At 44.6% G+C, this 72,089-nt stretch overlaps 1 protein-coding gene and 1 long non-coding RNA gene across 3 annotated transcripts; one reads left to right on the forward strand and one right to left on the reverse strand.

Moving 5' to 3' along the window:
- Positions 1-4,653: 4,653 nt before the first annotated feature.
- LOC143929863 (uncharacterized) lies at positions 4,654-21,810 on the forward strand. Its single transcript, XR_013262610.1, has 3 exons — positions 4,654-5,014; positions 7,352-7,384; positions 21,588-21,810. It is a non-coding gene; the product is annotated as an uncharacterized LOC143929863 (long non-coding RNA).
- A 7,337-nt stretch (positions 21,811-29,147) lies between these two features.
- Positions 29,148-35,389, reverse strand: LOC143930175 (intelectin-1-like). Of its 2 annotated transcripts, none has more exons than XM_077454205.1 (8): positions 35,279-35,389; positions 34,997-35,066; positions 33,689-33,844; positions 32,463-32,710; positions 31,967-32,125; positions 30,288-30,408; positions 30,086-30,189; positions 29,148-29,379 (listed from the first exon to the last, which is right to left on the reverse strand). In XM_077454205.1, the coding sequence occupies exons 2-8, from the start codon at positions 35,058-35,060 to the stop codon at positions 29,227-29,229; spliced, it is 1,005 nt and encodes a 334-aa protein (XP_077310331.1). In that variant the 5' UTR covers positions 35,061-35,066; positions 35,279-35,389; the 3' UTR covers positions 29,148-29,226. The 2 variants fall into 2 exon arrangements, with proteins under 2 accessions (XP_077310331.1, XP_077310332.1); XM_077454206.1 differs by having other exon boundaries at positions 35,266-35,288.
- Between the last annotated feature and the right edge of the window lie 36,700 nt (positions 35,390-72,089).

Consider the following 72,089-nt stretch of genomic DNA (forward strand, 5'->3'; position numbering starts at 1 on the left):
CAGACCGAACGCTTCATCAGCCAGAAACACAAACGGTAGACCCTCCACATTCTCGGCATCTGGTGGCAAGTCCAGGCCACCAGTGATAAGACGGTGGCAGAACTCGGTCTGCCTAAAGACTCCTCCGTCAGACATCCGGCCGTTCTTCCCCACATCCACATAAAGAAAGTCACATTGTGCCGACACCACTGCCATTAGCACCACACTATGGAACCCCTTATAATTCCAATAGTAGGACCCTGAATGGGGTGGGGGCACAATCCTCACATTTTTCCCGTCGATCGCCCCTCCGCAGTTGGGAAAGTCCCAACGGGCAGCGAATTGGGAAGCCACAGTCTGCCATTCCTGTGGCGTGGAAGGACACTGGGGAGTCAAACACAGGAAAAAAAAAATTAGTCATTAAATAAAAACAATTCATAACAAATAAAACTCAAAAACATTTTGGAACAACAGTTAAACAGAAATATTGCAAATTTGTTTTATGCAAAAAAAAAAAAAAAAAATAGGCGGACCAATTCACAGATTAATCAGCCCTCTGATGGACCAGGGGACATAAATTAGGTGGGTAAGTGGGGTGGGGGGACTAATTAATGAGTATCCAACACCTGCAAGCAATTTGATTGGGGTGGGGGGACTAATTAATGAGTATCCAACACCTGCAAGCAATTTGAGTGGGGGGACTAATTAATGAGTTGACAATCCATATCTATCTATCTATATCTATATCTATATCTATATCTATATCTATCTATCTATCTATATTTATATCTATCTATCTATCTATATCTATATCTATATCTATATCTATATCTATATCTATCTCTATCTCTATCTCTATCTCTATCTCTATCTCTATCTCTATCTCTATCTATCTATCTATCTATATCTATCTCTATCTCTATCTCTATCTCTATATCTATCTATCTATATCTATCTATATCTATATCTATATCTATCTCTATCTCTATCTCTATATCTATATCTATCTATCTATCTATATCTATATCTATATCTATATCTATATATATCTATATCTATCTATCTCTATCTACACACACACACACACACACACACACACGGTGTATACAAAGAGTATACAAAGGGTGGGGGGGGAGTAAAATAGTACAATGGAGCTGACAATATGAATTATAGAGAAAAACAGTCTCGGCTGTGGGTGTATATGGGGCCCAGGATTGAATGCTGAGGACGTTAATGAAAGCAAATATGCACGTGGGACACAAAAAGGTAAAAAGCTAAAAAAAAATGACACAAAAAAAAAAAAAATGCATGCATTCATATAAAGGGGACATTCACATCATATTCCTGTCATGGATATTAAAAGTCATGATGAAATGAATACAAACATACAATGCATATAATGCATATAATGCAATATTAAAAGAACAAACTTACCTTCATATATTCCTTCTGCAGGACCCGAATAATGGCAGAACAGGTCTCTGGAATAATGATCCCCAGAGCCTGGGGGGAGATGCCTGTCGAGAACTTGAGGTCCTGAAGGCTTCTCCCTGTCGCCAAGTAGCGCAACGTGGCGACGAGCCTCTGCTCCGGAGTGATGGCTTGCCCCATGCAGGTATCCTGCCTGCTGATATAAGGGGTCAGCAAAGCCAGCAGACGGTGAAAAACGGGGTCCGTCATCCTGAGATAATTCCTGAAATCATCAGGATTATTCTCACGGATCTCACGGAGTAAAGGCATATGCGAGAATTGGTCACGCTGGCGCAACCAATTCTTTGTCCATGAACTCCTCCTCACCCCGTTCACAGACGGGGCCTCGGGTCAAAGTATTAACCCCAACACCAAGCCCCAATATAGCACGAACTCGTTCCCGAGTACGTCCACTCTCCATGGCTTTGAAACGGTCGGCTGGACAAACAAGCTCAACTGAACGCACTGAAGAACAGCCAGACCTATGAAGAACGACCTGAAACCCAGAAACGAGCGGACCAGAAGCGCCTAATAACAGGTACAACTGATCCACGCGTACCGAAAGACAGATACAAACCTCACAGGTAGACTGCGCCGCAGTGAACGAACAAATTAAGCTGAAGTCTGAAAAGCGCGAATCGTCTCTAACCAAACTTCTACTAACGCAAAGTCAGCAGAAGGAGCCCAAAGGGTGCTTTGCTGTGTCTTGGACTTCCTATTTCTAGTCCCGTCGTACGTGACGTACGTCATCGCGCACGCTTTCAGCGGACTGTTCGTTCATCGTGTGTGGTCAAGTCCGTTCATGCAAATTTTGAGCGGACTGTTTGTCGGATTGTTTGACGAACTAGGTTGGGCGAACAGTCCGCCTGTGTGTACGCGGCCTTAAAATCGCATAAGTGCTAAATTATAATTGTGCCAGTAATTTAACATATATTAGTGAAAATATATAGCCCAATAGCTAAATGTGAAAAAATGCAACTGCTATTATTTCTATAAGAGAGCATAAACAATTCCAGGTGAAAAAAATATATATATGTGAAAAATTATATATAAAAGACAACCGATCATATAACAAAGCCTGCAAAAATACCCTTGAATAATAAAGTTAATGACACTCGTGAATAAAGAAAAAATATATGAATGTAATAAAAATCGAAAAATAATAATAAAAAATAAAAAATATAATATTAATAAAACAAAAACTAAAAACGAAAAAAAAAATATGAAAAAAATATGAAAAAAATATATATTATCCAATAGTCCAAAATATATGTTCAATAGTGCAAATCCAAAGAAATGTTCATAAAGTGACTTTAGTGCTTCCTGTGCAATCTTCAACGTGACTTCCGTGCTCCCCCACAAGGAACCCCACTCACCAAAAGAAAGTACCCCTGCAGGGGTTGTTCGCCTTCAGACTAAATCTCCCGATGTCCGGCTCTTTACCCCGTAATTTGGTGATTGATCGTATCCAGAAGAAAATTCCATATATCCTCATAAGAAAAAAATTTGAGTCTCCATAGTGTAATCCGTATAAAAAATCAATTTATTTTCACAAAAATGATAAAAAACATATAAAAAACAGCAGTAAAAAACAAAAAAAAAAAAAAAAAAAAAAAATTATATATATGACCACAACTCTCATATAATGAGAAAAAACTGTGGAAACGCAGTCCACCAAGAGATCTAATGTGTTAATTCATCCGAATATTCCGGTATTGCTCCAGAAAAAACAGCATGTAATTAAACAAAATTAAGTAAAAAACGCTAATTTGCTCTCTGTCCCAGGGAAAACAGAAAAACCTGCTACGAGTGAAACACACACTTCAGGGCAATGTCCCGGGATTTACCCTTACCCTCCGAGTTACGCTGATTATGTCACTTCCGGGTCGCCGACGGTGGTTGGAACGCAGGTGGAGCGCAAGCTGCGTATCCACCGTACGGCATCCGCGGGTGTATTAAAAACTTGCGCTATGAGGACTCTATCCCAAGGGGAAGTATAGCATTAGAGCTACCACCTTCATAAGGGTAAATCCCTTCGGGAGATTTAGTCTGAAGGCGAACAACCCCTGCAGGGGTACTTTCTTTTGGTGAGTGGGGTTCCTTGTGGGGGAGCACGGAAGTCACGTTGAAGATTGCACAGGAAGCACTAAAGTCACTTTATGAACATTTCTTTGGATTTGCACTATTGAACATATATTTTGGACTATTGGATAATATATATTTTTTCATATTTTTTTTTTTTTTTTCGTCTTTAGTTTTTGTTTTATTAATATTATATATATATATATATTTTTTTTTTATTATTATTTTTCGATTTTTATTACATTCATATATTTTTTCTTTATTCATGAGTGTCATTAACTTTATTATTCAAGGGTATTTTTGCACTTACATTACTAGGGGCTTTGTTATATGATCGGTTGTCTTTTATATATAATTTTTCACATATATATATTTTTTTCACCTGGAATTGTTTATGCTCTCTTATAGAAATAGCAGCAGTTGCATTTTTTCACATTTAGCTATTGGGCTATATATTTTCACTAATATATGTTAAATTACTGGCACAATTATAATTTAGCACTTATGCGATTTTAAGGTAAAATCGCATCGAGTTATATACAAGTTTTGTTACATTTTTTTGGTACTTTCATGATAATTCTCCCTTTTTTCACTGGATGTTTTCTTCACATTCTGGAATCAAGGTTGTCATTTTTTCACTATTATATTCTAGTGGGGAGACTGTTGGTAAACTTTAGCACTGATGCGTTTTTGCGATTAATCGCAGTTAGCATTATTATTTCTTGATGTTCAGCTTCTCTCACAGGATTTGTGTTGGTTTGGAGACATACTATATAATCTGTGTGACTTAATAGCTTCTGGGTGGAGCTGTTCCTGTATCTCTTCCTGGGTTCAATAGTAATAGGAGCCGGAAAGTTTTAGGGCTTTCTGGTAAAAGTCTTATTTATTTTTTATTTTATTTAGGTGGAATGAGAGCCTGTTTTGGTTCATGGTAAATAGGTAGCGCCAGTTTCCCCGGTCGTTATATTGTTTCCATTCTTGAAAGAAACCCTAAAAAGGGGACTCTCTTTTTGTGGGGGGGCAGCAACCTAGAATTATATATATACAGGTATATAAGACACACATAGGATTTATATTAAAGTGGTTTTCCAGCCAAAATGTGACTTTTTAAATAAAAATAACCTATCATACACTTATCATACACAAGCTTAAAGCATTCTAGTAAAGTTAGTCTGTAATCAAAGGTCCGTTTTGTTAGGTTATTACAGCATTTTGTAACTTTATAAACTTGCAGCAGACTGTGGCCATCTTAGGTGTGGGCATCTGAAGCCAGACAGCATTTCTTCCTGGATCTCAGCCTTGCAAATCTCGCACATGCTCAGTGCTGCACAAGCAGTGAAATATGTTTCAGGTCAGGTTTCCATAGCAACGGCAGTGCCAGAGGAAGTTGCCGCCCCTTAGCTATGCAAACCCTTCCTCGCCTCCTCCCTCCAGGAACCAGGAAATATACTGCATTTATAACAACAGACACCAGCAGCAAAAGGTAAGTAAATATACTAATTGTAAACTAAATCATTTGCTTCTGTGCAGACATATCTACATAACAAGAGATATATAGCTTGTTATATATGTATCTTGATATGTGTGTATATGTATATATTTATATAGATATACATGTATCTTGTTATGTGTGTGTATGTATATATCTATATAGATATATCTATATCTCTTGTTATATATGCATCGAGAGAGAGAGTGTGTGTATATCTTGTTATATATGTTTCTCGTTATGTGTGTGTGTCTATATATGTGTGTGTGTGTATATCTACACCCAGCGTCTTTTTTCTGTACAGCTTTTCATTAAAAAAATAAAAACAAATAATCTCAGCAACAAAATTCATTTATGCATCTTATTCTAGATGTACTGAAGATATACAAACTGAGCATATTAATTAATGGGGGGTGGGGGGTGGTGTGTTATGGTGTTAGATGGGATGGTGGGAGTTTTACCAAAAACTGTAAATTTACAACTATTTGCACAAACAACTTTCTCTATGTTATATAGATATATAATCACGTTAAAATTCATTAAAGCGGGAGTCCGCCGGGAGTGCGCCTTTTTTTTTTTTTTAAAAGCCAGCAGCTACAAATACTGCAGCTGCTGACTTTTAAAATAGTGACACTTACCTGTCCAGCGTGCCCGCGATGTCGGCACCCGAAGCCGATATCTAGATCGTCTCTCGGGTGCTGCCGCCGCCATCTTGGGTATGGGAATCAGGAAATGGAGCCTTTCGGCTTCATTTCCCGGTTCCCTACTGCGCATGCGCGAGTCGCGCTGCGCAATAAGGACGGTCCCCGCTGCCTCTGGGATCTGTGCGTTTCCCAGCAGGCAGCGGGGCACTTGCGGAAAGGGGCGTAGAGAGCTATCCCGGAAGTGGGTGCAGATACCTGTACTGTACAGGTATCTGCACCCCCCTCCCCCCTGAAAGGTGCCAATTGTGGCGCCGGAGGGGGGGAGGGTTCCGATGAGCGGAAGGTCCACTTTAGGGTGGACCTCCGCTTTAAATATTCATAGAGTATTATCTATGTGCATTGGTTCCCTTTGCTTGATTTTTTTATTTTTTTTGGGGGGGATGGGGTGGTCCACCTTGCAAACTCACTCCACCCACACAACATCGTTTGATCGCCACTTTGCTCACCCATTGACTGACTGCCAGTCCTGCACTTACCCCATCCATGTCACGGCTACAGTGGCTTACCCCTGCATCTCCCCCGAGTCCTGGTGTTTGCTTCTCATCATGGCCAATCAGGTCTTAGTTAGGACTCCCACCCAGTTGTGTCTCAGGACCCTTTGCCCATGATTGACCAGGAGGAAATCAGTGTCACAATCAGGATTTTAAATTTGCTAATGTCACACAAGTGGCTGGGCTTTGAGCACGGTGCTCTCTGCGCCATTGTCACTCTTTCTTGAAGCCTATTAGAGCCCATGGCTCTAATCAAATGCTTACAAAAATAAACAACCCCCTCATTGTAATCCATGCATCCATCAACCTGCATGTAGATATAGGGGCATGGATAGGGGGTGCGGTGCGTGTCACCAGTATGGACCATTTGTTATGTGTGTGTTAAAATCCCTACTTCATATTTGAGTTTTTAATGGTACAGATTTCTGAAAGACAACAGTTACGCAAATAACCACTATTTACAACCAAGGTATGCAGAATACCATCTCTTTATGCTCAACACATTGAACCTTCAAACAGATGGGCTACAGCAGCAGAAGGGCACACTGGGTGCCACTCCAGTCATCTAAGTACATGATGATATTGAGGCTACAATTGTAACAGGATCACCAAATTTTGTCAATAGAAGATTGAAAAAATGTTGACTGGTCTAATGAGTCTCATTTTATGTTGTAACAAGCAGATGGCAGGGTCTTAAATTTGCATAAAAAAAAAATGAAAGCATGAATCAATCCATCCTGCCTTGTATCACTGGTTCAGGCTGGTGGTGGTGTAACGGTGTGGGCAATATTTTTCTTGCCACACTTTGGGCCACTTAACGACCAATTGAACATGGTTTAATCACCACGGCCTACCTGAGTATTGTTGCTGACCATGTCCATCCCTTTATGGCTACAGTGTTCTCATCTTTTGATGGCTCCTCCCAGTTCTACACTCAAAACGATGCTATGAAAGCTGTACATAATAAAGTGTCCAGTATGTATTTATATATCTATACAAACACGTTTTTGTTTTATTATATATGCGTTGCTATACATATATACATTTTTTTAATAACTATACAAATTATAATTTTATTTAGTTCTCATTTAACCTAATTTTTATGTGATCTAATAATATTTTTTTTTTATTCTTAGATATAACAGGTCTTACTGATCAAAAAAATAATGGTAAGTAACTTTTTAAATTTAAATAAAAAAATTACAATGTTTATAATGTAAAAGTTACATGTCTGTACTTCGTATTTTAGTCATGCATGAGCTTGTTTGGCTGGGCTTTCATTTTCAGCTGGTCTGAAGTCCGCTCTCTGCTGATAACACACAGATCAGTCCAGGCACCGTGTCATCCCGACTCAAAGACTGGATGCGCCCGGTGCTTGGACTGCGAGCCCTCTCAGCCTCTAAGCAAACCACTCCCCGCCACAGCTTAGTGCTCCATCGAGCATGGAGGAACAGAGCGGAGAGCCGCCGACTGACAGGCAGCAGCTCTCCTGCTTGGCTTTGTTATCACAGATCCCCCTTGGTGATGTTTGATCATTCTATTCTCAGTGCAGAGACGCTGGTGGACAGATGCAGCATCGGTCACATACTCCATCCACCTCGGTAAATATAATGTTTAAAAAAAATAAAACACCACAATTCTCTTTTAATTTTTTTTATTCACTGTGTGCGAAAAAAAAAAAATATATCTCCACTCTCAAGAGATTTTGGTTTGCTTTCTTGTGTGATATAGAAATAATAAATGTATATATTCTTATAGTAACATGAGTGTGAGATACAGACCTTAGATATAATCTGACCTATAACCATAAAAAAAAAAAAAAAAAAAAATAAAAAAAAAACGACCACACATAAATGTATGAGAATATAGAATTTTATTTGTATGTTAAATTTATTAAATATGCAATTAAATGTACAGAATAAAAAACAATATTTGTAAAAAGCCTTTTTATAATTACAGAAGAGGGGCAGGCGGCAAGAGAGAGAGCGGGGCAGACGGCAAGAGAGAGAGAGAGAGGGGCAGGCGAGAGAGAGAGAGGGGGGGGAGGCGAGAGAGAGAGAGAGAGAGAGGGGCAGGCGAGAGAGAGAGAGAGGGGGGGCAGGCGAGAGAGAGGGGGGGCAGGCGAGAGAGAGAGAGAGGCAGGCGAGAGAGAGAGAGGGGGGCAGGCGAGAGAGAGAGAGGGGCAGGCGAGAGAGAGAGAGGCAGGCGAGAGAGAGAGAGAGGCAGGCGAGAGAGAGAGAGAGAGAGGGGGGCAGGCGAGAGAGAGAGAGAGAGAGGGGGGCAGGCGAGAGAGAGAGAGAGAGAGGGGGGCAGGAGAGAGAGAGAGAGAGAGAGAGAGAGAGGGGCAGGAGAGAGAGAGAGAGAGAGAGAGGGGCAGGAGAGAGAGAGAGAGAGAGAGAGGGGCAGGAGAGAGAGAGAGAGAGAGAGGCAGGCGAGAGAGAGAGAGAGAGAGGGGCAGGCGGAGAGAGAGAGAGAGAGAGAGAGGGGCAGGAGAGAGAGAGAGAGAGAGAGAGAGGGACAGGCGAGAGAGAGAGAGAGAGAGAGAGAGAGGAGCAGGCGAGAGAGAGAGAGAGAGAGAGAGAGGGGCAGGCGAGAGAGAGAGAGAGAGAGAGAGGGGCAGGCGAGAGAGAGAGAGAGAGAGGGGCAGGCGAGAGAGAGAGAGAGAGGGGCAGGCGAGAGAGAGAGAGAGAGAGAGAGGGGGGCAGGCGAGAGAGAGAGAGAAAGAGAGAGAGAGAGAGAGAGGGCAGGCGAGAGAGAGAGAGAGAGAGGGGGGCAGGCGAGAGAGAGAGAGAGAGAGAGAGGGGCAGACGAGAGAGAGAGAGAGAGAGAGGGGCAGGCGAGAGAGAGAGAGAGAGAGAGAGGGGCAGGCGAGAGAGAGAGAGAGAGGGGCAGGCGAGAGAGAGAGAGAGAGAGGCAGGCGAGAGAGAGAGAGAGAGAGAGAGAGAGCAGGCGAGAGAGAGAGAGAGAGAGGGGGGCAGGCGAGAGAGAGAGAGAGAGAGAGAGGCAGGCGAGAGAGAGAGAGAGAGAGAGGGGCAGGCGAGAGAGAGAGAGAGAGAGAGAGAGGCAGGCGAGAGAGAGAGAGAGAGGGGCAGGCGAGAGAGAGAGAGAGAGGGGGGCAGGCGAGAGAGAGAGAGAGAGAGAGGGGCAGGCGAGAGAGAGAGAGAGAGGGGGCAGGCGAGAGAGAGAGAGAGAGAGAGGGGCAGGCGAGAGAGAGAGAGAGGGGCAGGCGAGAGAGAGAGAGAGGGGGGCAGGCGAGAGAGAGAGAGAGAGGGGGGCAGGCGAGAGAGAGAGAGGGGCAGGCGAGAGAGAGAGAGAGAGGGAGAGGGGCAGGCGAGAGAGAGAGAGGGAGAGGGGCAGGCGAGAGAGAGAGAGGGAGAGGGGCAGGCGAGAGAGAGAGAGAGAGGGGCAGGCGAGAGAGAGAGAGGGAGAGGGGCAGGCGAGAGAGAGAGAGAGAGGGAGAGGGGCAGGCGAGAGAGAGAGAGAGAGAGGGAGAGGGGCAGGCGAGAGAGAGAGAGAGAGGGAGAGGGGCAGGCGAGAGAGAGAGAGAGGGGCAGGCGAGAGAGAGAGAGAGGGGCAGGCGAGAGAGAGAGGGGGGCAGGCGAGAGAGAGAGAGAGGGGCAGGCGAGAGAGAGAGAGAGAGGGGCAGGCGAGAGAGAGAGAGAGGGAGAGGGGCAGGCGAGAGAGAGAGAGAGAGAGAGGGGCAGGCGAGAGAGAGAGAGAGAGAGAGAGAGAGAGAGAGAGGGGGGCAGGCGAGAGAGAGAGAGAGAGAGAGGGGGGCAGGCGAGAGAGAGAGAGGCAGGCGGGCGAGAGAGAGAGAGAGGCAGGCGAGAGAGAGAGAGGCAGGCGAGAGAGAGAGAGGCGGGCGAGAGAGAGAGAGGCAGGCGAGAGAGAGAGGCGGGCGAGAGAGAGAGAGGCGGGCGAGAGAGAGAGAGAGGCGGGCGAGAGAGAGAGAGAGAGGCGGGCGAGAGAGAGAGAGAGAGGCGGGCGAGAGAGAGAGAGACACAAAGGCGAGAGACACAGGCGAGAGAGAGAGAGAGACAAAGGCGAGAGAGAGAGAGAGACAAAGGCGAGAGAGAGAGAGAGAGAGAGAGACAAAGGCGAGAGAGAGAGAGAGATACAAAGGCGAGAGAGAGACAGAGACAAAGGCGAGAGAGAGAGAGACAAAGGCGAGAGAGAGACAAAGGCGAGAGAGAGAGAGAGACAAAGGCGAGAGAGAGAGAGACAAAGGCGAGAGAGAGAGAGAGAGAGAGAGACAAAGGCGAGAGAGAGAGAGAGAGACAAAGGCGAGAGAGAGAGAGAGAGAGAGAGAGACAAAGGCGAGAGAGAGAGAGAGAGAGACACAAAGGCGAGAGAGAGAGAGAGAGACACACACACACACAGAGGGGGAGACACACACACACACAGAGGGGGAGACACACAAACACACAGAGGGGGAGACACACACACACACAGAGGGGGAGACACACACACACACACACAGAGGGGGAGACACACACACACACACAGAGGGGGAGACACACACACACACACACACAGAGGGGGAGACACACACACACACACACACACACACAGAGGGGGAGACACACACACACAGAGGGGGAGACACACACACACACACACACACAGAGGGGGAGACACACACACAGAGGGGGAGACACACACACAGAGGGGGAGACACACACACACACAGAGGGGGAGACACACACACAGAGGGGGAGACACACACACAGAGGGGGAGACACACACACACACACAGAGGGGGAGACACACACACATACACACAGAGGGGGAGACACACACACACACACACACACAGAGGGGGAGACACACACACACACACAGAGGGGGAGACACACACACACACACACACACACAGAGGGGGAGACACACACACACACACACAGAGGGGGAGACACACACACACACACACACAGAGGGGGAGACACACACACACACACACACAGAGGGGGAGACACACACACACACACACAGAGGGGGAGACACACACACACACACACACAGAGGGGGAGACACACACACACACACACACAGAGGGGGAGACACACACACACACACACAGAGGGGGAGACACACACACACACACACAGAGGGGGAGACACACACACACACAGAGGGGGAGACACACACACACACAGAGGGGGAGACACACACACAGAGGGGGAGACACACACACACACAGAGGGGGAGACACACACACACACAGAGGGGGAGACACACACACACACAGAGGGGGAGACACACACACACACACACAGAGGGGGAGACACACACACACACACAGAGGGGGAGACACACACACACACACAGAGGGGGAGACACACACACACACACACACAGAGGGGGAGACACACACACACACACACACACACACACAGAGGGGGAGACACACACACACACACAGAGGGGGAGACACACACACACACACACAGAGGGGGAGACACACACACACACACACAGAGGGGGAGACACACACACACACACAGAGGGGGAGACACACACACAGAGGGGGAGACACACACACAGAGGGGGAGACACACACACAGAGGGGGAGACACACACAGAGGGGGAGACACTTTAAAAATATTATTGAGCTTAGAGTAGGGAACCTTTTCGTACTATATGTCTTAATTTTTTGGTTTCAAAAGTCACAAAATCAATTCGATCTTCAACCTAGAGATTTAAAACAATAAAACAAAAAATAAATTAGACATTTAAAGAAAAGAAAAAAAAAAAATCTACACATTTGTTAATAACTTGCATTATTTTGTTCATTGCTTACCTGTAAATGGCGTAGACCAAGTAAATATGAATTTCTACAGTCCTACAGCTTCTGCAAGAAAATAAATAAATACATTTAATGACTATATTTCATCATTCTATGATAAGGGGTAGTGGGCAAGTTGAAAGGAAGGGGGCAGGTGAGGGTGACGTGGGAATAGAGGGGTATAGAGATATAAAATCAACCTGCACAGCACACGTCCCCCCACACCTCCCATGTCCCCCAGTACAGCCCACGTCCCCCAAACCCAATGCCCCCACACCGCACAGCTCACTTTGCATGTCCCACGCACATCTCACATGGCCCCCCACAGCATCGCAGATGTCCCATGTACCCCATCACAGCAAAGGAAATGTCCCACAACACAGCACATGTCCCCCCCCATCACAACACACACGTCCCTCCACCACACATGTCCCAACAAACACACACACGTGCCCCCCCACCGCACATGTCTCCCATCACACAGCGCACACACACACACACACACACCTCCCATCACAGCGCACACACACGTCTCCCATCACATGTCCCAACAAACACACACACACACAAACACACGTCTCCCATCACATGTCCCAACAAACACATCTCCCATCACATGTCACAACAAACACACACACACACACACACACACACACGCCCCCCCCACCACACATGTGCACACACACACACACGCACGCACACACACACCTCCCATCACATGTCCCAACACACACACACACACACACACACACACACACACACAGCCTCCCCACCCCCCACAGCACATGCCCCCCCCCCCCCCCCAGCAGATCTCAAAAGCAATCCTCTCTCCACATAACAGATCTCCATTAAAAAAAGCAAACCCTTCTCCACATAACAGAGCTCCATGAACAAAAGCAAACATCTCACCTCTCATCACATGTCCCCTCCTCACCACATGGCACAGCACAGACAAAAAAAAAAAAAAACACCTCACCAGCAAAGCAAATCAAACGTTCCCTCCCCCTCCCCTTCCCAGCACATAGCACACAGCACAGATGTACTTACCGATGAGCAGTAGCTGCTTTCTTTATCCTCCAGGCGTTTGTTCTCTGCGAGGAGGAGGAGGATGATGATGATGATTCTGCTGCTGCTGCTGCTGCTATATGAACACTGGCAACAAAGGCCACGTTGCCCTTATTTAAAATGGCGCCGGCCCGGCGCCGCCTTGTATTGCGTCATTTCCGGTTCGGAAATCACGCGATACTACAGCCCAGCGGCCCCTAGTGCCTTCTGGGATTGATAAAAACATCTCCCAGGAGGCATAGAGGACAGGGGAAGAAGTGTTCAGGCCGCGGCCGGAAACAGGAAGCAAGATAACTTTTAAAGATATAACTGTGAGTTTAAAAAAAAAATAATAATTATATGCCAAATGTGTTTAAGGGGCCAGAGAAGAAGGGGATGCAGGGGACTTGAAAAAGAGGGTGGAGCTCCACTTTAAGCCGGTTTATGTTTTTGTTTACCTACTCCTGGTGTTGAATAGCGCGGTTTTTCTATCCTTATAATTACTTTTCAATATTTGATGACGGATCTCCCCACAAATCACTATCACTCAATTCTGCGAGTGATTCCAATTTATTATCCCAGTTTTCTAGCTGGTCTAAAACCATTTTTGATGTAAAGGGCAGTTTTGGTTGCTATGGACAATCTCCAGTTTCCAGGCATAAAGAACAGTTTTTATAATATAAAACTGCATGCAGGACACTGGGCAGAACACTAGGGACAAAGGGGATGTGAAATTATTACATACAGCAATGTAATCTGTAAGATTACATTATACTGTATGTATACTGTGTGTTTTACTTTTTGAATTTGGCACCGATCTCCGTCCCCGTGCGTTGCAACGCTCGCAGGGAACGGAAATCGGCTCCGTGATGAATCGAGCGGAGGATGAGCCGCTCGTACAGCGTGGGGACATCGCTGGATCCAGGGGAGAAGGTAAGTAAACCTCCTCCTGCATACAGTGATGCGGTCGTGAGTCTGGCTTGGGGTTACCACTTCTGGTGTAAAACTTCCACCCCGAGCCAGACTCGGGAATACCGCCAGGGGGGTTAAGCCTATCACCACTCTTTCTTAATCAAAAAAATTAGTTTGGGCTCCAAATAAGATGAAACTTGTCCAATCCAACAATGCTACATGTAATATGACACTATCAGAGCTTCAAATAAGAAAGACAGCAGATGGGATGCTGTCAATCACCCCTTCTGTTCCGCCTTTCCTTCATTCAGACAGTCAGTTTGGACACCCTCACCTTAAAATTTCAGCTGGCGTGCAGAGGAGGCTGTAAATTTAATATTAAAAAGTGCAGCAGCCTACACTATAGAGATATGGATTTTTTTTCGTAAAATGTGTGCCTGCAAATCTATTTGAAAATGTGCTTGCAATTGTCACTTTCCCTGTGCAGGTATTAAATGTATAGGAAGGCTGTGATTGGTTGCTGTTGTACCCGGAGTCTCAGCTCCGGCACCGGCACACCCCTTATGGATCAGAGCAATTCTAACACTTCTGTGTTACTCTGTATTAGCCGACAATTCATTCATTGAGGTCTGGTATGGATATTAAGGGGAACCCCGCATCAAATTTTAAAAAAATTTGACGTGGGGGTCCCCCTAAAAATCCATACCAGACCCTTTATCCGAGCACGCAACCTGGCAGGCCGCAGGAAAAGAGGCAGGGACGAGAGAGCGCCCCTCCCCCCTGAACCGTACCAGGCCACATGCCCTCAACATTGGGAGGATGCTTTGGGGGTCTGTGACCCTGCGTTACATCAGAGGGGGGCGGGGTCACTCATACGTCACTGGGGAACCCCATAGCTTCCCTCATCAGCGTCAGAGGGGGCGGGGTCAGGTGACGGGCGGCTCTGCCCTCCTAATATAAGAAACGTCAGCGATGGGATCCCCGCAGTGTCTCCGCAGTGGAGACAGAAGACGGATGTATGGACAGCGCTGGACTGAAAATCACCCATCGCTGGATCAGATCAGCCATCGCTGGACCCTGGAGAGATGATCATCCGTCGCTGGATAGCAAGAGTGGATTACGACTGCAGGAATCTTTTTTTTATTTTTAATAAAGGTATTTTTCAAAAGTGTGTTTGTCTTATTTAACCATTTTTACACTTTCTTTGTGAAATGGTAGGCCCTTACCATTTCAAACTGGGGGGGCGGGATCTGGGGGTCCCCTTGTTAAAGGGGGCTTCCAGATTCTGATAAGCCCCCTGCCCGCAGACCCCCACAACCACCGGCCAGGGTTGTGGGGATGAGGCCCTTCTCCACATCAACATGGGGACATGGTGCTTTGAGGGGTCACAGACCCCCAAAGCATCCTCCCAATGTTGAGGGCATGTGGCCTTGTACGGTTCAGGAAGGGGGGGCGCTCTCTCGTCCCCCCTCTTTTCCCATGGCCTGCCAGGTTGCGTGCTCGGATAAAGGGTCTGGTATGGATTTTTAGGGGGACCCCCACGGCAAAAAAAAAATTTAATTTGATGCAGGGTTCCCCTTAAAATCCATACCAGACCTGAAGGGTCTGGTATGGATATTTAGGGGGACCCCTACGTCAATTTTTTTTTTTATTTGACACGGGGTTCCCTTTAATATCCATACCAGACCTGAAGGGCCTGGTAATTGAATTTAGGGGGACCCCACGCTTTTTTTTTTTATCAATGAATGAATTGTCGGCTCCGTAATACAGAGAACACTCATTGAGTGTTCTCTGTATTACGGGAGCCGACAATGGAAAGTGATTTTAAAATACTATTTTTCCTTGCGAAATGACACTTTGTGCAGGGACAGTTCTAAGCACGGGAAACATGCGCCCCTTCACAGGCATACTATAGACACCCCCCAGGTACGAAATGTAAAGGAATATTATACTTTTATTGTTTCACTTTAATCATTATTAAAATCACTGCTCCTGAAAAAACGGCCGTTTTTAAAACTTTTTTTTGCATTGATCCATGTCCCCTGGGGCAGGACCCGGGTCCCCAAACACTTTTTAGGACAGTAACTTGCATATTAGGCTTTAAAATTAGCACTTTAGATTGTGAACTTTCGAGTCCCATAGACTTTTATAGGGTTCTAAAGTTCACACGAAGTTTAGGTCTGTTCACAGGTTCTGGTGCGAACCGAACAGGGGGGTGTTCGGCTCATCCTTATATGGGACCGAGGACTTAATTTCAGATACATGGGACACCGGTGGAAGATATGTGATAATTAAATTTGTCTGTAGATTCCTGTCCCTGGTTGAAAAATATTATTTTACCAGCAGTATTTGAACTTGATACTTCTTCAGATCCGATACAATTTATGTCAAAAATAGCTTATGAAAATGGAGAATTTGTATCAAATACTTACCGTAATTTTCCTTTTCCTGATGGACTCCATGGCAGCCTATGTATGGGTTAATCCCGCCTCTCATACCTCATAGGACCCCACTCCCATAAATCTTTGCTTCTAGCCAGAGACTGTGTTCCGTAACTTAGCCTACTCCAGCAAACGGGAGGGAACTGCTGCTGCCATGGAGTCCATCAGGAATGGAAAATTAAGCATTTGATAAAAATTTTCAATTTTCCTGACAGACTCCATGGCAGCCTACGTATGGGAAATAACTAGCCATACACACCCGGGTGGGCAATTGCTGGATAAAGAAAAAAGGTTTAATTGGCACCGTCAACAGCTAAGACATTCAAACCAAAATTAACCGAAGACAAGGATGCTGGTTCTACACAATAGTGCTTCATAAATGTATTAATTGACGACCATGAAGCCACCTTACAAATCACTTCTGGAGAAACATGACGGGCAGCCGCCCAATATGTAGAAACGCTCCTAGTAGAGTGATCCGTCACCGCTTCTGGAGGAGCCAAACCCCTAGCCTTATAAGCCCCTTGGATGGCCTGAACGATCCAAGCTGCAATCGTTCTGGAAGAGGCACGTAAACCCTTATTCTTTCCGTAGAAAAGGATGAACAGATGATCGGATTTCCGGACAGGAGCTGTTTCTTTCAAGTATTGCTTTAAAACGTCCCCAAGGTCCAAAGGATGAATACTAGAATCTTCAAAGGACTGAAAAATTGGAAGAACGATTTCTTGATTTTCATGAAAAACGGTTGACACCTTCGGATTTGACCCTAACATAGGAATCAAAACTGCTCGGTCAGGAAAGAAAGTGAGAAATGGCTCCTTACAGCCTAGAGAACTGATCTCTGAAACCCTCTTAGCTGATGTTATGGCTACTAAAAAGGCAGTTTTACAAGAAAGTTCTTTAATAGATACTTGGTCCCCATGATGTAAATCTTTCTCTGAAAAGTAATCCAGGACAAAAGGGAGGTCCCACTTAGAAAACCTTGGTTACTTCTGAGGTCTGAGCCTCACTGCACCTTTGAAGAACTGTTTTGTGAGAGGATGCTTGGCCCAGGAAACACCTGAAAAGGCAGATATTGCGGAAACCTGAACCCGCAAGGAACTCACCGATAAGGACAAGTCCAGGCCTGTCTGAAGAAAGCCTATAACATCCCTTATCTTCGGGTCTTTACACGAACCGTTGGTTGTGGATGCATAGTCTGCAAATTTTGACCAAATTCTCTGATAAACCTTGTTGGTACCTGATCTTCTAGCATTCAGTAAAGTAGCAATTGCCGTATCAGGACATCCTAATGCTTCCAGTCTTTCCCTCTCAAAAACCAGGCCATCAGAAGGAGCTGGGATGGGCATGGATGAAGAGTCGTTCCCTGTAACAAGAGATCCGGTCTGGAGGGCAGAGGAACAGGATCCTGGAAACTGAGCTGCAACAAAAGTTGGAACCACGGCCTGTTGGGCCAATATGGAAGAACCGCTATTATTTCGACTTCTTCCCACCTGACCTTCACCAGAAATCGGAGAATGATCGGAGTCGGGGGAAAGGCATAAGCTTTGTGGAATCTCCACTGGTCCGTCAGGGCATCCACTCCAAAGGCCTGAGGGCAACGACACCTCGTGTAATATTTCTCCAGTTTGAAATTGCACGGGGAGGCAAACAGGTCTACTTCCGGTAGGATCCCCAGAGACAGAAACCAGTCAAATACCTCACTGTGGAGAGACCATTCATTGTTGTCCAGGGAGAATCTTGAAAGAAAATCTGCCTGGACATTTTGAACTCCTGGGAGATAAACCGCCATCAGATCCATCAGATTGGACTGGGCCCAGGACATAATCGGGCTTACTTCCCTCAGTAAGGAGAGACTGCGAGTGCCCCCCTGTCTTTTGACGTAAGATACAGCTGACGTATTGTCCATTCGAAGGAGAACTGAAGCTCCTGACGTCAGGTGAAGAAAGGCTTGCAGCGCTTGAAAAGCGGCTCGTAGTTCCAGCACGTTCAACACCACGCTTTGGACAGGGAAATCCCAACTGCCCAATGTGTCCGATCAGACCGTTTTGTCAGATATTCCGACTGTGTGTGGTCTACATCGGACTGTTTCCGTCGGAGTATCCGACGGACCAAGTTTTCCAACTTGTTGGTAAAATTTTCCGACAAAATGCTCCGATCGGACATACTCCGATCATGTGTAGAGAATTCCGATCGAACAAAGTGCCACGCATGCTCAGATCAAATTCCTACACCAAAGCTATTGGCTACTAGCGTGAACGTAGTCCCGTCGTAACGAAATAACATCATCACGTCGGATTTTCCGACAACTTTGTCCGACCGTGTGTTTGCAACAGTTTCGGACAAAATCCGACGGATTTGGTTGTCGGAATCTTCGACCGTGTGTACAAGGGCTAAGTATATGTTGTTTCCTGGTTGTAGAACACACTAGGAGTGCATTCATTGTTCTCCTTTGTGTGAAGCTAGGTGAAGTCCAGCAGGGTCGGATGTAATCTGGTCATAGGACAATGTGATTTTATACAATTGTGTGATTTTGGTAAAAATAAATAGTTGAAATTAAATATTATTGTCCTATATTTGTCTGCTACAGTCATAGTAGCTGTCTGTGCCTTTTGGGTATAGCGAATCTTTAACTGTACGTGTGAGGTATTTTCTTTTTGTGTATGGTAAACATAACCCTCACTTCCTGCCATTTACCTTCACACCCCTTATGCCTCTGCTTGCTCTGTAACTGACCCTGGATTGTTATTCAACCACGCTTCTGCCTACTGATTCTGTTTATGCCTCTGCCTGATCTGGAACTGACCCTGGACTGTTATTCGACCACGCTTCTGCCTACCGATCCTGTACATACCTCTGCCTGATCTGGAACTGACCCTGGACTGTTTGACCATGCCTCTTGCCGGCCTCTTGGACTGATCTTGTACCCTCCCAGTGGACTAGCGGGATTCATAACAGGGGTCTCACATATGTGAGGGGCTCCAAAATTGTTTTTCTGGATGAAGAAGATAATTTCATTTGTTTTCTCATTCCTAGATTAGGGTCTGGAGACTCAGAGGCTTCAAAGAGATTTGGGTGGGAGAAGCCTCTACCCCTATCCCCATTCTGTCCTGAACGAGGCCCTACTTCTGCCTGCTGCCTGTAGGACCTATGCCATCGTGCCTCTGCCTGTCGCATGAACTGACCACACCACATGGATGGACCATGTTCCTGCCTACTACCAGGACCAATATTTTGGCACTGCTGACAATCTCTCCCTGCACTGACCTTGGACTGTATATGGACAGTATCCCTGCCTGCAGCCTATATTGACTATGGACAGTATACCTGCCTGTTGCCTGGAAAATTGTGTTCGCTTTTGCTGACCAAGTCCCTGCCTGCTGCCTTGACTAGTGATATCATCCTGTGGACAACTGTGCTGCTAAAACCACAGGTAATATTTTGTTTACTCTTTGCTCAGCAGAATGTGTTTTGGGGTGTAATTCTTGGTATGTGCATGCTATGTGTCCCTGAAACACCTGATGGTGTTCCTTGCATGTTGGGCCTCTGTATGTGGCCAAGCTGTGTAAAAGTCTCACACATTTGGTATTGCCATACTCAGGAGGAGTAGCAGAACGTATTTTGGGGTGTCATTTTTGCTATGTACATGCTATGTGTTGGAAATATCTTATAAATGGACAACTTTGCGTAAAAAAATGCGGTTTCATTTTTTTCCACATTTTCCCAAAACTTCTGGGAAAAAATGAACCATTCAAAAGACTCATTATGCCTCATAGATTATACGTTGGGGTGTTAGCTTTCAAAAAAATTTCCATTGTCCTGGTGCTCCAGGGCCTTCAAAAGTGTAATAGGTGGTTGAGAAATGAAATGTGTAATTTATGCTCCTAGAACGCCTGATGGTGCTATTTCAATATTGGGCCTCTGTATGTGGCCAGGATGTGTAAAAGTCTCACACATGTGGTATTGTAATACTCAGAAGGAGTAGCAGAATGTATATTGGGGCATCATTTGTGGTATACACATGCCATGTGAGAGAAATAACCTATTACATTGAAAATTTTGTGAGGAAAAAAAAAAATCTTCATTTTGCAAAGAATTGTGGGAAAAAAATGACAACATCAAAAACCTCACCATGCATCTTAGTAAATACCTTGGAATGTCTACTTTCAAAAAGTTATTTGTACTTTCCTGGCTTGTTCTGGTCGCAAGAAATGAGATAGGCCACCAGTACATCAGGTGTGATCAATTTTTTATGATTCGCACCACAGCTTGTGGACTCTCTAACTTTCACAAAGACCAAATAATATCCACTAATTTGGGTTATTTTTACCTAAGATATGTAGCAGTATAAATTGTGGCCAAAATTTATGAAGAAAAATTAATAATTTGCTAAATTTTATCACATAAACTAAGAAAAATTTGTTTTTTTCCCCAAATTTTCGGTCTTTTTTAATTTATAGCGCAAAAAATAAAAAAACTCAGAGGTGGTCAAATACCACCAAAAGAAAGCTCTATTTGTGGTAAAAAAGGGACACAAAATTCATGTGGGTACAGTGTTACATGACTGAGTAATTGTCATTCAAAGTGTGAGAGCACCGAAAGCTGAAAATTGGTCTTGGCAGGAAGGGTGTTTAAGTGCCCAGTAAGCAAGTGGTTAAAAAAGAAAAAACATTTTTACTTTCTGCTATAAAACATATAAAAAAAAAATGTAAAAAAAAAATGTATTCATCAGTTTAGGCCGATATATATTCTTCTACATATTTTTTGTAAAAAAAAAAAAAAAAAAAATAATCACAATAGGCGTATATTGATTGGTTTGCGCAAAAGTTATCGCCTCTACCATTGGAGAGCCCAAGAACCGCCCAAAGTGATAGAAACGATACATACACTACACACACACACTATACATACGAAAGTATGCTCACAGGTATAGAGGAAAAATACGATAATTTCCGGCCCCAATGGCAGAATTGGGAGCACTGGTATAATACCCATAAAACCGACTACGAATGAATCTTATAGAATACACTGACACTAGCATATCTCCACCTACTTCCTCATCCCGGTTGATCCACGGTTCACTAAGTTTGTTTAGTTCTAGAGTTCTTTAGTTTAGTTATAACTAATGAATCCTGGTGAATATTGACTAATGGACCATATTACTGAACCTCTATCTTAACTTTACAACAGATCTCGTATTATTGGACATACGCTCCCAAATGGGGTGACCGACCGAGGGAAGTGGAACTATATCCACTGTCGGAGACACGGACTTATTCGTCGATACTGTATGAACCGTTGTAAGAGTTCTCTTATGTATTGATATTGGTCATTCACAATGTACTGTTGGAAATTCACCATGTAACTGAATAAAGAAATATAAAAAAAAAAAAGTTATCGCATCTACAAACTACGTGATAGATTTAGGGACTTTTTTTATTGTTTTTATGGGTAATAGTGGCGATCTTCGATTTTTAGCAGGACTGCGAATTACTCTTTTTGGGGACCGGGGACATTATTACATTGATCAGTGCTATAAAAATGCACTGATCAATGTTAAAATTACACTTACAGGGACGGGGTTAACACTAGGGGGCGATCAAGGGGTTAATTGTGTTCCCTTAGCGTGTTCTAACTGTAGGGGGATGGGCTTACTGAAACATGACAGAGATCACTATTCCCGATCACCGGGAACAGTAGATCTCTCTCATGTCACTAGGCAGAACAGGGAAATGCCTTGTTTACATAGGCAGTTCCCTGTTCTGCCTCTCCTCACTGCGATTGCCCCCTTGTAATAGGAATAAAAGTGATCCAAGACATTTTTGTTAAAGACAAGACAGTATAAAAAAAAAAAAAGTAAAATAAGAAAAAAATGAAAATAATTGAAAGCACCCCGGGCTTGCGTGCAGAAGTGAACGCACACCTAAGTCGCACCTATTTATTTAAAAGGTGTTCAAACCACACATGTGAAGTATCGCCGCAGTTGTTAGAGCGACAGCAATAATTCTAGCAAAAGACTTCCTCTGTAACTCAAAACTGGTAACCTGTAGACATTTTGAAAACATCGCCTATGGAAATTTTTAAGTGTAAAGTTTTATCGCCATTCCATGAGCAGGCGCAATTTTGAAGCATGACACATTGGGTATCAATTTAGTCGGCATAACATTATCTTTTACAATATTAATAGTAATATATTAAATAGCAGGGACTACACTTTTTATTCATCGGTGCATGGGACATTCACCCGAATTGACTATGTACTGATTGAACATCAAATGCTCCCAGCACTCAAAGATACAGTAATAAAATCTATCTCCCTGTCCGACCATGCGCCAGTCATGGTGCAGTTGGAGCTAGTAACAGATCAGGCCAAAAGAGAGACATGGAGACTAAATGAAGCGTTGATACAGGAACCAGAGATTAGAAGTAGGGTTGAAACAGAGCTGGAGGAGTTCTTTATAAGAAATGACTCCCCAGAGGTTACGAGGAGTACGTTATGGGAGACCCATAAAGCATTTATACGAGGAATTTTAATAAGTATCAGGACAGGGAAAAAAAAGGAAATAGGGGAAAGGTTACAAGATTTAAATAAGGAGATTTGGGAATTGGAACAACAAACAAGACCAAAGGGGATCCCGGAGAGAGTAGAGCTGAAAGATAAGAAACTAGAACTGGAAGGACTTCTAGAGAAGGAAAGAGTTCGAGTTAACCACTGGGCGGAGAGTATAAGATACCAGGAGGGGAACAAACCCGGGAAATGGTTAGCGAGAGTAGTACGGGAGAGAAGAAATGCGTCCTTCATAGCAAAAATAAAAAATTAAAAGGGGGAAATTAAGCATTCCACCCCTGAAATAGCGACGGTCTTTCATCGCTACTATAGTCAGTTATATAAGGTAGGACAGGGAAAGGAGAAAAGTAGAAATAAGGAAGATAATACCGAGTACCTAAAAGGAACAGATCTCCCTACAGTCCCAGAGGATGAGCTGGAGAGGTTGGAGGCCCCGGTAACGATAGACGAGGTTGGGAGGGCAATAAGGGGAATGGCAATTGGGAAGAGTCCAGGCCCGGACGGGTTTCCAATTCTATATTATAAAAAGTTTGAAAAAATATTGGCGCCCAAATTATGCGAGTATATGAACGCAGTCGCAGAAGGGGAAGAACTGAGGGAAGAAGCATTAATGGCTTATATAACTCTGATATTGAAGGAGGGGAAGGACCCAACATCCCCGGGGAGTTATAGACCAATCTCCCTCCTAAATACGGACGTGAAGATTTTTTCAAAAGTGATAGCAGAAAGGTTGAAACCATTACTGCCCCAATGGGTCCATAGCGACCAAACGGGGTTTGTTATGGGAAGGGAGGGCAGGGATAGTTGCCTTAAAACCCTCATGTTGATTCATGGAACGGAAAGCAGTGGATCCCCGGTCGCCCTGTTATCTGTGGATGCTGAAAAAGCATTTGACGGGGTAGACTGGGGCTTCATGTTTGAGACCTTAAGATATCTGGGGTTAAAAGAAAAAACATTGCGGTGGATAAAGGCATTTTATTCCCACCCGACGGCAAAAAATAAAATTAACGGTAACCTTTCCCCGGTAGTGGAGCTACATAATGGAACCAGAAAAGGATGTCCTTTATCCCCAATGCTGTTCGTACTGGCCTTGGAACCCCTGCTGGCCTCTATTAGGAAAAATGGAGATATAAGGGGAATGAGAATAGGCGGAGAGGAGTACAAGGTGGCCGCGTATGCAGACGACATATTATTTTATGTTTCAGAACTCAGGGTGTCTCTGCCAAATATAATTAAGGAGATCTACAGATATGGGAAGTTGACAAATTTTAAGATCAATATGTCCAAAACTGAAATTCTGAACATAACAGTACCTAAAAAAGAACAAGAGGAACTTCAGAAGTCCTTCCCTTTTATCTGGTGTAGGGAAGAGCTGAGCTATCTAGGGGTAAGAATTACACCCACATTGTCGTCTATATACGCGGCCAACTATACGTATATATTAAATAAGGTTAAAGAATGTACTAAAAATATGAGACATAAACCCTTGTCGCTAATAGGGAGAGTAAACACGTTAAAAATGTTAATTTTACCAAAATTGACATATGTGTTCCAAATGATCCCTATAAAAGTTCCGCAGGAGTTTTTCACGAAACTTAGAACCCTAATACTAAAATATATATGGGGACGTAGGAATCCCAGGATTTCTTATGCGACTCTAGAAAGGAGGAAGATAGGAGGGGGATTAGCAGCCCCGAACTTCAGAAGATATTAACAGGCAGCAGTAATTTCACGAGTGGTGGATTGGGTGTATGACAAAGGGGATAAAGGGTGGGTAAATATAGAGAAAACACAAAGTGGAGGTAATCTAGGAAAAAGGATGTGGATACCACGGAACTACCGTGACTTAGGGAGCAGCACCAACCCACTAACTATCAATCTGTTTAAAATATGGGATAAAATAGGAGAATTAAATCACTGGCAGTATAACTCACCTTTAATTTCACTATTAGACACAAGTTTTTTTAAGCCAGGGAAGGAGGAATTTGTTTATTTTTCTAGATGGGCAAAAAAGGATGATATTCGGTTGAAAGATGTGATGAGTGGGGATAGACTTTGCACTTTAGGAGAAATAAGACAAAGATGGGGATGTAGGAATTTAGATAGTTGGAGATATGCACAAATTAAACATTTTGTTCAGACCCTGCCTCGGTCACTCCGTGGGGAAGGAGATCTTAGACCAATGGAGAGAATGTTTTCAGACCCGAGCTGTAAGAAAAAAAGTATGTCCAAAATTTATAAAATCCTAGAGGAGGAAAAGGAACCAGGGGAACCACCATTCCTGAAAAAATGGGAAGAGGAACTAGGCACTTTGGGGGATAAGGAACGTAGAAAGAAGATTCTAAGAATAGCAGGTATAATATCTAAGGACAATATGTCAGTGGAGATGTCATTTAAACTAATGGCAAGATGGTATATTGTCCCACAAAGAGCGCATAAGAGAAGAGCAGATATATCAGCACTATGTTGGAGGGGATGTGACAATGTGGGAACCTTCGCACATATTTGGTGGGAGTGCGGAAAGATTGGCTCATACTGGGAGAAAATAATAGAAAACATCTTCCGGATAACAGGGGAACAGGTAAAGAAGGAACCGTGGACATGCCTGTTTCATGATACTGACAAAACATTAGGGGAATATAAAAACTCGTTCTGATAGCAGCAAAAAGCCTGATCCCAAAGAGATGGGGTACGCCTGAACCCCCATCTGTGAGGGAATGGTTAGGCAAAATAGAGTGGTTAAGATCAATGGAGGAATCAATATTCAGAAGAGGAGATCAAGTGGAAATTTACTACAGTAAATGGGGAAAATGGTTAGAGTTCAAGAAAACAAGGGAATATCTCAGAATGAGTGGATCTGAGGGGAAGTGAGAGGGAGAGCGAGAGAGAGAGATGGAGAGAGAGAGGGGAGGGAAGGGGGGAGAGAGGGGGGGAGGGAGGTTGGGGATATATAAGGGAATAGGAAGAATATTTTTGTAATACATTCCTCTTCTGTTTTTTTTTTCATAAACCTTAATAAAATAAATAAAGAATAAAATAGAGGAAAATGTTGAAAAGGATTGCACGTGATGTGAAAGTAGCACTGCCAACAGGCAAAGTGGCGGCGATAAGTTGAAGGAAACCAAATTAACAAGGGCGTAAAGCTTGCCACAATCTGTTTACGAGAGTTTAAGGCGTGCTATATACTGATGAAAAAAAAAAAAATGGGCTAACTTTACTGTTTCCTTATTTTTTAATTCAAAACTGGTATTTTTTTAAACAAATTGCATTTGTTAGACCACTGCACAAATACTGCGTGAAAAAGTATTGCAAAAAATACCATTTTATTCTCTAGGGTGTCTGAAAAAAATATATATAATGTTTGGAGGTTCTAAGTAATTTTTTGCAAAAAAAAATAAAATAAATGAAGGTGAAAAATAGGCCTGGTCCTTAAGTAGTTAAACCCAAAACAACCAAAAATGTAATATATATATATATATATATATATATATACACACACACACACAGTATCTCACAAAAGTGAGTACACCCCTCATATTTTTGTAAATATTTTATTATATCTTTTCATGTGGCAACATTGAAGAAATTACACGTTGCTACAATGTAAAGTAGTGAGTATACAGCTTGTATAACAGCGTTAATTTTCTGTCCCCTCAAAATAACGCAACACACAGCCATGCATCAGTATACAGGGATGATAAGAGAGCATGATCTTTTGAAAAAATAAATATTTGCTTTTGGGTTATACTGATTTATTGTTACTCAGTTAGGGTTTATATTCTAAGTTCCTATTTGTCTACTCTTAAACTCACCTCATTTTTTTTTGTTTACCACACAAAATAATGAATTAGAAAACATGACTATTTAGGGAGCCTTTTGAACTCCTGATAGGCAGGAACAGTGTAGGGATAAGATCGCTCAATAGATATCATTGTGCTACATTTATATAGTAAAGAAACAAAATGTACGGCAAGTAGGATTACTAAATAGCCAACGTAGGCCATAGCCTAGGGCAGCAAGAATGCCAAAGGCTGCACACAGAACCACTCATCACTGTAGCACATTACTGCGTTTAATAAAAGATTACAGACGTCCACCCTGCCGCCACAGTTGTTACATTTTAGCTTGGAATAGTATATTGTGTACTGGTCCAGATTACCTAAAAAAAGATGAGTTTGAGGGTGCAGGTAATCAAGAGCAGAAACAAATATTCAAAATGAGAATGTTGAAGGTGTCATGTGAAAAGCAGCTGAACATGAATTGGTTGGTCCTAAAACATGTCCTAGTTGTCAGTTCCAGGTGTACTGATTAAGAGTATGTAAACTGTTTCTTTCAGTCTCTGTCCCCAGCTTTGAATTTTCCTATGTACAGTAATTACGATTTTAGCGGATGACATTTTGGACAAAGTGTCATACGCATGTAAATTTAGTTTTTGCCTCAGAACAGTAGGGGTTCTGAGGGTTAATTACATAGGTTGGCCTTGACATCAGTCTGGCTGGGCTGTGTTAGAAGTTCTGCCTGGTCATGTGGACAGTGAGGTAAACATGACAGGCTAGACCCAGGCCTGATTGGACGTTTTGAGTATCAACCTTCTCGGAACCAATCAGTGGGAGTGCCAGGCCCCTCTGGGGAGTTTGGGAAGGGGTACTTAAGATGTGTGGGTCACGTGGTGAGAGGGGAGGAGTTCATGAGGCCTGTGCGGTCTGCTCTTGTAGCCCCCGTGAGGGGTCCCGGTCATGGGGTGTTTGACATCCCGCAACATGTTCCTTTTAGAGGCCCCTAATAGACCCGTCTGGTCTGGGGTAGAGATCCGTCTGTTCCCGAGTCTCGGAACCGGCTGGTCCGAGGCGCAGTAACTGAGGGAGGATTCAAGGTGTCCGGGTGTGCTTTCGGCTTGGAGGGGCACCACAGCTCGTGGAAGTGACCAGGGGAGGACTCTTCGGAATAGGGCCGACAAGTGGCATCCTGAGAAGTGCCTGGTTACTGAGTTGGGAAGGACATTGACGAATCCATGCTTTTTCCAGTACTATTAAGGTGACAGAAAACGTTCCAGGTCCTGAGGAAAAAGGTTCCTGTTCATAGGATTGTTTCAACATGCTGACTGCCATGATCTCTGGCTAGAGATCTGTTCAGTTTTGAAGTACCCAGCTGTGAGTGGCTACTCTCTGGGTGGAATTAGAGACGTTGTTAGATCTGCAGCTCAAGGTGCCTGAGATATTCACCCGTGCCCTCTGTTCCCATGAGAGACTGTGTTATTGGATGTTAACACTGCAAAATAAAACCTTTCAAAAGGACTTTATTTGTGTCAGCGTACAAGTTGTTGGGTATCAACCCTGGGAACCCCTAGACGTGGAAGAACAAGCCAAGCGGAGGTAACTGGTAAGCCAAGTAAGTTAAAGCCGCCCTACAAAGGGTTATGGCCGCTACATGATGTTTGATCTTAGTCAGTGTGCTAGCCAACCGTGGTAGAGACAAGTGGCATAAAACAGTTGGGCTAGGGAGGCAGGGGGATTTAAATTTGGTCCTGAGTGTAAACATAGCTTCATACACACTGCTTTTCTCTTATATAATTCAATGAGAAGTTTAGGTTGATTTATTTTTCCTAAATTGGATACTTTTAATACATTTGCATTCAATAAACCTAACAGCTCAAAAACAACATTGCTATGTGTGTAGATCAATGTTTTTCAACCTTTTTTAGTCAAGGCACCCTTTAAAATGATGCACAATTTCAAGGCACCCCAAATGTAAACAACTAAACTAAAAGTTTTACATAATGCAGCAACATCCATACATGTAGGACACTCAATGTAAGAGGTGATTTATTCTTCCAAAGAAAATAGACTGGTATTCCAGTGTTTCTCTTCTCCCTTCTCTCTCACTCATCTAGTGTAACCCCAGTGCTGATGGAGAGGGTCAGGGGAGGTACAAACAAGACGCTGTGCAGGTGCTCATTATAGGTTGTTAGGACGCCAGCAGCTAGAAGGTTGTAATGGTACACAATGAAAACCTGTGGCTTTTTGTAAATTAAAGGCAGTCTTGGTCCCTCCTCTGGTTTTTATCCAATTTTTGGACAATTTTTATGTATTGTGCCAAGGCACCCCTGAAGCAACCCGAAGGCACCTGAGGCTACCTGGGCACTCTGGTTGAAAAAGGCTGGTGTAGATAATGAGTAAGACAGGTTTGATGCAAAAATGGTACTTTATTGAAGTAAACAAAAATTGTTAAAAGGAAAAATATGAACAACTTTTTTTTTTCACATTAACGATAGAAGAGAAGTACAGCTGCCTCAGTAATTTCCTTGGAGGAACTCCATCCATAGTGTGCTCCATAGCCATCCCAGTCAAAGGCTGAAAAGTCTCCACACTGACGAGGTGATGCCTCTGCGAAGTATCCACCTCCTCCAATGCAGTGCTAGTAAGGAGTGTAAGAAGTATAAAGTATTAGGAATTAAAAAAGTATCTTGTACAACGTAGAACAAGCATCAAAAGAAAGACTTGGATTTAGTGGAAAGGTTTATGCTGGGTAATTTTCTGGGTGATTTTAGAAAATGTGTGTCTTGTGTTAAATTAATTGAAATACTATTTGTTGTAAAAGGGTTATAAAAGTTCCCATTTGAAAACAGATCAGAGACAGAGTTTTCATAAAACTAGTAAATAGGAGAGGGGCTGATGCTGCATCCCATCCTACAGCTACTTGTGAACTGTAGGAATTACCTGCTACTGATCTTTATTAAAGTATGCAGATATTCAATGACTTAATATGCACAGCATTTACCTGTATTGGACCTTTCAGAATATGTAGGCTATACTAGTTTTATTTTCCTACAGGCCATTAGGGGTAAGTTTTGGAATTGGTGGTTCTGTGTTTTCTTTGACTAAGTTGTTCTAACTAGTAGAAGATATTTACATATATAATATGCAATCTTACTAATCTTAAAGGGATTCTTCAATGAAAGACTATTAATAGTATCTTCTTTTTTACATTTTGGTTCTTATTAGTGTATGATATACAGCAATGGCTTGTATGCCTTCATGTTGAAAAAATATGATCATCTAAAATAAGAGTACTGTAAATGTGCAAGACATTGTATCAATACTAATGAAGCATTAATACTTACATGCTCTGCATTGCAGCCACTCACTTTCATACCAGCGCACAGAGCCAAGGGAGCCCTTTCTGCGTTAATAGCTCGGAACTGGACATAGCCAGCAGTGAACTCTTCTGTACCAAAATAATAGATCATTAACGTGTTAATTATGTCACAGAACTCACATATAGAACACATAAGAATTATTGATGAATATTTATCATGCTCTTACTTGATCCCAACGGTGAGTAGTAAGATGCCGTCTTATCAGCACTTCCAAAATCATATACTACAGGAAAAGCAGGTCCATTGTTTGCTAAACAGGCTCCAATATTGTACTCCACAGGGTATTTCTATCAAAAAGATAAAGACAATGACTGAAATCATTAATAGGTAATAAATGACTCAATACTCTTATTGTAATGGAATCATTTTATCCATAGTACATAAAGCAAGGTGATAACACATTTGAGGAAAAGAAAATGGTCTAAATACATATCCTGTCATTAGACTTGTCTAATTGTATCCATTTCCTGAATAAGCATAGCACAAAGGCCACAAACAAATATTTAAAAATACACATTCATATTAATCATTCATATATTATGACAAAATGATCCTTGTTTATTATGTAGAAAATGCAATGACTATACAAAAGTTTTCATTTAGAAACCAACTAGAATTCATGGTTTACTAATCCGACTACTGTAGATGGTAATCTGAATGTCTGCTATACATTGCTGAGCCTTGGAAAGGCCCAAGGCTGGCCATACATTATACAATTTTCCTTTAGATTGATCAAAACCATATCATTTGAGGTCAAACCCATGGCCGGGACAAGGGGTGGGCAGGAGGGACGGCTGCCCTGGACACTGTTTCATGTGAGCTGGGGGGCACTGGGGATTTTTGTTGGAGGGCGGGGGGCAGCAGGGGGTAATAATTGCTAAGAGTTGTGATTTAGCGGGATTAGGGAAAAGGATTTGTGCAGGGGGGGAGTGTACTAGCAGAGAAGATAGGGTCAAGGAGGGAGAAGAATTGTGCTAGGAGGGGGACATTTTTCTTGGGGGGGATTAATGCACAGAGGGGAAATTTAAAGGGGTAGAGGATTTGTACTAGAAGGGGTGACATTTTTTGAGGAGGGGCATTTGTGTTGGGGGGGAGGGGAAGCAAAGACTTGAGCTGAATAAGAAAAATGTTGAAGAAAATTGTATAATGTATGGCCAGCTTAAAAGGATAAGTTCATCTTTTAAAAAATAAATAAAAGCACGTGTTTTTTGCAGGAAAAAAATAAATAAAGGGCATATATATTATTATTATTTTTTTTATTTTTTTTCAACCTGTAAAGCATTGCATCTGCAATCAGCAGATCGCGGGTGCAATGCAGGACTTCTGTAGACTTGTCAGTGTATCTGTTTGGTCATACGGGCAGGCAGATACACACACCTCAACAGGACCATGGTAGTTCATTGAGAACTACATGCCGACAGCCACAAAGGCTGTTGGTACTTGTAGTTTGCCATTCACACAACGATGTGAATGAATGACGCCACCGGGCAGATGCCTTGCTGTCAATAAAGGCAGTGGAGTGGACAGTGGCTGCAGTAATTGGAACATGCTACATGTTCCCAAAGATGAATTTATCTTTTAAGGAGCAAAGTGCAATAACCAAATTCAGTAACTCAATTTGTGCCTGTGAGTGAGATTTAAAAATAATGGCTTTTGACTGATGCTATGGGAAATAATTGGGTTAGAGCTTTGCTGCTTGCCCTATTTATTTAATAAACCCATTTGTTTGAGTTTTGATTTCATAAGAAACTTGCATGGTTCATATTTTTCAAGCAACTTTGACAAACAAAGAAAAACCCTTTGTGTTAAAAGATAGATAAAGTACAAATACCACAGAACGCTTACCTTGTAAAGCTGGAAGAGGTTTCCACCCTCCTGATTAAAGAAACCGTTGTCCGTACGATATCGCAACAGAGATGAATTCCTCCACTGAGACAACGGTGTGTTATTGGGAACATGCCACAGACTCAGATCTTTGGCAGTAATATTATAATATCCTGGATTCTAAAAACAAATTATTTACATATGTAAACATATAGACATTATTAAGTTCAGAATAAATGGAAGTATTGTAAAAGTTTGCCCTAAAACTACTTTTCAGAGCTATCTGGTTAGTAAGAATCAGACTGAAGTCTACATCAAAAGTGACGATTGTGTAATAGTTTATATTTTTTGGCTGGCAGTCTTCACGTGAATGGGTATTTTCAATAATTCTGGAAGGTCACAGCAAACAGTACACAGGCCTTTGCCAACACCACAGCAACAAGAATTTACTAATAATGTCCTTCAGTTGCCTCATATTGTGGAAGCTTAAAAACATTGAACTATTTTCTTTTAATACCTTGTAATCATCACTGGTTGCACCATCTGGCAACCCAAATGTGGCATAATTTGCCCAGTTTCCTTCGCCAGCTGGATTATTGGGGTTATTTCCCTGCTGGCTGGACCAACGATCTCCTTGTGTGCATTTCCCATTCATGTTGTTCTCGTGTACACTTGCCACCAGTGTCCAACCTCCACCATTGGTTGTCATATCACAGAAGGTTTGGTAGATCACTCCATCTTCAGTGGACAGCAGGTAAATTCCATCTGGAGTAGCAGTATATTGTTTAGTATATTGCAGTATATTGTTTAGTTCAGAATTTGTCTTTGGACTAGAATCCACACCCAGTATACCACTGACAAAATCATGGTAGAAGATACATATGCATTGCTTTAACCATCATAAAAGCAGACAATTTTCATATATTTGTTCTGTCTTTGCCCTTGGTCACTCATTTCTACATTTGCACAAATGCAACCATCTCCTAACAAATTCTCTCCTCCTCTATAGTCTATTGTGAATGCAGTCATAATACTCAACTATTTTTCCAATCACACCTCATCTGTCAAACATTTGTACAAATTTTTCTACGGGACTCCAGTTAACCTGTGCTCTGCCTGTTAAAAACATTTCACGATGCAGCTTCCCATCTGAATTTAAGGTCTAAAATTAGCTTCAATCATTCTCCCCGTTTGTTTCCATCAGGCAATTCTTTGCTCTCTGGAATTCTCTTCACTACCTTAGACATGTTTCCACCTTTATATTATATTATAATGTTTAAGCAGTCCCTCAAAACCCACCTCCTCAAAACGTCTTCCCTTGTTATCATATTTATTGCAAAACTATGTAAGCAACACATACCAGCTTCAACAACTTTGCATTCGAAAGAAAATAAAAGTCATCTAATTTGTATGAGCAACACGGTTACTTCTCTCATGTCCATAAGAAACAGAATTCATTTTACATTGAGCGGTTTACTACAAACCCAAATAAAATAGTAAATAATAAAATCTTTAGTTGATCTAATCATCATTTTACTACAAGTTTGACTGTTAGTTTTAAAGTGTATGACAAGTATTTCTTGAAATTACATAAAAAAAAAAAAATAATAATAATAATATAATAAAAAAATAAAAAAAAACACCCTTGTTCGGCTTGATTATTGATGACCTATTGTTTATAGAGTTAGAAAGCTTATTTTCCCTTATTATATATGCACCATGATATATGAATGTGTATCTCACCTTTAGCATATCTGTCTGAATTCTTGATTTCCTTACAGCTTCGGTATCTAGCATCACCTCCAGTAGAACCTGATAGGATGCTATTTGCAGAGCTATCATCCCAGCATGCCAACAGGTTCAGGACGGTCTGTTTCTTCTCAGAGAGAGAATCAGATTCTAAGTAAGGACATAGGTACAATTAGAGACATAGACACATTCCTTCCTGAATTTATTAAATTGTTGGTCCTTTGATTATTTTGAAAACATACATTTATGCACTAATCTATATTATTATTTCTCTCTTTTCCAACTGGTTAAAAAAAATGATTTTTTTTTCTATACTAACTTGTATCATTGCCGTGCTGTAAAGTTACATGCAAGTTGCAAATGGTACAGAAGTCTACATCTTCGAAATGTTTTATGTTGCCAGAATAAAGAATGATCACGGTGAATATAAAAATAAAGTTCCTTAATAATATCTTAAAAACTTTAAAAGAAGCACCTTCTCAAATATAAGAGAAACATTTGGTTGCAATTGTCAGGATCTAAATATACATTTCATAGATTTACTTTTTTTTTTTTTGCTTTCCATGTAATACAAACAACTTACAAAATGGTATTGTGGTGCACAAGAAATACCATACTGCACATAAACAGGCAACATGTACTGTACATTGAATATTAGGGATAGCTTATCTCTTTTATAGATTTGTATTATCTTCTGGGCAGATATACAATATGTTTGTACTCATATACAGTACACTGTATAGTCTGACATTTTTAGCCTTTTTTAATCAGCATGGCGCTATTTACACGCAGATCTCACCCATGTTGTAAATTATAACCCTGGTCAAAAACAAATGCCAAAGTGGTCTAAACTTCTACTTTTACAAGTATTACAGGGGTTGATTTATTAAAACGGGAGAGTGCAAAATCTGGTGCAGCTCTACACAGAAACCAATTACCTTCCAGGTTTTATTGTCAAAGCTTAAGTGAACAAGCACAGTTAGAAGCTGATTGGCTACTATGCTCAGCTGCACCAGATTTTGCGCTCTCTAGTTTTCGAAAATTAACCCCCGTAGTGTTTTTAGCATGAAAAACATATTTAACCATTCTGCATAAAAAGTCAATTTGTAGAGCATTGCTGGCATGCAAACACACTAGACTGAATGGATGGGGTCTTTAGATTACCATATTTCCAAAACCTTGTAGGGAACACAATGAGAGTTTTAGAGTTTGTCAGCACAATAACAGAATGACATTTGAAAAAAAATTGCGTAATACCTCTCTTGTAGATCATAACTTATTCTACTTAAGAAATATACTCACCACATTTGTTAGCAAAAGCTGTAGCAACTGCCAAGGAGAGGACTAGAAGACTGTGCACCAACATCTTCACCTGAGCAAATAAGACAATTTTGTATAAATATATGCTATTGTATAGTGTACTAACATGATCATATTTAACATAAATAACTAAAACCATTAAAAAGAATGCTACAGATGTTAATACGTCATAGAACTTTGTTGATTTAGTAAAATTATTTAAAAAACACCAAAGCCATGGGGGTTCTGCTTAAAAAGAGTTAAGGACAGACCTAAACTCCTTACCAGAAATACTTCAGAGTCTCTTCCAATACGGGACTGGAGATCTGATACGTTCAGATTGGTTTCACCTTTTATAGCTTTTTTTCTTAACCTACTCCACAGAATTCTTCCACAGAGTGAAATAACCTGTTTGGTTTGTTTTAAACATTTGTTTTCTTGGATAGTGATACAGAATTTTCTAACACAATTATTTTGACATATTAAGGCTTTGTTTGTATCTTGTTGGCCCAATTCCAAGAGGAGGTCTTCAGAGATTTTCAACTGTTCCTTTCTCAATTAGGGCTCTACAGATTAGTTAGACTTTCACATGCGAGTGCAGCATGGGCATATTTAATCCATGGGTCCCAGAACTTAAGAATTTTGTGGGTATTAGTTGGTATCAGCAAGTAAATGGTTGAGTTTTTCATTGATGAACAGTCCTGCCCTGGCTGGCATAGTTTGAGTTCCGGACAGTGTAAATGGCAAGTAGAAAAGAGTACAGGGGTAGTTAATATGCAAGGCAATGTACAGGGTTTAGTAGTTTGTAGGTCAGTGTACAGAGGTCAGTAGTTCTAGGGCAGGGTACAAGGGTCAGTAGTGTGTAAGCCAGTGTACAGGAGTCACTAGTTTCTATGACAGTATAGAGGGGTCAGTAGGTTGTAGGGCAGAGTATGCAGTGATTGCAGGGAAGAGTACAGGGGTCAACTTGGCAGAGTACAATGGTTCAGTAGGGCAGAGTACAGGGGTCAGCAGAGAAGAGTACAAGGGTGTAGCAGAGTGTCCCAAAGGGAGCCTGAAAAAGTCCTGTTGGGGGTTTACACATCTCCCAGGCTCCTCTCGTACACTTTTATAGACCTCTGATTCTCTATCCAGTTTGGGTTTTGTATGTCTCCCTTTTGGAAATGTAGCATCACCTTCAATTCAGAGTCAGGGCTCTTGAGCTTGGGGAACAGACAAGTCATGTCTGTGAGAGCTGCAAGGTGGTTGGAAGCTTTAGGCTTGCTCAGCCCACTAGTTAGGACATGGATTTGTTTAGTTAGTGCCCACATATGGCTAGGATTTTGTTTTGGAGTTTGTGCCTTGTTTATTTTGTAGAACACTGTACAGCACTTGTAAATAGCACCAATAACCACACCCCTGTTTGTCACTACATCACCGAGTTGGTATCTTTGCCTGAAAGTGGGTTCACCCCAGGGAGCTTTGTACCTGCTACCTATCCCCAGCTCACCAGGGGTAGTTATTCTGTAGTGCAGAAGCAGCTTCCTCCACATGCAGCGCGGCACAGAGAAGCAGTGGTGACTGACATACCACTGTTTGTTGCAGCTTGTTGATTCCTGCTGACCTTCTCTCGCCTAGCCGGTGTCTCACGTCCTGATTGGATAGATTGATTGCAGCAGGCCAAGTCCTGCTGTCTGTGTCAATAGACGCAGCAGCAGGACAAGGGTGTCCCGAAGGAGAGCTCTTTTCCGATGTGCACTCGAGAAGAGGAGGAGCCACGAGCACCACTGAGAGACCCCAGAAGGGGAGGATTGGGGTCACTCTGTGCAAATCTAACTTCACGGAGGAAAAAAATCCCCACGAGGTTTAAGTAACCCTTTAAGTGTGTTACTTCCCTGTGCCACTCTGAATATGGGGAAGGAGCGTTTCAAATGAAGGGTTCACGAGGCAGTGACACAATCTACCCATCACCTGTCTGCAATTAATGAGTTGCCAACTGCCACTATAGAGATAAGGGGAGAAATCAGAGAAATTAACCCTGCAGTGTTCTGGCTGTGGGGGCTTACAGTGATACAGTGATACACCACACCAAATTCAAAATTGTTTTCTATATAGTGCAGCGCTGTGTCTCATTAAATAATGTGCACACAAAATGTATATTAAACATTTCATGATATAATAAAAAAAAACAAAAAAAGTCATCTGTGTCAATGCTTCCAGAACAATCACTGCTGTTCTTCCTCAAAAGGGCCAAAATCCAGTGCCCACCTCCACCAGCTAAAGTGCCTGCTCACCTCAAAGATGAATGGAAAAGCATAGACAAATCACTCCTTGTGTCCACCACAATGGATCAACTTTCACTCTCCAATGGTAATCCTACAGTCTCCAGACTGCTCCTCTGTGTGGACAATCAGTGCTCAATCACACTATTACTTCCATAGGTTATAGACATGAAACAACACACATACCATAGTGTACTCTGTTTGCCTGTTTATTAAAAGCCCCCCAAAACAAATCCACTTACAAGATAAAAACTTTAAAACTGCAAGTCTCAAATCATCACTTCATTCACCACAAATCTACACTCACAAATGTTCACAGATTCGGCCCCTCCCCTCTAAAACGCATGTCAGCATCTCATTAGCCTTCATTAGTAGATCGGAATTTTTTTTTTTTTATCATGAAATGTTTAATATAAATTTTGTATGCATATTATTTAATGAGACACAGCGCTGCACCATATAGAAAATAATAAGGACCCAAGAGTACACGGTAAAAAATATTGTACTGAGCCTACTCAAAACAAATTGAGGCAACTATTTGCATCAGCTTTTTAAGTACTGTCAACTAAACTTATTTTTGTCTTACTCATTACACTTTTCAAGTTTTCAACTTTTTTGTTTTAAGTAAAGCCAACTCATTTAACATTACCTCTTTGTTTCAAATATTGTTTTCTAGTTGCTGTTGTCCTTTTAATCAAAGTCTCCAGCTGAGTCGAAAAATATGAGTCCCACTTTAAATGCAGCGGGGTTAAGGCGGGGCTGTGCTGCTGAGCATACAACAAGGCACAGGATCTTAGAAATGCCCACTGTTCCCCTGCCTCCTGTGCCTGTGAACGTACACAGCGTCTCCCCGCAGGGATGTAGTCTCAAGGGAGGGGGCGAGCACGTATACTAACCCCCAGCCAGAATGGCTTGGATGATGGGGGCAAGCTTACAGAGGAGGAACAAGAAGTTCGAAATTCACACAAAGAAAAAAAAAACATTTATAAAAAAAGGGAAAACTAAGAAAACGGTAAGTGAACCAACAATACACAAGCTTAAAAGAAACCTATTTAGAAAATAAAAAAAACTAACCTTTAGTATCACTAACTTGTCTGGAACTATAGTTTTAAGTAAAGCCAACTCAATTTTTCCAGTTTATAGAAAAGTTTAAGTTAGGAACACATACATTAACTCATTTCAAATACTTAGATAGCACTGTCAATTTAGGAAGCGCTTTACATATACATTGATATCAGTCCCTGCCCTCAAGGAGCTTTCAATCCAAGATCCCTAACTCACATTCATACATATACATACTAAGGTAATTGGCTCCTGTGTAAATTGGCCCTATCAGCATGTCTTTGGAGTGTGGGAGGAAACCTATGCAAGCACAGGGTAGAACATGCAAACTCCCAAGCCTCGTTTTGAAGACCGCACATCTCGTGTCCACCACAAGCCGGCTGCTTCATACAAAACACCTGCAGTGGACAGCATGTGAGAGGAACAGGAACAACGCGATGAGATGACAGATGTGGACCGGACCACTGGCTGACGTCCCAAAAATCAGATATACCAGATGACCTCTGGTGTTTAATGCTTACATTTTGCCTACTAAATGTGAGTGCAAAATTTTATGTTTTTTACACTGAAAATAAAACCTTTTAAAAAAATCTGCACCGAGAGGCGCCCCTTTCTCTCCTTTTTCTCCTTTATCTACAGCAATCCAGGAGCTCAAGTTTCAGCTCTTTTAAGGTGGCAGCCCTGCATGCGGATCCATCCCCCCCTCCCCATCCCTTTTTCCCCTCCCCCTCTCCATGAACTAAAGAACATTTATTCCCTCCTTTTTTTGGTCTGGACAAAGTAGTGCATTCCCTGCACTCACCATATGTAACCTTATAGACTCCTTTTTTTCAAGTGGGAACCTAATATCTTTGATTTGCGCCAAATACTTGTCTCATGCAAACTCAAGGCAGGTAGTGTTATGGTCATTACTTAGTTACTTAGTTTTAAGTGATATTAACTTGTAACTTACTCAATTTTTTTAAGTTGGTAAAACATATTTTCCAAAATGTATTTGATATAAAAATACTACAATTTTTAATTTTTTTTTAAACATAAGGAATAGTCTCATGAAACAAGCTTTCAAAACAAATTAACATTTACAAAGTATTACAAATGTAATATTATTAAAGCAGCATCGAATGTAAATGTAAACATTTAACCACTAGGCGCCCGTGCTATAGCCAAAAAACGGCTACAGCGCAGACTTCAATTGATGGGAGGGCGTCCCTGGACGTCCTCCTGTTTATTTCCCCTCTGCGTTCCGCCGCACATCAGGGAAATTCTGTGTAGGGTGTGTCCCTTGGACACAGCCAATCACAGATTGTGCTAAATGGCTGATCACAGCAGCCATTTATCACTCAATCTGAGTGTACAATGAGAGACGATCTCATATGTAAACATATGAGATCATCTCTCATTGCCGATGTCTTGGCTCATCCTCCTGACACAGAGACAGCATGCAAGGAGGTAGAGTGAACGGCTGCAGCGTGAGTGTTAGAAAAAAAAAAGCAAAAATAAAGTGCCCATAGTGCCATCTGTCAGTGCCACCTGTCACATGCCATCTATTATCAGTGTCACATGTCAGTGTCACGTATTAGTGCCATCTGTCATCAATGCCACATATTAGTGTCATCTGTCAGTGCCATATCAGTGCCACATCAGTGTCACGTGTCATTGTCCTGGTGCTCCAGGGCCTTCAAAAGTGTAATAGGTAGTCAACAAGTTAGATGTGTAATTTATACTCCTAGAACACATCACAGCGCTCCCTGCACGTTGGGCCTTTATGTGGCTAGGCTGTGAAAAAGTCCCACACATGTGGTATCGTAATACTCAGGAGGAGTAGCAGAATGTATTTTGGGGCATCATTTGTGGTATACACATGTCATGTGAGAGAAATAACCTATTACAAATGACAATTTTGTGGAAAAACAAAATAATAATAAATCTTAATTTTGCAAAGAATTGTGGGGAAAAAAATGATATAAAAAATCATCCTGCATCTTACTAAATACCTTGGAATGTCTACTTTCAAAAAAGGGGTCATTTGGGGGGGGGGTATTTGTACTATATTGGCTTGGCTTGTTCAGGTCACAAGAAATGAGACAGGCCGACAAGACAAAACAATTAATTTGGCTACAGCATTACATGACTGAGTAATTGTCATTCAAAGTGTGAGAGCACTTAAAGCTGAAAATTGGTCTGGTCACGAGGGGGGTTTAAGTGCCCAGTTGTCAAGTGGTAAAAACAAACAAAAAAAAACTCTGAGCTAACAAATCAAACTGAAACACACATGTATATACAGTATATCTGTAAAGAACATAGAATACAGAATGTATTTACTTTCCTTTAAAAAAACGTATTTGCACTTTAACCACCGGAAGGATTTGACCCCTTACTGACCAGGCCATTTTTTGAGATACAGCACTGTGTTGTTTTAACCGACAATTGCACAGTATTTGATCACCTCTGTGGTTTTTATTTTTTGCACAAAAAAAAACCCACCAACAATTTTGAGATAGATAGATAGATATCCCACTTCCAGCTCAGTTTGCCTTGTCGAACTGAGATTGAAGTTCAGTCCGACTCCCCCCCCCCACAGCCGGCCTATTTACAAAGGGCAGCATGCTTTGCTTAATCTAGATGGCAATGGCAGCACCCAATAGCTGATTGGAAAATTGGCTCAGTTGAGGACACTGCTGGACAAGGGCGTTGCTACGTCTACAAAAGATCTGGGGCTAGAGCCATTTGGAAACAGTGAAGTAAGGAAAGTCATACTACGCTTGGGCGTGCATACACATGTGTATATATATATATAAGATGCGGACGTCACGTGGCCTCCTGACCAGCCCCCAGGAAGGCTATGGCCTGAGGTGCGGATCCACCCGACTTTAATGTCTTGGAGCTGGCTATGCATGCATGCTCCCTAGGGTTGCCACCTGTCCGGGATTCTCCCTGCCACCTGAGACCCATTATTCAGACCCGTTGGTGGCTCACTGTGCCTCCACGGCCATGTTCCGAGTTCAGGCTTGCTTACGCTATATCTGCTCCTGCTGCCTCCCTGTCTCCCCGCTGCACTGTCAGTTTCAGAGGTGCACCTCCGTCAGCTCAGTGTGCACCATGTTGCCGGGTGCTCTCCTCTGGCTGGCTGCAGAAGGGACACGGAGGTGAGGTTGAAGGTGCCGCCTCATTCCCTGCTGCTCTGTTGAAAAGTGTGCAGAGATCAAGCTGGGAGATTAGCTTGTAAAGCAAGTTTTTGCCAAAGTTTTCTAACCCCTCCCTAATATAATAAATATATTTATATTACACACATATATATATACACACACACACCCCACCACTCCCCCCCATACTATCTATATATACAGTTCTGCTCCCCGCCCCCCCCCCCCCAATATACCATCCATCTAGTTCTCTCTCTCCCCTTATATACCATCCATATACACAGTTCTACCCCCCCTTATATAATATACACAGTTCTCCCCCCCCTCCCATTATTAGACATGTGCCCACTGAAATATTTTGTTTTGGAATTTTGTTTTTGTCCGAAAAATACATTTAATTAGATACTCCCGAAATTCATTTTTATTTATTTTGTTTTTCGTTAAAAATTGCATTAGTTCGAAAATCCAAATTAATTAGGGTGGAATCTGTCATTGAAGACTTATGGTGTCTGTTGAATGTTCAAAGAATATTCAACAGAGCAGCTAAACTGTATGACTCCATATAGTTTAGCTGCTCCGTCGAATCTTCTTAGAACTTTCGACAGATACCATAAGCCAAACATTCAACGTTTGTATGTTTTTTGCTGCTTTGTCGAATCTTTGTCGCTCATGTTGAATGTATATAGTTCAAACAGAAAATGGACTGGTGATAGGGATCACTGATCAGACAGGTAACAAGATAGGGTATATAGAATCTCAATCTATAATATAGAATCTATAATAATAACCCCCCCCCCCCCACAACACGGGCAGCCTCTGAGGCTATCGCAACACTAACAACACTAGTATCACTATCAAGTTCACAACACTAACACAATAACAGCAGATTATTATGAAAAAGTTAAGTTGAACTGTAACTTGCTTCACTATTGGTCTGCTGCTGTGCTTATGCTTAATTGCTAAATAATTTAGGTTCTCTGTCAAATGGACCAACTAAAGCCGCGTACACACGGGCGGACTGTCTGGCCTACTTAGTCCGCCGAAACACATTTCAGCGGACAGTCCGCTCGTGTGTGGGCTTCAGCGGACTTTTTCAGCGTGCAGTCTGGCGGACTAAGTATTTCGGAATGTTGGAAATACTGTCCGCTGGACTCGCATTTCGGCGGACAATCCGCCCGTGTGTGTGCCAGTCCGCCGTACTTTTGAAATGAGCGGACTTTTCCCGCCCGGAGAAAAGTCCGCTCATTTCTAGCGGGTATCCAGGTAGGCGGGGCCCGCGACGGAGCCGTCGCTGGCCCCGCCGCCTGGTATGGACTTAAAGGGGAACCCCAACGCCGAAGAAAATCGACAGAAAGTCCACAACAGACCCTTGTCCGAGCACGCTACCCAGCCGGCCAGGAAAGGGGGGCGAGCGAGCGCCCCCCCTCCTGAGCCGTACCAGGCCACGTGCCCTCAACATGGGGGGGTGCCTTGGGGAAGGGGGGCCGCGCGGCCCCCCCACCCCAAAGCACCTTGTCCCCTTGTTGATGAGGACAAGGGCCTCTTCCCGACAACCCTGGCCGTTGGTTGTCGGGGTCTGCGGGCGGGGGGCTTATCGGAATCCGGGAGCCCCCTTTAATAAGGGGGCCCCCGGATACCGGCCCCCCACCCTATGTGAATGAGTATGGGGTACAATGTACCCCTACCCATTCACCTGTGAAAAAAAGTACAAAAAAAACACAACACAGGGTTAAAATATTTTATTGCACAGCTCCGGGGGTCTTCCGTCTTCGGGGGTCTTCTCGCCGGACTCCTCCGCTATCTTCTTGTAGCTCTTTTGCTAGCGGAGGAGTCCGGCTTTCTTCCTCGCCGCCGGCCTCTTCTCCCGACTTCGGGGGTCTTGTCCCCCTCTCCGGTTCTTCTTCTTCTTCTTCTTCTCCAGGAGATGTTGCCTCGACGATCTCTCCGGCCGGAATGCCAGGGACGCGCTCCGCTGCCACTTATATAGGGACAATGGGGCGGTGTCACATGGCTTTATGTCACATGGGTTGGTCACATGGGTTGATATCACATGGGGACTATGACATCATAAGGGGGCAGGGTCACCATGTGGACAACCCATGTGACATAAAGCCATGTGACACCGCCCCATTGTCCCTATATAAGTGGCAGCGGAGCGCGTCCCTGGCATTCCGGCCGGAGAGAGCGTCGAGGCAACATCTCCTGGAGAAGAAGAAGAAGAACGGAAGGCGGCGGCGACGGCGGCGACAGAAGACCGGGCCACCGCCTGTAAAAGAGCTATAAGAAGGCGCGGTGGCCCGGCAGAAGAACCGAAGAGGGGGACAAGACCCCCGAAGTCGGGAGAAGAGGCCGGCGGCGAGGAAGAAAGCCGGACTCCTCCGCTAGCAAAAGAGCTACAAGAAGATAGCGGAGGAGTCCGGCGAGAAGACCCCCGAAGACGGAAGACCCCCGGAGCTGTGCAATAAAATATTTTAACCCTGTGTTGTGTTTTTTTTGTACTTTTTTTCACAGGTGAATGGGTAGGGGTACATTGTACCCCATACTCATTCACATAGGGTGGGGGGCCGGTATCCGGGGGCCCCCTTATTAAAGGGGGCTCCCGGATTCCGATAAGCCCCCCACCCACAGACCCCGACAACCAACGGCCAGGGTTGTCGGGAAGAGGCCCTTGTCCTCATCAACATGGGGACAAGGTGCTTTGGGGTGGGGGGGGGCCGCGCGGCCCCCCCTTCCCCAAGGCACCCCCCCATGTTGAGGGCACGCGGCCTGGTACGGCTCAGGAGGGGGGGGCGCTCGCTCGCCCCCCTTTCCTGGCCGGCCGGGTAGCGTGCTCGGACAAGGGTCTGTTGTGGACTAGGGGGGGACCCCCACGCCAATTTTTTTCGGCGTTGGGGTTCCCCTTTAAGACCATACCAGGCGGCGGGGTCAGCGACGTCTCCTTCGCGGGCCCCGCCTACCTGGAGACGCGCTCGAAATGAGCGGACTTTCCTCCGCGTGTGTAGGGCGGATAGTATGGCGGACTTAAGCCGCGTACACACGAGCGGACTGTCTGGCCAACTAAGTCCGTCAGACAATCCGACAGACAGTCCGTCCTACTTTTGAATGAACGGACTTGACCACACACGATGAACAGACAGTCCGTTGAAAGCTTGCGCGATGACGTGTACAGCACGTACGACGGGACTAGAAATACGACGTCCAATACACTGCAATGCAACCTTCGGCCGTGTAAATCCTTTCTGAGCATGCGCCATACTTAGTCCGTCCAACTTGCCTACTCACGAGCGGACTGTCCGCTGAAACCAAAGTTGGACGGACAATATTACGGAAATTCCGAAAGACTTAGTCCGCCAGACTGTCCGCTGAAAAAGTCAGCTGAAGCCCACACACGAGCGGACTGTCCGCTGAAATGTGTTTCAGCGGACTAAGTTGGACAGACAGTCCGCCCGTGTGTACGCGGCCTTAGTCCGCCGTATTAGTCCGCTCAAAAAGTGCCGTGTGTGGGCAAGTCCGTTCATTCGAAAGTATGACGGACTGTCCGTCGGATTGTCTGACGGACTAAGTTGGCCAGACAGTCCGCTCGTGTGTACGCGGCTTAAGTCCGCCATACTATCTGCCCTGACAAATGGACCAACTAAGATTGACTGTCTTCTGAAATGATTCAATGCCTGCTAGCAATCGTAAGTGAAAGTAAGTTGGCTGTACGTGTGTACTTAGTTTTAGCTATTTTACTGCTCCTCCTCTTTGGTTACAATCAGCAAATAACATTCATCATCATCATTAATTTTTTATGTTGAATCTTTTCTCTCTATGTCGAATCTTTTCTCTCTATGTTGAATCTTTTCTCTCTATGTCGAATCTTTTCTCTCTATGTCAAATCTTTTCTCTCTATGTCAAATCTTTTCTCTCTATGTCAAATCTTTTCTCTCTATGTTGAATCTTTTCTCTCTATGTAGAATAATCCTGGACTAATAGCATTAAGGTTAGGCACATTCGACCACAGGTTCGATAGACACAGATTGTTATTGTCAGCGTCATGTCAAATCTCCTATCTATATCGAACTGTTGTCACAACGAAAACGAAAATAAAGCATTTGTTTATGTCGGATCTTTCGTTTTTCGGATTCTGCACTTTCATTATTGTTTGTTAAAACGATAACGAAAATACCTGAAATTCGGACGAAAATACATTCGCACGAAAATACGAATGCACATGTCTACTATTATATACCATCCATATACACAGTCCCCCCCCTTATTATATACCATCCATATACACAGTCCCCCCCTTATATACCATCCATATACACAGTCTCCCCCCCCCCCCATATACCATGCACACCTTAACTATCCTCAGTCAATGCCTTACAGGAGGACTCCCCTGTCCCCCCCCCCATACTACACCAGGAGACCTCCCCCCACCCCCCAAAATTACACACTACATATACACTATATTGTATATTACACACACCTGCACTACATTGTACATTATATACTCCTGTACTATATTGTACATTACGAATATCTGCACTATATTGTACATTAGAACAAAATACTACAGCAACTCACATGCAAAAAAAAGACATTTACCTCCTGCAAGGCTATTTAACCGGTTCCCGACCAGCGCACGCGATGTACGTCGGCAGAATGGCACGGGCAGGCATATTGGCATACAGGTATGGCCAATCTTCAATGTCGCCCTGCCATCGCGCCGCCGGCGGCGCTCTTGCGTGCCGGTCGGGACCCCCGTGAGTCCGGTCGCGGGTCCCGCGGACTCGATCGCCGCAGGCATACCTGCGATCGTCTCACGGGACGGCTGAATGGAGAAATGCCGTTGTAAACAGCATTTCTCCATTCTGCCTAGCAACTAGTGACGCTGATCTGTGCTCCATGTGATTAGAGCAGAGATCAGTGTTCACTAAATGAAAGTCCAACCCCCCACAGTTAGTAACACACCCCTAGGAACACTTAACCCCTGCACTGCCACCCACTGGTTAACCCCTTCACTGCCAGTGTCATTTACACAGGAATCATTGCATTTATATAGCAGTGATTGCTGTATAACTGACAATGGTCCCAAAAATGTGTCAAAAATGGCCGATGTGCCCGCCATAATGTCGCAGTCACAATAAAAATCGCTGATCACCGCCATTACTAGTAAAAAAAAAAAAAAAAAAAATTATTAATAAAAATGCCATAAAACTATCCCTATTTTGTAAACGCTATAACTTTTGCGCAAACCAATCAATAATCGCTTATTGTGATTTTTTTTACCAAAAATATGTAGAAGAATACGTATCAGCCTAAACTGAGGGAAAAAAATGTTTTTTTATATATTTTTGGGGGATATTTATTATAACAAAAAGTAAAAAATAATGCGTTTTTTTCTAAATTGTCGCTCTATTTTTGTTTATAGCGCAAAAAAATAAAAACCGCAGAGGTGATCAAATACAACCAAAAGAAAGCTCTATTTGTGGGGAAAAAAGGACGTCAATTTTGTTTGGGAGCCACGTCGCACGACCGCGTAATTGTCAGTTAAAGCGACGCAGTGCCGAATCGCAAAAAGTGGTCTGGTCTTTGACCAACAAAATGGTCCGGGCTGTAAGTGGTTAAAACACCTAAACATTTTCAAAAAAATATGGGGATCACACCATATTGCTATATGGTGCTTAAGCCCACTTACTGCAACAGAGTACCCCATAATTAGTGGGCTCTACACTATCCATAGAATGGGAGAGTCTGCTTTTCTGAACCATGGGAGACAGACACTCCTCTATATGAGAGAACTAAAGGAATCCACCTATGACACAGGTGGACACTAATCAGAGGCAATGATGAGGGAGTGGGGTGCTCCAGCCCAAAAGGATTTGGTCAGAATCCATACAATATGCAAACAAGATATTTGGGAGGCACACCCTAAAATATGAATTAAAGATGGTGCAGCCATAAGACCATACAACAGAACAAAATATTACAGTGCACACATGCAAAAAAAATAAAATGTACCTCCTGCAAGGCTATTTAAAAAAACTAAACATTTTTAAAAAATAAGGATTTAGTAACCTGTGTCATCGGTGGAGTCCTTTAGTTCTCCCACATAGAGGAGTGTATGTCTCCCATGGTTCAGAGAAGCAGGATCTCTCCTATTCTATGGATAGCGTAGGACCCACTAATTATGGGGTACTTTGTCGCAGCAAGTGGGCTTAAGCACCATATACAGTAGCAATATGGTGTAACCAAATCCCCATATTTTTTGATTGTATATTGTATATCTTGTTTGTATATTGTACATTACACACGCCTGCACTATATACACTATATTGTACATTACACAGACCTGCACTATATACAATATTTTGTACATTATACACTCCTGCACTATATACACTATATTGTACATTACACACTACATATACACTATATTGTACATTACACATGTCTGCACTATATACACTATATTGTACATTATACACGCCTGCGCTAGATACGCTATATTGTATATTACACACACCTGCACTATATACACTATATTGTACATTACACACTACATATACACTATATTGTACATTACACATGTCTGCACTATATACACTATATTGTACATTATACACTCCTGCGCTAGATACGCTATATTGTATATTACACACACCTGCAGTAAACACCTGCAGTAAACACAAAATGCAATTTGTAAATGAAGGTGTTTATTATTAAAGGTGAAAAAAAATCCAAACCATCATGGCCCTGTGTGAAAAAGTGATTGCCCCCCCTTGTTAAAACATACTATAACTGTGGTTGTCCACACCTGAGTTCAATTTCTCTAGCCACACCCAGGCCTGATTATTGCCACACCTGTTCACAATCAAGGCATCACTTAAATAGGAGCTGCTTGACACAGTAAGGTCCACCAGAAGATCCTTAAAAGCTACACATCATGCCGAGACCCAAAGAAATTCAGGAACAATTGAGAAAGAAAGTAATTGAGATCTATCAGTCTGGAAAGGGTTATAAAGTCATTTCAAAAGCTTTGGGAATCCAGCGAACCACAGTGAGAGCCATTATCCACAAATGGCGAAGACATGGAACAGTGGTGAACCTTCCCAGGAGTGGCCGGCCGCCCAAAATTACCCCAAGAGCGCAGCGACGACTCATCCAAGAGGTCACAAAAGACCCCACAACAACGTCCAAGGAACTGCAGGCCTCACTTGCCTCAGTTAAGGTCAGCGTTCATGCCTCCACCATCAGGAAAAGACTGGGCAAAAATGGCCTGCATGGCAGAGTTCCAAGGAGAAAACCACTGCTGAGCAAAAAGAACATCAAAGCTCATCTCAATTTCTCCACAACACATCTTGATGATCCCCAAGACTTTTGGGACAACATTCTGTGGACCGATGAGACAAAAGTGGAACTCTTTGGAAGGTGTGTGTCCAAGTATATCTGGCGTAGAAGGAACACTGCATTTCATAAAAAGAACATTATACCAACAGTAAAATATGGTGGTGGTAGTGTGATGGTCTGGGGCTGTTTTGCTGCTTCAGGACCTGGAAGACTTGCCGTGATAAAAGGAACTATGAATTCTGCTGTCTACCAAGAGATCCTGAAGGAGAATGTCCAACCATCTGTTCGTGTACCCAAGCTGAAACGAACTTGGGTTCTGCAGCAGGACAATGATCCTAAACACACCAGCAAGTCCACCACCGAATGGCTGAAGAAAAACAAAATGAAGACTTTGGAGTGGCCTAGCCAAAGTCCTGACCTGAATCCTATTGAGATGTTGTGGTATGACCTTAAAAAGGCCGTTCATGCTCGAAAACCCTCTAATGTAACTGAATTAGGACAATTCTGCAAAGATGAGTGGGCCAAAATTCCTCCAGGACGCTGTAAAAGCCTCATTGCACGTTATCGCAAACGTCTGGTTGCAGTTGTTGCTGCTAAGGGTGGCCCAACCAGTTATTAGGTTTAGGGGGCAATCACTTTTTCACACAGGGCCATGATGGTTTGGATTTTTTTTCACCTTTAATAATAAACACCTTCATTTACAAATTGCATTTTGTGTTTACTTGTGTTGTCCTTGACTATTGTTTAAATTGGTTTGATGTTCCGAAACACTTAAGTGTGACAAACATGCAAAGGAACAGGAAATAAGGAAGGGGGCAAACACTTTTTCACACCACTGTACACTATGTTGTACATTACACACACCTGCATTATATACACTATATTGTACATTACACATGCCTGCACTGTATGCAATTGGCTACACCCACTGTTCACCGCTGCGTGTGTCGCATTACTACTCCCCACAGAGGTTTCCCATGTATTTTACAATCTCATAGTGTATGTGTAGCGCCCACCACCTCTAGGTGGGTGCTAATAGGTAGATGTTAGGAGAAATTGCCAGTGCCTTACTGTTTCTTTGTTTAGGCCTGGTGGGTTGATCTGGGTTTGGGAGTAGCATTAGAATAGAGGGGGTTGTGACCACCTGTTCTTCACCCTGGAAGACCTCCCTTGCCTCTCCAGGGTAATGTTCTGGAAAGAAGGCAGGGCAGGGACTGAAGAGCAGGCAGTGTATATGGCCCTGGCCCAATCATTAATTTGTATGGGCAGGGGCCGGACATACATATATACTGAGGTCACATGCTTCCTAAGGGGAGATGGGAAGAGACTAGGTCCAGAGAAGCATCACAATGTGACCTTCAGGAGCAGGCTCAAAGGCCTGGGGTTTCAGAGGCTCGAGCGCCGGAGAGAAGGAACCTAACCAGAAGGCCTGAGGGTTCAGAGACTTCAGAGTTGGATGGTTCAAGCCTACCATCTGCACAAGAAACCCTGGGAACATAAGCCAGGCATCCAGGCTGGGATAGATCATTGCACAAGAACCTGTAGCTGCAAAGCGGACGGAGTAGACCGGGGACGCCTTGACTTTCCTGAACTGGCCTGAGGAGGATTTGCAGGAGGCAAGAGAGGCAGGTGAGGCCTGGGGCTTCCATCATTCCAATTTAGCAAGGTGTCATTCAGAGGGGCATCGGCCAGTTCGCTAAGGAAAAGGGTCTTAGCTACTCAATATGGAACAAGAAGAAGACACCATGGACCACAGCAAGAAAATAAACGCTCACTGTTCAACTATTCGAATGTGTCTGTTGTTACTTGTGTGGGGTGGAAGAGCGGGGGTTAAACCAGCAGTACTGTAGTGAACTACACCAGCAGCTCCCAAGTGAGTAGTGCGCTACATATGCTACAAAAAAAATGCCAAGCCCCGCTGAAGTGTTCGGGTTTGGCTCGAAGAAAAGATGGCAACCCTAACGATCCCACGGCATGCATGCCCGCTATCTCCTGTGCAAAGATCGACGTACACCTACGACAGTTTGCGAAGGAGAGTCGACTTTCCACAGTATAATGACGGTGGCTGGTCGGCAAGCGGTTAAAGTGTGACCTTTGAAGATAGATTCCCAACATCTAGCTCTAAAAAGATATTCTGAAAAATGTCAAAAGTGTCTAGCGGCAGGCTCCTGAAGAGCACGCACTATGTGTTTGTAGCGGGGATATAATGGTGTATTAATGCAATAAATGTGAAATACAATGTAAATCTTTGGACAATGTATTTACTAGTATTGGATGCCATCTAGTAACCAAAAACTGGAACTGGACCTTAGCTATTTTTCTTTTCTATGGTGTTGAAAGATGACATGAAGTGACTGTGTTTACTTTGGTCATCTGACCTCATTTACCCAGGAGTCTGTGTGACCTACCCATGAACACTTTGATATGCAGTGCATGCTGGGTAGGGTTTAAAAGGGACTGCAGTGGCCATTTTAGGTCTCTTGGAACCACGTTGCCCGCCTGTGCAGAACTGTGTGTGAGGTTCTCAGACGCATTGGTAGATAGTCACCGCGGAGTGCAAACTGGAGCCAAGAGCTGGGGATCAGACTGACGGGGATTGGAGACGCTTGTTGGAGCAGCGGAGAGCCGGATCCAGTCGGTGGAGTGACACGGAGCATCTGGCCTAGTCAGCGGAAGCAAGCTGCAGCTGTAGGACTCAAGCCATCACTCAGAACTCTAGGCCGATTGGTGAGCGGGTTGCGGCCCACCGTTTAATCTATTACACGTACTTAGACTTACTAATAGGCCTTGCTGGAACCTGTTGTTCCACGAAAGTGCAACTGAGCAGCTGACACTTAGTAGGCCCAAGGCCCATTACACTTTGGTATCTAAGTGTGATAACAAGTTTCTGGAGTTACACCTGGAGTGTTCTAAGTTAACTTTCTCTACTTACCCCCTTTGGATTACAATTATTTGAGAAATTATTTAAGCTAGTGAAGAAAGAAGATAAAGGAGGAAATACATTAAGTGAGGCCTCACGTTAGACTTTAAATAAGGGGAGCTCCCAGGTCTAGATAGTAACATACCTGCATGCTGTTTATTGTATTTGACTGTTGATTTATGCTGTGCTGACGTTCTACGTTGGAATGACAGTGCAAACTCTGTAACCACCTATTTGCTATATTTTCAGTAAAAGTATTCCTGTTTAAGAGTACAAGTGTGTGGTTTACTGCCTTTCCCCACCAGGTGGAGCCAGAGGATCCTGAGGGATAAACACAGGTACATTATATTGTTTACACTGTATTGTATTATTATTGCACAACAGCTGTGCCAAAAGGACAGAGTAATTCAGAAGGGGGGTTTCTCAGTAGAGTGCAGGCCCAATTTAAATCAGAATCTCCTTCGGGGGTCAGTGCTACATGTTTTTCAAAATTAAAACTTTACCGAAGCTACAGTTTGGTTTGGGTCTATTTTTCTAAATTTGACTTCTGTGTCAGTCTGACTGGGCTGTGAGATGTTCAGCCTGGCAACAGGGGGCACTGTCTCTTGTGGCAGGTGTGGAACTATGGTCTGGTCAGGCGCTTAAGTTATTCTTTTTTGGATCCAGGTCAGTGGGAGTGGCCCTCTTGCTGTGCCCTCTGGGAGAGGGTATTTAAGATACGGACATTACGGAGCTCGGGGTTCCGGTCCAGTGTGATGTGCTGACTACTTGGTCCTGGTCCTCCTGACCAGCCCCCAGGAAGGCTATGGCCTGGGGTGCAGATCCACCCGACTTTAATGCCTTGGGGCTGGCTAGTCTGAGGCAGGGAAACTAAAGGAGGATTCTGAGGTGGTTGGGTGCCATCTCCGGTTCGGGAGAGACCCTTTGTACTTCAAGCATTCCAGGGGAGGACTCTTTAGAAGAACACCACGTGTGAGTTTGGTTTTCTTAACAAGAGCCTGGAAGGGCTGAAGTAACCGTGAGAATCTGGTCTTGTGGATATCGCCAAGCTGGCTGAAAGATCCAGCTATCCTACAAGTGTTCTACAGCTTAGTTTCCTACGTGATCTGCAACAACGTCTGTGACAAAGACTTTGTTCCTGAATAAGCACCTTGTTGGCTGCTAGGCCTTGTGAGAGAGGGACTGTCCAACCTAGGTGTTCATCCAGCTGCGAATGGCTATTCTCTGGATGCAGTCAAAGTAAGCAAGTTCTTTAACGTTTATAGACTTTGACACTGAGAGTACCTGAACCTCCTTCCCAACCCTCTGATCCCAAGTTGAAAGACTGTTCAATGGTTTGAGTTTTTGCAAATGAAATCCATTCAAGTGGATCTATTGTCAGTCTCAAGTTACTGGGTCATCTACCACGGGACATCCCCTAGACGTGTCGCAAGGAGAGCGGAAGGTACCGGTAAGCCCAAAAATAACCAGCAGCTCCTTCAGGGGTTAGTGCTACAAGTATATTTTAGGTTTTCAGGGTAGCTCAGGCTAAAAGCATAAATGAGTCCCATAATCAATCTTTCTGATACAAAATGAGTTTGCTATATGAAAAAAAAATACAGTATACCAATATGCTTGTTTTTCCTGCCAATGCAGAATAAATATGGTATATTTGTTTTTGTGTAATAGTGGGCAGGACTTTAGGTTACATAATCTAACGTTGAATGTCCAATAGCTCAAAAACCAAGCAAAAGAGAAAGTTTGTTTTTGTGGTACAAATCAGCACAAACGCAGCAAATGCAGCAACAACAAATTGTATAATTGTTTTTAAAATGTAATAACATGTGGTGCAATGTGGGAGAGGTTTCACCAACTATAATGCACAATATCTCTGAAACCAAAATGTTTGTTTTTGCAGCACAAATCTACACAAATGCAGTGTAAACGGATGCTAGATTTATTTTTAAATTTTAATAACATTTGGTGCAAATTGGGCGGGGCTTGATGTTACATAATATGAATTTGAATTCCGATATCTCAAAAACCTAACCGGCTGAAACATTCATTTTTGTGGCACAAAATCGTTTTTAAGCTTAACAGCTGGTGGTTTCTCACCCTACATCTCTTTCCTTAATGGCCTACCCTTAAGTAGGCTATCCCCCCTTCAGTCTATTATGAATTCTGCTGCTACACTAATACACCTCACTAACTAGTCCGTAACTGTTGCTCCTCTCTGCCAATCCCTTCACTGGCTTCCCCTACCCCACTGTGTAAAATTCAAAATACTAACCATATCATACAAAGCCATCCACAACATCACCCCCAGCTACATCACCAACCTCATCTGCAGATATTGCCCAAATTGTTCCCTCTGCTCCTCCACCTCTCCACCCCATCAAATCATTCTCTGCAGCTATTACCTTTTGTACCACCCACCCATCCCTTTAGAATGTAAGCTCTACGAGCAGGGCCCTCCTGTACCTTTTGTATTGAACTGTACTGTAATTGTGTTGTCCCCCTATTCATTGTAAAGCGCTGCAAAACTGTTGGCGCTATATAAATCGTGTATAATAATAATTTAGCTGGGTGTGATATGAGACCATCCCATTGTGGAAGTGCAGATGGTGTGTGAAAACTAATGATGTGAGTGAGCACTTCCACGATGGGATGGTCTCACATCACACCCAGGTAAATTGCTTTGACATTTTAGCACATCTGTTTGCCTTTTCCTTCAACCCCCACTCTATCTCACTCAATGTGCACTTGCACACTTACTGGCCCAACATTTCTTTAGGCCCCTTTCACAGAGGCCCGGAACGGAAAGGACTGCAAGGATGGATAGTGTATGGCCGGGCATGACAGTGTGTCTAAGAGAGACACATATGGGGTTAATGTGGAAAGAAGTAAGGGGAGTGGTAGAAAAGTGGAAGGTAAGAGAGAAGGTTTACTAAAGGGGGAGTGGTTATATTTATAGGGGGCGGAGCAAGTGGTCAGTGTGAGGAAGAATCTGAAGGAGGAGGAGGTTTTACTCATTGCTCCTCCACGATGGCTGATATAGATGTGATACTGGCAAGGCTGAGAAGGACGGCTGCGGTGAAGGGACCGGAGTGGCTACAGAGCCAGGTCGCAGCCCTCATAGAGGATGAGGGGGTGGATCCACATCAGGTGACCCATCACGCGTGGAGTTCGCGGCCTTCAGCGCGCTTCTCACCAGGGCCTGTTCGCCTCCCCAGAAGCCTGCTGGAGGATCGATCGGTTCCTCCGGCAAAACGATCCCAGCAACAGACAAAAGAAGGTCCCGGGCAGTCCACAAGCTACCGGCCTAGCTCGGGAGGCGGGGCCATGGGCCAGCATGGCGCAGATTCTCCACCCGGGAATCATGGGACAGGAAGCAGGGTGGCATCACCATCTGAGTGCAGCGATCCAAGGAGGGAAGGAGAGCTGGGCAGAGACACAGGAATGGTAACAGAAGGCCGGGAAGACCGTGAGGGGCGGGGCCTACCAGAGAGGCGCACGGCAGGGCAAGATGGCAGAGGAGGGCACAAACAAGCCAGCCAGGTGACTGTCTGGTCAGGTCAGCGACACCTGTCTGAGGGAGGGGGAGTTTCGAGGGAGAGGCGGGCCCCACAACTACAAAGTACCACGGCCTCCAGGGCCTCTTCACCTGGGGGGCTTGCAATGCCACCCATCCTGGAACAAGACGAGAGGTTGGAAGGGGAGGTGTTGGAGGAGGAAGAACCACAAGTACCAGCGAGGGAGAGCAGTGTTGCAGCTGTTGGGAGAGCTCCCGGTCAGCCCGGTAAGTCCATTGCTAATTTTGTCATTGTCTGATGCATTGCAGGATTTGTTAGGGGTGGTCAATGCGGGTATGGTAGGGCCAGCAGCTCCTTTGGCACAGTCAAGAGGGGACATGCCGGACCAGCAAATAGTGGGGAATAGGCCTGCCAGTGCAAGGTCCGGGTGCACAGCTGCGGGATCTGCTGGAGGGCCTGTGGGCTTTAGTAGGTAGATTTGAAGGGGGGCCAGGGCAGCCCCCTCAGGTGGCCCCATGGACAGCCCTGGCGAGTGGGACAGCGGATGGGGGAACAGGGGATTCCGGGGCTGTGGCGCCCCAGGCAACCCCACCAACCGGGCAGTCAGGGGTAGGATTTGCCACTGAGAGGTCAGGGGAAAAAGGGGCCACAGAGATGGCGGGGAGGACGGATGTGGTCAGGATTGCGGACGGGGCAAAGTGTGCTTTGAAGGCCTGCTGGGAGCACATCTAAAATAGGATGTCCAGGATAAGATTTGGAAGGGCGAGCATGTGGAGATTTTTTCGCTACTGCCATTGAAAAAATTTTACTTGGATAGGGTGAAACCTGATGACTCCAAGAAGGAGGATAAGGGGAAGAGGAGGTACAGGCTGATCCCCTCTACATTTGTTAATTGGCTGCAAGCGTTCGCCATCATGGTGAGCGTTATTGGCAAAAAGAATCCCAAGCATTGCTCAGTGTTGTTCTGTTACATGGACGCTATCAGAGAGGCACATAGGGTGTACGGGGGTTCTGCTTGGCTTAGATATGATGAGCAATTAAGACAGAGCAGAGCAGTTCGCCCGTCTCTGTGCTTGTCTTTGGCGCAGGCCCCGTCTCAGTTTCTTCAGGGGGGTCGGGGGTCCATATTCCTCAGGACTGCCTCCATTTCCTGTGCCATGTTTGAGGCGTTTAGCTTGTTCTTGGAGTGGGTGGTTAGCGATGTTTCGGGCCTAGATGCAGTTATACATTATTTGGATGACTTCCCGTGTATAGCCCCCCCTGCTTCTGCTCTGTGTGCAATTCTACTTTCTACGTTGGAACTTAGTTTTTTGGGCATAATGATAGACTCAGTGGCAATGGAGTCCCACTTGCCCAGAGGTAAGTTTGAGGACTTACAGAAAGAAATTCGGGAGATCCACGGACTGTGTAAAGTACAGCTGAGGACTTTGCAGTCATTGCTGGGTAAGTTGAATTTTGCCTGCAGGTCATCCCCATGGGGTGGGTTTTTTGCCACAGCGGGGGTCAAAGCCCGGACTCACTTTATTCGCCTGACCAGGAAACATAGGGAGGATTTATAGGTATGGTATGATTTTTTTAGCCACATACAACGGGAGATCAGTGTGGATGTCTGGCCCGGTGAGTAACTTTTATGTGAAATTGGTTACAGATGCTGCAGGCTCCACGGGCTATGCCACATTTTTCCAGGGGCATTGGAGGCCGGAACCCTGGCCACAGTCTTGGGAGAGGGCGGGGTTCCTCAGGAACTTGGTGCTACTGTAACTTTTTTCAATGGTGCTGGCCATGGAACTGTGGAGGGAGGCATGCCAGAATCTATAAATTTGAGAATAAATTGTGACAAATGGGAGTGCTGCAGGTGGTCAGTCACATGTCAGCGTCATCAAAACCGGTTAAACCGCTGTTGAGACAGCTGGTGTTGAGGTGCTTGCGATTGAACATTTTTATTTATGCGGTTCACATCCCAGTTGTTGACAATTCGCTGGCTGACTCCTTGTCTCGATTTCAGTTGGACAAGTTCAGGGAACTGGCACCGGGTGCAGAAAAGGAAGGAGTTCCTTGCCCGGATTGGATTTGGGAGCTGCCCTTGGAGTCACCGCGGGATGGATTCGGCAGTCAATAAGTGAGTACACTTGGACAGCCTACACGAAGGTATGGAAAAAATGGTCGGGTCTGGTACAGGAAGCTGGGGCTGGAAAAAAGGGGTCTGAAGTACAGTTATTGGTGGTGTATTTCGTAGCTAGGAACATGGAAAGTGGGTTTTCGGTCTCTTCTATTGATTGGAAATTGGCGGGCTTATCATTCTTTTTTAAATTAATGGGGGGGGGGGGATTGGACTAAAGATATTTGGGTGAGGCAGGCCATAAAAGGTTATCATAAACGACACAAGAAAAAAGATTTGAGATGGCCTGTCACTTTTGCGAACCTAAGGTCCATATGTGCAATGTTGGGTTCAATATGTACATCGCGTTATGAAGCTCTGCTGTTTACAGCAGCGTTTTCGCTGGCATTTTATGGGGCATTTCGGATAGGGGAGTTGGTCAGCCCATCGGGGGGTTTGGCGGGGGCTGTTGGAGAAAGATGTGCGGGTGGAAGTGGATAGGGTGTGTCTGCGGCTGTGGAGGTCAGAAACTGACCAGCAGCGTAGGGGGGGGGGGGGGATGTGTCGCTGTTTGTACTGCCAGGGTGTGCCCAGTGGAAGCAGTGCGTGAATTTCGGAAGGTTAGAACAGATGGGGCAGGGCCATTCCTGAAGCATGAGTATGGGTTCTACTTGTCAAAGTTTCAGTTCGTATCAATTTTTAGGAAATGTCTTAAAGAGGCTGGGTTGGATGGGGCGGAGTACACTTCACACACCTTCTGCATCAGGGCGGCTACAGAAGCTGCCAGATGCTGGTTGGATGAGGCGGGTGTACACAGAATTGGGAGGAGGGAATTGAGGAGACTCCGTTCCTATATTAGACCTCAAATGGCGGTGGAATAAATAAATAAAATAAAAAAGGGGGGTGCATGCAGGATTCACAGATTGTAATATGGTAGTGTTTAAAAAGCGTGTGTGCTGCTACCTTTGTGTTGTTTCAGGTGGAGGTTCAGTATGCCTCATCTGGATCATAGGTTACTCCTATGTTTGTTGGGGGGCCAGTAGAGGAGACGTAAGACCGGATGGCAGGCAATTTGGTATTTCCAGGAGGGAGGCTTATGTGCGCTGGTTAGGAATGCCTGGGATGATGTGGAGTAGAGTGATGGTGGGGGTGGAGAGGTACGTAAGGCTGGACAGACCACCTGACGTATTACTGATACATGCAGGGTGGAATAATTTGGAGGTCCGGATGGTCAGGGACCTGATCGTGGACATCAAATCAGATTTTATGCAGTTGTGCACAAAATTCCTATAGGCACCCTACTGCTGTGGTCTGACACCATGGCTCAGACAACATGGCGTTGGGCTAGGTCCATGGTGAGCATCAATAAGACCCATATCCAGATCAATAAAGTAGTGGTGAGGTTTGTTGTTCAGAATGGGGGTATTGTTATTAGGCACAGAGAGCTTGAGACGAATGTGGGGCTCTACTTGAGGAGAGATGGAGTTCATCTCTCAGATGTGGGGATTGACCTATGGTCTATGGGTTTACAGGAAGGGATACAATGGGCCCTGCAGGTGTGGAGGTGCCATCAAATGTAAGGTCGTCGCTAGGGATAAGCCGAATACCCCCCCCCCCCCCCCCCCCCCCCGGTGCGGTTCGCACCAGAATTTCGAAAGGACCATTCGTACGAACTTTAGAACACCATTGAAGTCTATGGGACTCGAACGTTTGAAATAAAAAGTGCTAATTTTAATGGCTAATATGCAAGATATTGTCCTAAAAAGGGTTTGGGGACCCTGCTCCTGCCCCAGGGGACATGGGTCAATGCCAAAAAAATTTTTTTAAACGGCAGTTTTTTCGGGAGCACTGATTTTAATAACGGTTAAAGTGAGAAAAAAAAGTGAAATATTTCTTTAAATATCGCGCCTGGGGGGTGGCATGTGTTTCCCGTGTTTAGAACAGTCCCTGCACAAAATGACATTTAATGGAAAAAAAGACATTTAAAACTACTTGCGGTTTTAATGTAATATCTGGTTCCGGCAATACGGATGAAAATCATTGAGAAAAAAATGGCATGGCTAGCCCCCCCTGCCCATTACCAGCCCCTTTGGGTCTTGTACGGATATTAAGGGGAACCCCGTACCCAAATAGAAAAAAAGGAAAGGCGGGGGCCCCAGGCCTTATATACGCAGAATAGCAGTATACAGATGGTGCAAACAAGGCAGGGACTGTGTAGGTTTGTTGTGTTAAGTAGAATCTGTTTGTAATTTTGAACTGGTACATTTTTAAAGTGTAGCTCCAGTCAATAAATCTATTTTTAAGCTTTTTGGAAAACATAGGGAAGGGTTATCACCCCTGTATAATTTTTTGGGCCGCCCGTCTTTTTTCATGTCACTTCCTGTTGTCTCCTTCCATTTGCAAGTAGGAGACGTTTGTAAGTTGGATGTTTTAATGTAGGAGCCTGCCCTATATGCTCTGCAGAAATGTGGGCCTAAGGTGTTGGTGTTGCCACAACACTGTAAGCCCTCAAAGTGACTCTTGGTGGGCGCTTGAGCGCCCTGCTGTGAACAATTATATCAAGAATTGTAATTACATGCCATTGTTGAACAGTGGTAGAAAAATTGGGCCTTTGGTGGTTGTGGTGGTGGTGCTGGTGCCACATCACTATAAGTCCTCACAGTTACTCTCGGTGGGTGCAGGAACGGGCCCTGCTGTGAAATATTATATCACAAATTGGAATTACATGCCCCTGTTAAACAGGAGCTGAAAAATTGGGCCTTAGGCACTGGTGCTGGTGCCACGACACTGCAACCTCTCCCAGATACTCTAGTTGGAGTGCAGGAATGAGCCCTGCTGCTGTCAGGGCTCTGCTCGCGCTGTACGAGCGAATCGGCGTGTGCACATGCGCCGTTAGGCAGCCCAGGCATCGGTGCGTGTGTGTGCGCGCACGTGCGCACTAGCACGGTTGGTACCAGTGGCCTTATTTAAAGGTACAGCTGCAGATGTTCTGTGCTGTTTGCCTGCAGCTAGTACCTGAAAACCCTGTTTCCTGTCTGCTGATTACCGTTACCGACCTGGCTCTCGTTTGACTCTGCTGATCTCTCCTGCCCCGATCTCAGCTTGCCTGACTCTGCTACAGACTGCTTATTGCTGCTGAACCCTGCCTGCTTGTGACTGTGCCTTGCCTACCGTTCCTGCCTGATTATCTGTCTGCTTTACCCGGCCTGCCTGACCTACCTTTGCCTGTGCCTAACGTTCTGAGTCCTTCCAGAATCCGCTGCTGCCATCCAGGGCCTTCTCCTACACTGATTGCCACTGGTCTACCTGCCCTGCCTACTGCTGCCAGCTCTGCCAGCCGTCTCCTGCTTCTACCAGCTCCTGCGGTTCCAGCCATCTGGAGGATCACCTACCCTGCCTGCATCAACTGCTGCATCCAGCCCAGACGCTCCTACCCTGCTGCGCTCACGTACCACTGTTCTCACTCTAGTGGGACTTGAACCAGAGCCGTGAGAGAGGTCTTCTTCCATCAAGTCAGGCTCACCAACCAGGTACCTAACAGCTGCAAAGCATTGCATCAAAAATTGTAATTACATTCCCCTGTTAAGCAGGTGCTGAAAAGTTGGGCCTTAGGCACTGGTGCTGGTGCCACAACACTGCAACCTCTCCCAGATACTCTAGTTGGAGTGCAGGAATGAGCCCTGCTGCAAAGCATTGCATCAAAAGTTGTAATTACATGCCCCTGTTAAACAGGTTCTGAAAAATTGGGCCTTAGTCACTGGTGCTGGTGCCACGACACTGCAGCCTCTCCCTGATACTCTAGTTGGAGTGCAGGAATGAGCTCTGCTGCAAAGAATTGCATCAAAAATTGTAATTACATGCCTGAAAAATTGGTATTTAGCCACTGGTAGCGTCACCCAGAACCAAAAATGTTCTACCAAGATATCAGCAGGATCATTGAGGAGTAAGAGGATAGTCAGTCAACATAACAGGACAGTCACTCAGCATCAGCATAGGCAGTCTTGAAGGGATGTGACATTTCAAAAAAAATTATTCGGTTACATCAGCTTCAGGTGCTTGGCAGCTGGTAGTGATCCAAGACTGATTCATCTTTATGAAGGTCAGTCGATCAACTAAGTCGGTGGAAAGGCGCACAATGTGATCGGTTACAAAGCCTCCAGCAGCACTGAAGGTGCATTCCAAAAGAACACTGGATGCAGGACAGGCCAGTAGCTCAACTGCATACTGTGCAAGCTCTGGCCAGTGATCCATCCTCAAGACCCAGTAAGCCAGAGGATTTTCGGTGGGAAAGGTGTCCAAGTCTGATCTTGCCCCTAGGTATTCCTGCACCATGTAAATCAGACACTGGTGATGGTTGCTGGAACCGATCATACCTTGGGGCTGCGGACTAAAAAATTGTCTGAACGCATCGGTCAGATGGCCACCTTCTACACCGCTCCTTCTGTGACTGACCGAAGCCTCAGCAACACGTTGTCCAGGACCAGGAGTTTGTAACCTCCCAGTCTCTGGGAACGCGTTGCACAGACCTTTCTGCAAGGCCTCCCGGAGATGTTTCATCCTCTGCTCCCTCTGCGACAGCAAGATAAGGTCCGCAACCTTACGCTTGTACTGTGGATCAAGAAGGAGAGTGGCCAGCCAGTAATGGTCCCTCTCCTTGATCCAAAGAATAGGAGGAGCCTTCCGCAGGCTTTGCAGGATCAGGGAGGCCATGCAGTATAGGTTAGCTGAGGCATTCGATCCGGAGTCCTCTAGGTCACTAAGGACAACATGATTCGCAGCCACCTCCTCCAAGCCACATACAAGTCCATGTGTTTCTTGGGACTGTAAATCATCCCAAAAAGACTGCTGTTGCTGATGCTGAGTGCCCGGCTCCACCTCCATGCTGACACAAGCCTCCTCCTCCTCTTCCTGTGTGATGGGTGGGACAGCAGGAACACTGTCTGGATAAAGGGGGCCCTGAGAGGCAAGGAAGTCCTCCTCTTCCTGCCTTTGTTCTGCCTCAAGTGCCCTGTCCATTATTCCACACAGCGTATGCTCCAACAGGTAGACAAGAGGTACAGTGTCACTGATGCATGCACTGTCACTGCTCACCATCCTTGTGGCCTCCTCAAATGGTGACATGACAGTGCATGCATCCCTAATCATGCCCCACTGGCATGGTGAAAAAAAAAACGAGCTCCCCTGACCCTGTCCTGGTGCCATAGTCGCGCAGGTACTCATTGATGGCCCTCTGCTGCAGCATGGCCAACACTGAGTTTCACCTGGTGGGCATGTCACATATAAGGCGGTTCTTGGGCAGGTTCAACTCCTTTTGGAGCTTAGCCAGCCGAGCACTGGCATTAAATGATCGGCGGCAAATGCACAAAGACTTTCCTGGCCTACCTCAGGACATCCTATAAGCCCGGGTACCTGCCCAAGAACCGCTGCACCACCAGGTTAAGGACGTGAGCCACACAGGGCACATGGGTCAGTTGTCCCTGTCAGAGGGCGGAGAGGAGGTTGGTGCCATTTTCGCAAACCACCATTCCTGGCTTAAGCTGGCGTGGCGTCAACCAATTTTAGATGCACAAATGTCAATGGAATGCGCAAATAGGATCTGTAGTCAGTGGATCTCACCATCTGCTGCACATGCTTCACAGACTCATCCCTTTTATCCCAAAGAATGACAAAGCAGTGGTAGTTGGAACAATCATTAATTCACGACTGGACTACGCAAATTCGCTTTACATAGGATTACCACAATATCAACTTGCGCGATTACAACTGATCCAAAACACGGCGGCAAGGCTGATAACAGGAAAAAAACCCTGGGAATCCATCTCTTCTTCGCTGAGAAGCTTACATTGGCTAACCATAAAAAATCGGATCACGTTCAAGACCCTTTGCCTCACCCCCAAATGCGTGCATAGAGAAGCTCCGCAATACCTAATGGAGAAAATAAATCATTACACACCAAACCGCAGTCTTCGATCAGCCAACAAAAACCTCCTCCTCGTGCCCAAAGCCCGGTATAAATCCAAGGGGGATCGGAGATTCGCTGTCCAAGGGCCTCGGCTTTGGAATGCTCTACCAATCAACATCCGCCTGGAAGAAAATCACCTGGCTTTTAGGAAAAAACTCAAGACCTTCCTCTTTTAGCAGATGATCAAAGCTCGCCACAGCGCCTAGAGGCGATTCAGTTCGCATTGTGCGCTATACAAGTATTTCATTCATTTCATTCATTCATTCATTCATTCATTCATTCAACCACCTCTCAGCCTGCCCCTGCAGAGCTGACAAAATATTTGCCTCAGTGTGGCTCCTGTCCCCCAAACAAATCAGCGCAAGCACGGCATGGCATCTTTTTGCCTGCGTACTTGTGTAGCCCCTTAAACGCCTACGGTTCTTTGGTGTGGGTCTTTGAGGTACGCTTGCCAACGAGCTGCATGGCAACATATGTCTGGTCAAGCATGTGGTGCCCAAGCGGCTGATGTTTTGGCCACGCGAGATACGCTTGAGACATATGTTGCAAATAGCAGCGGTACGATCTGATGCACTCGTCTCAAAAAAGGCCCACACCAAAGAACTTTTGGAATAACGCGCAAAGGCAGCACCCTGCACAGGCGGAGCTCTGCTGTGTGATTCAGTCGGTGTGCTGCCCCTAAGCTGGCCCCCGGAGGGCATCCTGCCTCGTTGAAGATGTGCCTCCTCCTCCTCTCACCTATCAGGCACCCACGTGGAGACAGTGACCTCGTCATCCCCTCCCTCTTCATCACTGGAGCAAACCTGGCAGTATGCTGCAGCTGATGGAACATGACTGCCAGATTGCTGTTCATCTTGAGCATCCCCTCTCTCTGCACTCACGCTACTGCCTTCCTCTAGCTGTGTATCATCATCAGAGCCTTCAAAACGCTGGGCATCCTCCTGGAGCATGTACCCAACACTGTGCTCAAACAGTTCGGGGGACTCCTCAGGAGGACATGGTGGGTCTAGGGAAGGAGTGACTGATGACATTGAGACGAGGGAAGAGGACGCTTTGGCAGCTGCTTTGCTAGTACCCTGAGCCTGGGTGAGAGAGGACGAGGAGGATGAGGAGGGCTTGGTCATCCACTCTACCAAGTCTTTGGCATTATGCGGTTCAACACGTCCAGCTGCCGAAAATAAGGACAAGTGTGCTGATGACGATGCACCGCGTCCACGACCAGTACTGTTGTCTCTAGACACAGAGCCTTCTTGCCCTCTTTTATTGGCTCGTGACTGTCTGCCTCTCCTTGTTGGCCTTCCATACATAGTAATGGCCTGCAGGGAGATGGGAAAACCAGCAATTGGGTAGCTTTAGGTGCACACTGAGCAGATGACACAGTACAACAACTGTAATTACTGCAGCTGCCTTCCTGTGTTACAGAAACAGAACAACACCAGCAATAAGGGGTAGCTTCAGGTGTATACTGTGCAGGAGGCACAGAACACCCACTGTAAGTGCTGCAGATGCCTGTATTACAGAACACCAGCAATAAGGAGTATATTGAGGTGTATACTGTGCTGGAGGCACACAAAACCCACTTTAATTGCTGCAGATGCCTGTATTACAGAACACCAGCAATAAGGGGTATCTTCAGGTGTATACTGTTCTGAAGGCACACAACACCCACTTTAACTGCTGCAGATGCCTGTATTACAGAACACCAGTAATAAAGGGTAGTTTCAGGTGTATATTGTGCTGGAGGCACACAACACCCACTTCAACTGCTGCAGATGCCTGTATTACAGAACACCAGCAATAAAGGGTATCTTCAGGTGTATACTGTGCTGGAGGCACACAACACCCACGTTAACTGCTGCAGATGCCTATATTACAGAACACCAGAAATAAAGGGTATCTTCAGGTGTATACTGTGCTGGAGGCACACAACACCCACTTTAACTCCTGCAGATGCCTGTATTACAGAACACCAGCAATAAAGGGTAACTTCAGGTGTATACTGTGCTGGAGACACACAACACCCACTTTAACAGCGCTAGGTTAACAAGAAAAGAACACACTGACCCTGTCTATCCTGCTATCTCCTTGAACGCCGCAACACACTACACAAGGCTGCCGCGCTGGCGCCCTTTTATAGTGTGGGGCGTGTACTAAACTCCCTGAGCTATAATTGGCCACAGGCATCCTGCCTGTGGCCAATTATGGCTCTTCTCGCTGCCGGCGTTGGGATTGGCCAAGCATGCGGGTAACAGTGCATGCTTGGCCAATCATGAGCCAACAATGCACTGCAAGCTCATCCCTAGTTGTCACCCTTTCAGCTGTGTTTTTTTGGTGGTCTTTGATGGTGGCAGTAAACGGAGGTGATCAAAAAGGGGTGTGGGCTCATCGGTAGTATATATGTATATATTTGATTGGAGTGATTTATTTGGATTGTTTTAATAAAAGGCTGTTATGGCCATTTTACTCCAAAAAGTAAAGGTGTGGTCTCATCATTTTAGGTGGGTAAGGAATGGGTTGGAGTATTAAGTGGATAACAGTGATAAAGAAGATGGGGACATTTGGACTACCCTGGTCAAGGTTCGCCTGTCAGTTTTATAGACCTGAAGGGACGCTCCATAGACATCTATGGAGCGACACATGTCAGCGGTGACATGCGACCTGCGCTGACATCCGACCTGCTCTGATCCACTAATGTGTGACGGAGGAAAACCCTATTTTTCCATCTGTCTGCAGATTGGATCAGATGAAAACGGACTCTGCAGTCCGTCTTCATCCGATCCCCCATAGAGGAGAGCGGTGCTCTGGCAGGTCTGTCCCTGCACAGTGTGCAGAGACAGACCTGTTATCTGCGTGCTTAGCAGGGATCGGCAAAGCGGAGCCCATACACGGACACGTCCATGTGAAAAGGCCCTTACTCTGTAATGTCCTTTATTTATGCCCTTTTAGTCTTCCAACATATACCAGCATTTACTTTATGCTGGTCCCTATACATTTATCTGTAACAACGCAATAAAATGACCTGCATCTACATACTCTCTTATTATTTTTGCAATATGCAGGAAGGTCTTTCTGATATATACATATACTTTTTTTTTACCATCTTCACAGTTCATGCTCATGGACAAGGAGACTTCTAGGGAAACTTACATTCGTATCTACCAAGGCCATGTTGGTGCTCCGGTTGTTCCCCCGTTTGAGTTACCTTTTGCACCACTTCCTCGGCTCCCGTGCTGGGCGTTTGTTGCTGCCGCCACCGGTGCAATCAGTGGCTGATGGCCGGCTCCAGCCCATTGGTGAGTATGGGGTCCCACAGTCTGACCCCAATGATTACTCACCTCCCTGTCTATTTGATGCAACATATACTCATTCATTTAATTTACTACTTGTATTACAGATTTAGCAAAGCATTTACCCCTGAAGAGCAAGTGTGGTCTCGTGAAACATTGTCAGGTACTACTCATGCTTTCAAATTTCTCTGATGTTTGTATATTAGTATATATTGTTTTACCATGTATGTGGATTGTGTCATGTTCACATTATATGCATATTTTATCGCCTGTAGTTCTTGCTATTGTGTTTCAGATGCACAACAATTGTAATAAATCAACATTATTTTACTTCTATGGCATGTTTCTTGACTAACCATATTCACCTCACTCAAAGTCCCAGGGCGAACCCTTTGTATATATGTATTGAATTAGGGATGGAGATGATGTTGGGGTGACACCAGACCTTGGATCATTCAGTTTACTCAATGTTATTCATTATTTTTGTAAATGTAAAAGGTGTGTTTTAAGAACTAATGAAAATGAAGTAAGGTACTTAAAATATCAAAGAAAATAAATTAACATTTATTTTTATGTTGAAAACTATAAAATGTTTATGCTAAAATTACAAGCCAACAGAATCATTTTTATCCGTGTAATTTGCATCCCCAGTCTGTGGAGAGAGGAGCAGTCTGTGTCCCCTGTCAATTCCTGTTTGATCTCACTGAGGACCTATAACAGCAATAACAACATATTTTTAATAAAATGGAGAATGAGTCTGGTTTAAATTTTTGGCTATGACTTTACTAAGACAATTTCCCCTTACTTCCTGTCTAGCCACTTCAGCCCCGGACCATTTTGCTGGTCAAAGACCAGACCACTTTTTGCAATTCGGCACTGCATCGCTTTAACTGAAAATTGCACGGTCGTGCAACGTGGCTCCCAAATAAAATTGACGTCCTTTTTTTCCCACAAATAGAGCTTTCTTTTGGTGGTATTTGATCACCTCTGCGGTTTTTATTTTTTGCGCTATAAACAAAAATAGAGCGACAATTTTGAAAAAAAAAAGCATTATTTTTTACTTTTTGTTATAATAAATATCCCCCAAAAATATATAAAAAACATTTTTTTCCCTAAGTTTAGGCCGATATGTATTCTTCTACATATTTTTGGTAAAAAAAATCGCAATCAGCGATTATTGATTGGTTTGCACAAAAGTTATAGCGTTTACAAAATAGGGGATAGTTTTATGGCATTTTTATTAATTTTTTTTTTTTACTAGTAATGGCGGCGATAAGTGATTTTTATTTTGACTGCGACATTATGGAGGACACATCGGCCATTTTTGACACATTTTTGGGACCATTGTCATTTATACAGCAATCACTGCTATATAAATGCATTGATTCCTGTGTAAATGACACTGGCAGTGAAGGGGTAAACCAGTGGGTGGCAGTGTAGGGGTTAAGTGTTCCTAGGGGTGTGTTATTAAATGTTGGGGGCTGGGCTTTAATTTAGTGAACACTGATCTCTGCTCCAATCATATGGAGCAGAGATCAGCGTCACTAGTTGTTAGACAGAACGGGGAAATTATGTTTACAACGGCATTTCCTCGTCCAGCCGCCCTGTCAGACGATCGTAGGTATGCCCGCGGCGATCGAGTCCGCAGGACCCATGACCGGACTCATGGGGGTCCTGACCAGCACGCGAGTGTGCCACCGGTCGCGCGCTCGTGATGGCAGGGTGGCATTAACCACTTCAATACAGGGCACTTAAACACCTTCCTGCCCAGACCAATTTTGAGCTTTCAGCGCTGTCACACTTTGAATGACAATTGCGCGGTCATGCTACACTGTACCCAAATGAAATTTTTAGCATTTTTTCCCACAAATAGAGCTTTCTTTTGGGGGTATTTGATCACCTCTAAAAATTTTGAAAAAAAATATGTTTTTTTTGTTTCAGTTTCAAAACTTTGTAAATAAGTACGTTTTCTCCTTCACTGATGGGCACTGATGGGGCTACACTGATGGGCACTGATAAGGCGGCACTGATGGGCACCAATGAAGTGGCACTGATGAGGTGGCATTGATGGACACTGATAGGCGACACGGATGGGCGACACGGATGGGCGACACGGATGGGCGACACGGATGGACACTGATAGGTGGCACAAATTGGCACTGATAGCTGGCACGGATTGGCATGGATAGGCGGCACAGATGGGCATGGATAGGCGGCACAGATGGGCATGGATAGGCGGCACAGATGGGCATGGGTGGGCACTGATAGGCCGGCACAGGTGGGCACTCATAGGCGGCACAGGTGGGCACTCATAGGCGGCACAGATGGGCACTCATAACAGGTGGGCACTCATAGGCGGCACGGGTGGGCACTCATAGGCGGCATTGGTTTTATACTGTACTAATGGATGCCAATCAGTGCCAAACAATAATGCATGCCAATCAGTGATGCCGATTGTGGGCACTGATTGGCATCCATTATGGGCACTGATTGGCATCCATTGTGCTGACCATGGGCATCCCTGGTGGTCTAGGGAGGATTACCTTTTCCCTGGTGGTGTCCCTGGTGGTCCAGTGTGGGCATCCTCGGGGGGGCTGTGCTGATAATCGATCAGCACAGACCCCCCCTTGTCAGAGGAGCAGCCGATCGGCTCTCCTCTACTCGCGTCTGACAGACGCGAGTGAGGAAAAGCTGATCACCGGCTCTTCCCATTTACACTGTGATCAGCCGTGATTGGACACGGCTGATCACGTGGTAAAGAGTCTCCGTCGGAGACTCTTTACCGAGATCGTAGTTGCCGGGTGTCAGACTGACACCCCGCAACAATGATCGCCGCGATGCGCGCCCCCGGGGGCGCGCAGCGGCTCATAATCCTGAGGACGTCATATGACGTCCGGTCAGGATTATCAAACCACTTTGCCGCCGTCTATTTGTAATAGGGCGGGCGGCAAGTGGTTAAAGATTGGACGTACCTGTACTCCAATATGCCTGCCCGTGCCATTCTGTCGACGTACATCCGCGTGTGCTGGTCGGGAGATGGCTGTGACAACAAGAAACCTCCCCTGCAGGGACATAGAAATCCATTTTAGCCAACAGAAATGAAACCCTTTCATATCTATGCAAGATACGGAAAAAAGTATAGGCTGGGGTTAAGTGTACCTGTACACATCATAGCCCTTCTACCTTATCATCCCCCAATCCAGCTAAATATCAATGACTAGATTGCACAGCCTGCCGTTAAAAAATCCTGGTCTGTCCTGTGCATGTGCTCTGAACTCTATACAATCTTATGGCCCTTACAAGTTAGATCTCCTAGCTGGGAAGATTTTTAATACGTGTCTGTGCAATCGGAAAGATGTTATCTCACTAACAGACTGCGCTGTTTACATGTGCATAAAAGATTGGAAGGAGGAGAAAGCAGGAAGTATTGCAATAAAAATGCAACTGAACAAACATGGAGTTAGACCCTAAATTGCTAAACACACATTTTTGTATATGTTTAGTTTGAACATTTCAAAGAATTAGTAATTGTGAACAACCAAATTCCATTCATGCAACCATAGATGTGTACAGCCCCCTCAGACTGCCATGGTGGTATTTAGCTGAGTGGTTGAGGCGCGGTAAAACCACTTGTTTATATCACTCTGTTGCCACCCCTGTAAAGGACCACTAAGTTTGCCATAGATGGATCAAAATGAGGCTTGTCCGTGCCGAACTGGCCAAAACGAAAATTTACCAACAGTACAGTTTGAGAGGAGTTTATCATTAGATTGACTTCTCTTGTACAGGAATGGCCATTGGATACAAATGTGGCCTGTTCAGAATTTACATTATTGAATTCTGTGACACGTACTCTCTATGTACTGTGGGTAGTCAATCCTGTATCACAGAATTCACAGAGCCTGCCTTCTGAACTAAAAAGCTCAGTCTCTGACAAAGGAAAAATACGACCAAAGGGAATTTCTGAACCTGAAAGCAATTCAATAGGGCAGTCGTAGGGACGGTGGGGTGGAAGGGAGTCCGCTCCTTTCATATTGAAGACATCCAAGAATTCTTGGCAAGCAGAGGGTACATGTGGGTTGGCACAAGCCTAATGTGGCAATAGAAATGGCTGTTGTCTCCACAATAGAAGCAATGATTCGCCTGTTGGCGGTAGTCTTTCCTCAGGTGACAGAGCAGGGCGGAACAGACTAATTTGTCTGGACTTGACTTCAGACACAGAAAGGCTGGGAGGATCAGATGCCAGAGAAAGGGGAGTTTCAGACAGTCTTTGGGCTGATAAGATTCTGAGACCTTTCAGAAGAACGTTCACGGAGGTTCCTATCCAGCTGTTCGGTTAACTGGAAAAGGCCCTCTAAAGTATCTGGGATAGCTACCCTGGCCAGCTCATCCTTGAGGGACTCAGATAAGCCCAATCAATATTGGAACTTTAAGACAGCTTGATTCCAGCAGGTGTCCGCAACCCAGGTGCGGAAGTCCACTGTATAATCCTCTGTGGGACGCTGCCCCTGCTGTAGGGTGTGCAGAGTATTTTCGGACATAGCTGTACGTTTGGGGGTCGTCGTATAGCTGTGCCATAGCCCTGAAGAAGAAGTCCACACAATCAGTAATGGGACTTTTCTACTCTAATAGTCCATGGGCCCAAGCTTGAAGATCATCCAAGAGCAAGGATATAATGAATCCAACGTTGATATTTTCAAGAGAAAAAGTTCTTGATTGCAGAGTCAGATGTAGTAGACAGGCATTTCTGAAAGCCCTAAACTTTCTTCGGTCCCTTGAAAATCACTCAGGGATTGGCAGACATGGTTCAGGAGGAGGAATAGACACTGTGCAGGGAGATTCCTAAGGCAGTGCAACAGATGGAGTGCAGGTGGAGTTAGGTCCTGGATCGGAAGACATGGAATCAGAAGATAAGTGTTGCAGACGACCCTCTAGTTTAACATAGGAGCTTTGCAAACTCTGCCCTACTTGGGTAAGTGTGGCAACTTGCTGACACATAGCATCTACAGGGGAAGTGCCTCTGTCGATCTCTGTCATGCCTGGATTATACTTGTCAGCTGCGTGTATGGAGATCTAGTTGCTAAGAGGGCTCCCCTTGTGGCTAAGTGCAGCGCATTCCTGAAGTTAGGAACAGAAAGCGTGGTGCCCAAAGAAGCACGGTTGGCTGAGTGCTTGCTTGCAGTTTGATGAGCTCGGCCTCTGGGGGATGGCCAGAGCTGACAGAGCAGAACTTGCTGTGTTCAAATGAATGGAGAAACCAGGAGCCAGGCCAGGGGTCATACACAGATAGATCAGTCCAGAGAATATACAGGGCCGAGCCAAGGTCAAACACAGGCAGGGTCCAGGTACAAGCTGAAGGTCAAGCTGGGTGATCAGGAAGCAGAAATAGAGTCCAAGAGCAGGCCAAAGGTCAGACTAGGAGATTAGGAAGCAAGGTCAAGGCAAGCCGGGTCACAACGGGTATCTCAGATCAGGAAACAAGGTCAAGGTACACAAGGGAGCTGGGGAGATAATCC

The sequence above is a fragment of the Lithobates pipiens genome, unplaced genomic scaffold, assembly GCF_037356315.1.
Source record: "Lithobates pipiens isolate NorthernLeopardFrog02 unplaced genomic scaffold, aLitPip1_a1.2 Scaffold_25, whole genome shotgun sequence".
NCBI lineage: Eukaryota > Metazoa > Chordata > Amphibia > Anura > Ranidae > Lithobates > Lithobates pipiens.

Coding starts and splice junctions, on each gene's coding strand:
- LOC143930175 (XM_077454205.1), bottom strand. CDS start 35,060: ATGTTGGTGCACAGTCTTCTAGTCCTCTCCTTGGCAGTTGCTACAGCT. Junction 32,126..32,462: donor CAACCAGTGATGATTACAAG/GTATTAAAAGAA, acceptor ATTTGTTTTTAG/AATCCAGGATATTATAATAT. Junction 30,190..30,287: donor CTACTCACCGTTGGGATCAA/GTAAGAGCATGA, acceptor ATTTTGGTACAG/AAGAGTTCACTGCTGGCTAT.